At 41.1% G+C, this 72,089-nt stretch overlaps 1 protein-coding gene across 1 annotated transcript; it reads left to right on the forward strand.

The window, feature by feature from the left end:
- Positions 1 to 3,550: 3,550 nt before the first annotated feature.
- On the forward strand, positions 3,551 to 43,770 carry LOC311615672 (protein argonaute-2-like). Its single transcript, XM_084871055.1, has 3 exons — positions 3,551 to 3,609; positions 38,080 to 38,159; positions 40,709 to 43,770. Exon 3 carries the CDS (start codon positions 40,861 to 40,863, stop codon positions 43,441 to 43,443), a length of 2,583 nt encoding a protein of 860 aa, XP_084727181.1. The 5' UTR covers positions 3,551 to 3,609; positions 38,080 to 38,159; positions 40,709 to 40,860; the 3' UTR covers positions 43,444 to 43,770.
- The last annotated feature ends 28,319 nt before the right edge of the window (positions 43,771 to 72,089 follow it).

Here is a 72,089-nt window from a genome sequence, read left to right on the forward strand (position 1 = left end):
AAACCACCCTTAAATAGGTTCATTTCATTTCCTGTTCTCTAAACTGGAACAGACATTTTGTTGCTGAGTACCAACAGAAATAGTGGTGTGTTTAGTCAATATTGGTAAAATGTAGGCGTGGAAGTCTGTCTAATAAAAACTAAACTTTGTACTTATGTACCTTTAATGTCATCTAAATCTCATGAGACTAGGGAATGTTCCCAACAGTTATGTTTCTCTTGCAGGGGAAGGAAAACCACCCATTTAAAGAAAGATGATCTGAAGACACACAGATGTTTCTGATGTTGGATACTTCACTGTTAAAGTTCTCTCAATAAAGTTTTGCAGCATTATCCAAGGAATCTTGCAAATCTTTTGTGAAGCGTATTCCCAAAAATTTGTTGCTATTTAAAATTATATCATTTTCTGACATATTACATGCCAATTGATCTTTCATACAAAGAAATACAGAGTGGCCAGATTATTATGACATCTTAACGCATAATAATCTGGCCACTCAGTGTGTGTGCTTGTGTCCGTGTGTGCGTGTGTGTGTGTGTGTGTGTGTGTGTGTGTGTGTATTAGGGCCTGCTGCATGAATTTGTGCATGGGTTGGATCTGGCCAGCCTGGCCAGGGGGAGGGAAAATGGGCAGTTGGCCTGCCGCCTCATAGAACTCCTGGTTGAGGGGACAATTTGCACATTGGCCTTTTATTATATAGATATACACTGAGTGGCCAGATTATTATGTGTTCAGAGATCATAATAATCTGGACACTCAGTGTATTTTTACATTGGTATTCTTTTTAGCAACCTTGCTATGTATGCTTATTATTTCTATAAGTATATTGCTAGATAGCTTCTAAGTTTTATAATGTGTAATCTAATTATTTTTTAATGCTGATAGGTTTTTTATTGACTATTTTAAAAATTGTGCTACGTAGAACCTATCCAGTGCATAGAGCATTGGCCTGTGCACCAAAGGGTCCCGGGTTTGATTCCAGTCAAGGGCTCATATCTTGGATGCAGGCTCCGCCCCAGCTGGGCCCTGGTCAGGGCTCATGCAGGAGGCAACCAATCGATGTTTCACTCACATCGATATTTCTCTGTCTTTCCCTCTCTCTTACAATCTCTCTAAAAATGAACTAAAAAATAACCTCAGGTGAGGACTTTTTAAAAATGTATACTACCTTATCTGGTTTAGTTCTGTGGGCAGAGTGTCCATACATGGATTTATGGTTCTTGGAATGGATTACCCATCCAGGGTACTTACCAGATTGTAGGTTCTATCCCCTTCCCCAGTTGGGTCGCATGAGAGAGAAAATCAATCAATTGTGTGTGTGTATCTCACTTTTTCTCTCCCTACCCTGCACCCTGTTTCCCACCCTTCCATACTGTCTAAAAAAACAATGTAAGGAATAGCGTCAGGTGAGGATTTTTTTAAATATACCTATGTTTCCTTTTCTTTTTTTACAACTGACCCATCCTGTACAATGATAATAAAATTGGGATTAGTTTGTCAAAGCTGTCTTATTCTTTTTTTAAAAAAATATATTTTATTGGTTTTTTTACAGAGAGGAAGGGAGAGAAATAGAGAGCTAGAAATGTCGATGAGAGAGAAACATCGACCAGCTGCCTCTTGCACACCCCCTACAGGGGATGTGCCCGCAACCAAGGTACATGCCCTTGACCGGAATCGAACCTGGGACCTTTCAGTCCGCAGACCAACACTCTACCACTGAGCAAAACTGGCTTCAGCAGCTGTCTTATTTTTGATATGAAATGGAAAAATATTTAACATTTTACCATATTCACCGTGAAGTAAAGGAAGTTCCATTCCAATCCTAATCTTATAAGAATTTTACTCTTGAGTATATGCTGACTTCCATCAGACACTTGTATATTTATTGAACTGGTCATAGGATTTTTTCCTCCCATTAATCTGTTAAAATGGTGAGTTATATAGATAACATTCTAAGTTTAAAAAATCTGGTATTTTCTTGGAGGGAGAGGGGCTGGTCATGATTTATTATTCTTCTGAATAAACTACATCTTAATACTTTGTTTAGGATGTTTACGAAGGACTTCATGAACAACATTAGGCCATTTTATTTTACATACTCTCTTTCTTGGACTTTGGTACAAAGGTACACTAGCTTCTTAAAATGAACTGATATGTAAAATATCTTCTTCTGTTGTCTGGAATACAAGGCTCTCCAAGGCTGCGAGCAGTGGAGCAATAAGCTTTCCCATGATCAGTTCTATGAGTGGCATCTCATTTTTCAGTATCAGAGCTTACTTACAACAGAGGAGCAGAAGGGGATGCTTCAAAGTGCCCATCACTCCAGCTATAGTGAGATGCTCATCTTCCCTGGTAGACACCTCTAATGATGCTGTCACTTGAAAGCTACCCATTCCTGGTTGTATGCTGATATCAAACTTGCCAAGCATCTCAAACTCACAGCTGGTGGTCTGCATGCCTTGTTTATTTTTGTCCACCCAGTAAAGTAAATTCATGGCTCTATTAACTTTCCTGGATAATTTCAGTCTCTTACATAGTAATGAATGACCTCACCACATGCTCAGCTTTGTACTTATAAAAACAGCTCCAATTATTGAGATCTTTCATAATATGAATAAGTCATATACTACTCATTACCCCCTCTCTGAGCTGGGTTCCATACATATATCACCTAATTTAACCCTCACAATTAAGGTGGAACATAATATACATAAAAGTTGTCATTGAATCCCATTCAAAGCAGACTTGGGGATTCAAGTACTAAGTTAGATATCCTTGTTTCTCAATGTAAAAATATCTAAAAGTGTATATTGGAAAACGGATGTTGTACGTGATGATTGAGGTGATAGGCTATAATTGATCTTTGTTTAGCAAGTTGTTTGTCTGATAATTGGAAATAGAGTACAGGATGCAGTACAGCTGCACAGCAAGTGACAGAGAACTGAGCCTAAATTCTAGCACCATTATCTAAGGGTATTGGTAAACCATATATGACCAAGTGACCACAGGTATGTTCAGAGAAATGGTTACCATCTGCAGATGTATGCACGGTAACACAAGAAAAGAATTTAAGAAAACAGGAGTGAATGTATGTAATTTGTGGAAGTGAGCGAATTACTTGTGTGCATGACACAAATCCCAGATTCAGGAGGCAGTGATTCATCAAAGTGTACATGAAAACGTGGTATTAAAATGTTTCTGTCACAGCCATGTTTTTGAAACATTATCCATTAAAGTTAAACAGTGTGACTGTCCACAAAATTTTTGAAAGCATAAAAATGATTGGGGGTAGGAAAAACAAAACTTCGAGCCCTTTTCTTGACCAGGGCTGATCTAGGGAAAACCTCAACTGTATGAGGAAACCAAATCATCTGGTATGCTCATAGCTGCACATGCGCATTTCAGAGCACGCCCACTGCTGCGCATGCCCAGAGCTGCACAGTTCAGACTTCATTTTCATACAAGGCCACTTCCGCGCATGTGACTCCCCCTTCCCTCAAGTCGTTGCTGCGCATGCGCTTCGCTGTCCGAGTTCGCTGAGGAGAACTGTGCAACAGGCGGTCCTGTTCCTTCCATTTTGATTCCTTCTCGCTGGTTCACATTCACCTGGTAGGTCCACAGAGCAGCCCTCCAGGAGTTGAATTAATATGGCAGAGTGTGAGGAGAAGGCCCGCGGGTTTGGGTGGAGGCAGAGCTGCGGGGTCTGTGGCCTCCTAGGAGGAAGGGCCTCGAGGGCAGCGCCTCTGTCCTCTCAGGCATCATGGCCGCCATGGCCCTGGAAGTCCTGGCGTGACCCGGACTAGGAGGGGCTGGGCCCACCAGGGCAGGGGGCAGGTAAAGGGTTTGGGGGACAGTATTTGGGGTGTCTGGGCCATGGAGGGCCCTGGAACGGCCCACAGAACACAATCCACGGTCCTCCTTGGGGCGCAGGGAAGGGGGGAGGGGTGGGCGGCGAAGGAAGGGCCTAGACACGGCCATGCTGAGGGACCGCCCCGCTGAGGCCTGGAGCTGCGCCCCCTCCCGAGGTGTGCAGCGCCCCCAGCAGAGTCCCCAGGGAGACAGGGGCACAGCCTCTGGATGGCACCTGGTCCCTGTGCCTCCTGACAATGCCAAGCAGCACAGGCGGCATGGCGGCCCGGAGCCCTCCTGTACGCTCCAGCTGGACTGACTGGAGGGAAATGGGCTGATCCCCAAAGCGGGCAAAGCAGTGCTCACTCAGGTGTGGTTTAAGCAGTATTGTCCTAAATGTCTTCGTCAAGGCTAAGCCATTGTGACAGCAAACGTGGTCGTTTCTCACCTGCTTGAAGTGATGGCAGGCAGCATGGCATGACCTAGGTGGATTGGCAAGCCTCTGTATTTGGTATCACCAGAAAGCCTGTGCACTTTGACCTACTGACCTGGGTCTTATTTACCTACAAGGAGTAGCAATAAGACTTGTGTTTTCAAACTTAAACTAAACTGTAAGGTTTAAAAACAATAGTTTTTGGCCCTTTCTTTTTTTCCCATTCAGAAGGTATCCCAAAAACTGTATCCACACTTTGACGTCGAATTTCTGTTAAATGTAAGTGAAATCTAGTTAAACAAACACTACTTTTGTAATTATTCAAAGTGTGGCTATGCATTTGTGGGGACAGCCTTTATGTATCTGTTTTTATGCAAGACCATGCTTTTGAGTGCTATGGCTTTGCAGTATGATATCAGACAGGATGACAACTCCACATTTATCCTTAAAATTGCTGTGGGTATTCAGAATCTGCTCTGATTCCATATAATTATTTGAAATATTTGTTCTAGAAATGCACCATTGGTATTCTGATACGAATTAGGTTGAATATATAGATTTCTTTGTGTAGTATGGACATTTTATTATGTTGTTTATTTTAATAAGTCTTTATTGTTCAGATTATTTCAATTGTTTCTCCTTTTTTACCCCATAGCTCACCTCTACCCACTTGCCACCCCACCCTCTTCCCTTACCTCCCCCCTACTGTCCTCTTCCATAGGTCTATGATTTTATGCAGTCCCTTCCCCTACATCCCTCACCCCATTTCCCCCTGAGAATTATCAATCCACTCCCATTCTATGCCCCTGGTTCTGTTATATTCACCAGTTTATTCTGTTCTCAGATTTTTTATTCACTTTAATTTTATATTCACTTGTTTGTAGGTATATATTTGATGTATTATTTTATTCATAATTTCCATCTTTCCCTTTTTCTTCTTCTTCCTCTTCTTAAAGAATACCCTTTAGCATTTCATATAATACCGGTTTAGTGGTGATGAACTCCTTTAGCTTTTTCTTATCTATGAAGCTCTTTATCTGACCTTCAATTCTGAATGATAGCTTTGCTGGGTAGAGTAATTTTGGTTATAGGTTCCTAATATTCATCACTTTGAATATTCCTTGCCATTCCCAACTGGCCTGCATATTTTCTGTTGAGAAATCAGCTGACAGTCGTATGGGTACTCCTTGTAGGTAACTAACAATTTTTCTCTTGCTGCTTTCAAAATTCTATGTCTTTTGCCTTTGGCATCTTAATTATAATGTGTCTTGGTGTGGTCCTCTTTGAATTCCTTTTGTTTGGGGTTCTGTGTGCTTCCTGGACTTGTAAGTCTAATTCTTTCTCGAGAGAGGGAAAGTTTTCTGCCATTTTATCTTCTAATATGTTTTCAACACTTTGCTCTCTCTTCTTCTGGCACCCCAAAAATTCGCATGTTGATACGCTTAAAGTTGTCCCAGAGGCTCCTTACACTATCTTCATATATTGGAATTCTTTTTTTGTTGTTGTTGTTTTTCTAGGTGGGTGTTTTTTGTTTCCTCAAATTCCAGAACTTTGGTTTGATTCTTGGGATACGTTGATATGTAGTTGTTTCTGTATATTCTTTATTTCAGACAGTGTATGCTTAATTTCTGACTGGTCCTTTTCCTTTTTTTTTTTTTTTTTTTTTTTTTTTTTTTTTTTTTTTTTTTTTGGCATTCTCATAAAGTTCCTTGAAGGTCTCTTAAAGTTTCTCAGTGGTTTTTAGAAGATTCTTGAGTAACCTTATAAATGTGGTTTTGAACTCTGTGTTATCCAGGAGTTTGCTTTCCTCCATTTCATTCATCCGTGACATGTTTCTGTGTTTCCGCAGTTTCTGCATTTTGACTAGTTCCCTTTGTTGTTTAAGTGATTTGCGGGGTAGGTGACCTAAAGGGGCCAGTAGCTCAACTTCCCCAATCATCCGATGTGGTCGTTCTTGGTACACCCCTTTGTGGGCTGAGTGCAAAGACTTGGTATAGTGAAGCCTTGATTGCTGTTGGTACACTGGGAGGAATTGACCTCCAGGCCAATTGGCTGTGAGAACCCGCTGTGTCTATGATGGAAGAAACTGCTGCGCTGGAGACATGCTTATGGTGAGGCCTTGTTTCAGTGGGGCTTTGGTGCTCAATGATTACACCTCCCAAAATGTGTCACTTATGGATGTGGTGTCTCACACTGACCACTAGGTACACCTGCTTCTGGCTATCCAATGGAGTACAGGTCAGTTACTGTCTTAGGCCACCCTGCAGTAGTTACAGCAAGAACCACAGTCCTCTCCTCCCTGGTTGGGGCTTTGAGACTTTGGAGCTATCTGGACCCCGTTGCAAGTTTGCTAGGTTAAGCTGTGAAAGGGAAGGCCATTCATATGCAAAAGCCGATGCTTGGAGCTTGGTTGGGCTTGTAGGTTATGCAGGGTGGGTTCTCAGGACATCTCTAGGCTAGGGCTTGGAAAACAGTGATGGCTGCCAGCCCACTGTCCCCACACTTCCTACCGTGTCCCCATGGCCCATGCCCAAGCGCAGCAAGTAAGCCACCCTCACTGTTTGACCCAATGGCAGACAGTCCAGCTCCTCCCCTAGGAATTTGGGTCCCTTGAGTCTCCCCAGGAACTGAATTTCAGAGAAATTGGGAGCTTGTCTCCCTTCGGGTTGAAGAAAGCAATGCCTGCCACCAGCCAGGATGTCGCAAGACTCCTTTACCTCAGCTTTTCAGCGCTTGTGCCCTGAGTATCTTTTTCTTTCCTTCTAGTTGTAGAACTTCCATTCTGTTAGCTTTCGCATGATTCTGAGTGATAGACATTTTGTCTTTTAGTAGTAGTTTTGAAATTGTTGTGCACGGCAGCAGTTTAGATATTAACCTACACCACCTGGAGGAGTTACAGCAAGAACCACAGTCCTCTCCTATGTCTCCCCCATATTAACCTATTATTGTGTAGGATATACACTGAGTGGCCAGATTATAATGTGTTTAGAGATCATAGTAATCTGGCCACTCAGTGTATTTGTACATTGGTATTCTTTCCAGCAGCTTTCTGTGTATGCTTATTGTTTCTAAAAGGTTATATCTAGATAGGTTCTAAATCTTATAAGGCACAATCCAATTATTTTTTAATGCTGACAGATTTTTTTTCCTTTGATATTTCAAAACTTATGCTACCTAGACACTATCAAGTGCATAGAGCATCTGCCCAAAGAACAAAGGGTCCCGGGTTTGATTTTGAACAAGAGCTCATACTTCCGATTGCAGTCTCCACCCCAGCTGGGCTTGATCAGGGCTCAGCAGGAGGCAACCAATAGATGTGTTTCTCTCACATCGGTATTTCTCTCTGTTTTTCCCTCCCTCTTACAGTCTCTCTAAAAATGAACTAAGAAATAACCTCAGGTGAGGATTTTGTAAAAATGTATACTACCTTGCCTGATTTAGCTCAATGGGCAGGGTGTCAGTAGACGGATTTATGGGTTTTGAAATCGATTACCATCGCAGGTACTTCCCAGATTGTAAGTTCTATCCCCTGCTCCAGTTGTGTCGCCTGAGGCAGGCAGGCAATCAGTCTCAATCTCTCTCTCAATATCTATCTCTCAATCTCTCTCTCTCTCTCTCTCTCTCTCTCTCTCTCTCTCTCTCTCTCTCTCCCTCCCTCCCTCCCTCCCTCCCTCCCTCCCTCCCTCCCCCCCTCCCTCCCTCCTCCCCCTTCCCCCTCTCTCCCAGCCCCGACCTGTTTCCCACCCTTCCATGCTGTTTAAAAAACAATGTAAGGAACATCCTCTGGTGATGATTTTTTTCAAATATTACGTTGTTTCCTTTTCTCTTTTTACAGCTGACCTACCAAGTACAATGCTGAAAGAATTGGGATTAGTTTGTCAAAGCTGTCTTATTCTTGATAGGAAATACAAAATTTTTTAAACCATGTTCACTGTGAACTAAGGAAGTTCCATTCCAATCCTAATCTGGTAATTTTAATCTTGAGTATTTGTGGACTTCCATCAGACACTTGTATATGTGTTGAACTGGTCATAGGAATTTTCCTTCCATTAATCTGTTAATATGGTAAGTTATGTAGATAACTTTCAAAGTTTAAAAAACATTGTATTTCTTGGAGGGAGGAGAGCTGGTCATGATATATTATTATTCTGAATAAAGTACATCTCAATACTTTGGTTAGGATGTTTACAAAAGACTTCATGAACAACATTAGGCCATTTTGTTTCGTGTACTCTCTTGGACTTTGGTACAAAGGACACTAGCTTCTTAAAAAAAAAAAAAAAAACAAAAAAAAAAAACAAAAAAACTTCTGTTCTCTGGAATGCAAGTCTCCTCAAGGCTGGGAACAGTAGAGCAATTGGCTTTGCCATGATCAGCTCTACCTGAGCGGCATCTCATTTTTTAGTATCAGTGCCTACTTACAACAGAGGAGCAGAAGGGGATGCTTCAAAGTGCCCATCACTCCAGCTATAGTGAGATGCTCATCTTCCCTGGTAGACACCTCTAATGATGCTGTCACTTGAAAGCTACCCATTCCTGGTTGTATGCTGATATCAAACTTGCCAAGCATGCCAAACTCACAACTGGTGGTCTGTATGCCTTGTTTATTTTTGTCCACCCAGTAAAGTAAATTCATGGCTCTATTAACTTTCCTGGATAATTTCAATCTCTTACATAGTAATGAATGACCTCACCACATGCTTCACTATGTACTTATAACAATTTCTCCATTTATTGAGATCTTTCATAATAGGAATTAGAAGTTACATTTATAGAGCATATACTACTCATTACCACCTCTCTGAGCTGCGTTCCATACATGTGTCACCTAATTTAATCCTCACAGTTAAGTTGGAACAGAGTGTACACAACATTTGTCATTGAATCGCATACAAAGCAGCTTAGGGATTCAAGTTCTAAGTTAGAAATCCTCCCTGTTTCTCAATGTAAAAACTTCTAAAAGTGTATACAGAAAAACAGATGTTGTAGTGATAGGCTGTATGTGATGTTTGATGAGTAAGTTGTTGGTCTGATGATTAGGAAGTGGAGTACAGGATGCAGTACTGTTACCCAGCAAGTGATGGAGGATTGAGCCTAAATGCTAGCACCTTTATCTAAGGGTATTGTGAAACCATACACTGACCGAGTGACCACAGGTATGTTCAGAGAAACAGTTACCATCGGGAGATGCATGCATGGTAACACAACCAGAGAAGTTAAGAAAATGGGAGGGTATGGGGAGGTTAATGTATTTAATTTATGGAATTGAGCGAATTGCTTTATGTCACAAATCCCAAAATCAGAAGGCAGTGATTCGTCAAAGTATACGTGTAAACATATTATTAAAATACGTTTCTGTCACAGCTCTATTTGTGAAACATATTCTCCATGGAGGTTAAACGTACCCTCTCTATCCACAATGTTACTGAAAGAATAAGTATGATTTGCAGTAGGGAAAAGATTCGAGCCGTTTTCTTGACCAGGGCTGACCTAGAGATTACAGTGCTCTGTGGCCTTGGCAGGGAAACCTCAACTCCTGTATGAGGGGCCGAATCAGGCCGAATGTGCAGCTCTGGGCATGCGCGTTTAAGACCACGCCCACTGCTGCGCATGCCCAGAGCTGCACAGTTCAGACTGTTCATTTCCATATAAGGCCACTTCCGCACATGCGCCTTTCCCCCAAGTAGGTTGCTGCGCATGCGCTTTGCTGTCCCAGTTCGCTGAGAAGTGCACAACAGGCAGCCCTGTTCCTTCCATTTTGATTCCTTCTCGCTGGTTCACATTCACCTGGTAGGTCCACAGAGCTGCCCTCCGGGAGTTTAATTACTATGGCAGAGTGTGAGGAGAAGGCCTGCGGGTTTGGGTGGGGGCGCAGCTGCGGGTTCTGTGGCCTCCTAGGAGGAAGGGCCTCGAGGGCAGCGCCTCTGTCCTCTCAGGCATCATGGCCGCCATGGCCCTGGAAGTCCTGGCGTGACCCGGACTAGGAGGGGCTGGGCCCACCAGGGCAGGGGGCAGGTAAAGGGTTTGGGGGACAGTATTTGGGGTGTCTGGGCCATGGAGGGCCCTGGAACGGCCCACAGAACACAATCCACGGTCCTCCTTGGGGCGCTGGGAAGGGGCGGGGTACGGCGGCGAAGGAAGGGCCTAGACACGGCCATGCTGAGGGACCGCCCCACTGAGGCCTGGAGCTGCGTTCCCTCCCGAGGTGTGCAGCGCCCCCAGCAGAGTCCCCAGGGAGACACGGGCACAGCCTCTGGATGGCACCTGGTCCCTGTGCCTCCTGACAGTGCCAAGCAGCACAGGCGGCATGGCGGCCCGGAGCCCTCCTGTGCGCTCCTCCTGGACTGACTGGAGGGAAATGGGCTGATCCCCGGAGCGGGCAAAGCGGTGATCACTCAGTGTGGTTTAAGCTGTATTGTCCTGAATGTCTTCGTCAAGGGGAAGCCATTGTGACAGCAAACGTGGTCTTTTCTCATCTGCTTGAGGTGATGGCAGGCAGCATGGCCATGACCTAGGTGGCTTGGCAAGCCCCTGTATTTGGTATCACCGGAAAGCCTGTGCACTTTCACTTGCTGACCCTGGGTGGTCTTTTTAACGTGTTTTCAAACTTAAACTAAACTGTAAGTTTTAAAAATAATAGTTTTTGGCTCTTTAGTTTTTTCCATTCATCTATAAGGTATCCCAAAAACTATATATACACTTTGACAGCGAATTTCTGTTAAATGTAAATGAAATCTACTTTAGTAAACACTGCCTTTGTTATTATTTAAAGTGTGGCTATACATTTGTGGGGACAGCCTTTATGTATCTGTTTTTATGCAAGATCATGCTGTGTTGAGTACTATGGCTTTGCAGTATGATATCAGACAGGATGATTCCTCCAACTTTCTTCTTAAAATTGCTGAGACTATTCGGAGTCTGTTGTGGTTCCAAACAATTCTTTGAAATATTTGTTTTAGAAATGTACCATTGGTGTTCTGTTAGGAATTAGGTTGAATCTGTAGATTGCTTTGTGTAGGATGCACATTTTAATCATGTTAATTCTTTGAGGGACACGGTTTCATTTACTTGTGGAACCTAATGAACAAAGTGAACAAACAAACAAAATAGAAACAGACACATAAGCACAGCTGTTAGAGGGGAGGGTGTTGGGCTGGGTGAAAAATGTGAAGGGCTTAAACAAACAAAAAACAACCTCAAGGACACAGACAGCTGTATGGTTATTACAAGAGGGAAAAGGGGGTGGGAAAGTTAGAAGAGGGTAAAGGAGTGGAAAATGGTGACAGGAGACTGGAATTTTAGTGATGAGAATAATGCAACATGCAAATGATGTATTAGAGAATTGTATACATGAAACATGTATTATTTTTATTTTATTTACAAATGTCACCCCAATTCCTATCTAATCCTATCTAATAAAGAGGGAATATGCTAATTGACCATCACTCCATCACAGACATGGCAGCATCCACAGCTTAGGCCAAGTTCCCATAAGAAGCCTTAATGAGCAATCAGCAGGGACCTGAGGCTAAGCTCTGCCCCGGCCCAGTGGGGCTTGACAGGGGACTTCATGCCCTGTCCCCCACAGGGCAGGGCTTGACAGGGGATCTCAGGCCCACCCCCACTTGTCAGGGCTTGACAGGGGGCCTCAAGGTGTGCTTCCTGTCCTGGTGCTGTGCTACAGTACCTCAGGCTGCACCTGCGCCCCAGCACCAGGGTGCAGGACCTCATGTCTGGCCCCCCACCACATGGGGCTTGACAGTAGACATCAGGCCATGCCACCAACCCAGCGGGCCTTGCTGGGGACCTGAGGCTTCCCTCCCCTCCGGGAGACCTGAAGCTGCTCTACACCATCTGGTGGGGCTTGCCCAGGGACCTCAGGCCATGCCTCTCACCCAGCAATTGTTGACAGGGAATCTCAATCTGTGTCTCCCACTGGGCAGGGCTTGTCGGGGACTGCAAGGCACATCCTCCACCCTTGTCTGTGCTGGTGAACCTCTGGCCCCGCTCCTCCCCCCCTCCCCCGTCCTGGCACCGGGCCAGGGTACCTTAGGGTATGTCCACTGCCCAACGGGGCTTGACAAGGATGGGACTGTCCAGGTCTGGATCTAGTCCAATGGGGGTGGGGGCAGGCAGGGTCTGGGTCTCAATCAATTTTGAGGGCCATGTAGGTTAGTAGGGACTTGACTCTGGATCCCTCTGTGTGCCCTAGACTGTGACAGGAGGGAGACTTTCATATACATTTTACTGATTTTATTTTATCTCTGATATTTCTATTATACAAAAGGGCAAATAGCAATATTAAAATATTTCCTCTAATTAATTCCCTTTTAGTGTGCACAAATTTCATGCATCAGGCCACTGATGATTTCAATAAAAAAAAAATTTAATAATGATTTGGGAACACCAAATAGTAAAAAGGGAATTTAAAAAAAAAATGAAAAAACATTTTAGCCATGGAGATGGTCTAGTTATCCTCTTAAGTATATTTCCCTAATCAAATTGTTCTACTTTCAGTGGGAAATATGAGTCGGATTGTAACATCAAAAGATGACTGGAGTTCCATACTAGTAGAAGATGAAGAGTCTGAACAGCAAGTTGGACCCGTGGTTGTGAGTGCTTTGATATTTGAACTGTCTATTATAGAAATGTATTTTCCTGTAAGTTTTGTTGAATGCCTCTAGGTACAGTGTTAAAAGTTTGTGAGCTGATAAGGGAGTAACATTGGCCCAGGAGGGTTCCTGAGGAAGGAAACCTTGATCCAGGAGGTTTTCTCTCTGGCATTGCCAGTGGAAATACCCCCTATGGCTCCTTTCTCATGCTCATTAATACAGACTGCCCACATCCACCCCAGGAGAGTTTAAAAGAGCTTCAGCTTTAGAAGTCCTTGTGGGCAGCTCCTCTAGAAGGAACCAGGTAGAGGGAAGAGAAACAATATTAAGAATAAATATATCATGTCTAAAATGCCTTTATTCTTATTCGTGATTATACCTGTGTGTATATTATGTATATTTTTATGATTGACATGTACTAACAACAAAACCTTTTATTTACGCGCACACACCCCTAGGACCAGCCGCCCAGTGATGATAAAGCTAAACAAGAGGAGCCACCCACTGAGAATCCGGATATTAGACCTGAGGAAGAGCAAGCAGATGCAGGAGCACCTGAGCCTGAGGTTCAAGGTGAAGAAGAAGGTAAGAAAACGGGGGGTCTGTCTGTCTGTCATGTATTATGCATACCATAGCTGTTGGAAAGTAAGTATGAAAAAACTACGCAGCCCTCTAGTGTGTTCAGTGGCTGAGCATTAACCTATGAACCAGGAGGTTATGGTTAAATTTCAGGTCAGGGTATACGCCTAGTTGGCAGACTCCATCCTCAGTGTGGAGCATTCAGAAAGTAGCGGATCAGTTATTCTCCCTCATTATTGTTTCTCTGTCTCTCCTCTCCACTTTGAAGTCAGATAAAATACATCTATAGATATAAAACCCTAAATGACCTTTACAATGGAATGACTGGAACAACTGGTCACTATGATGAGAACTGACCACTAAGGAGTTGACCCTCAACACAGGAGTTTCCCCCAGCCCGCAGGCCACAGTCGCCAATGAGGCCTGCCAGCCAACTTCCTGGTCCCTACCCCAGGCTGGCAGGTCCAGGTCAACCAATCAGAGACACGCCCTGGGCTTGGACAGGGAACTGGTGGTGGGTGTTGGCAGACACAGATGGCAAGGGAAGGAAAGAGAGAACCACACATTTGCAGCATGGAGGCAGACGGGGAAGGAGGAGGGGGAGTGGCAGAGAACCTGATTGGCCCTGATCGCTGGCCAGGCCTAAAGACACCTCCCAAAGAATTATTTTTTAAAAAAAATTTGTGCACCAAGTATCTAGTTTAATTTTAAAAGGCAATCTAAGAATTTCCTGGACATTGGCTGAACTTTTTTAAGATTGTATCATTTACATCTGTGCATGCTCTATCACTGTGCGTTTTCTCTATTTTCAGGATTTATGTTATGTTCTTGAAAGCACAATCCTCCTTAAGCCAGAAGTAACTGTATAGTTTTGACTACAAAAAAAGTTTTAACCAGTGATATCAGTGGGGTATTAAAGTCCCCTACTATAATTGTATTGTTGTCAATATCTCCCTTGATACCTTCCATAAATTTTTTTTTCTGTTTTTTGTTTTGTTTTGTATTTGGGTGCCCCTTTATTGGGTTTGTAAGTGTTTACTATATTATATCTTCTTGCTGTATTGATCCCTTTAGTATTATGAAGTGGCCTTCCTTATGTCTTGTCATGGCCTTCACTGTAATATCTATTTTGTCCAATATAAGTATTGCTACCCCAGCTTTTTTTTTTTCATTTCCATCCCTTCACTATCAGTCTACGTGTGTACCTCGTTTTGAGGTGGGTCCCCTGCAGGAAGCATATATATGGGTCATGTTTTCTTATGCACTAAGCCACTCAGTGCCTTTTGATTGGAGCATTCAGTCCATTTATATTCAAGGTTATTAATAGGTACTTGTTTGTAGCCATTTTTATTTTTTGTGTCTGTGTCTCTTCTTCCCTTTTTATTTTTATTTTTACAACAGTCTTCTTTTTTTCATTTCTTGCATTGCTTGCTTGATAATGATAAATTCCCTTGGGATTTATTTTTTATTTTTATATTTATTTATTTATTCATTTATTTATTTATTTATTTATTTATTTATTTATTTATTTTTGTCGGTGAAGCTCCTGATTTCCCCTTCAATTTTGAACAATAGCCTTGTTGGATAGAGTATTCTTGGACCCAGTCCCCTGCCCTGAATCACTTTGTATAGTTCTTCCTTTCCTTTCTATCCTGATGTTGTTCTGTTGAGAAATCATGGGATAATATAATGGGAGATCCTTTGTAAATAACTCTCTGTCTCTCTCTTGCAGCCTTTAAGAGTCTCTCTTTGGGATTAACATTTGCCACCATAATTACAATGTGCCTTGCTGTGGGTATTTTGGGGTTCATCTTGATTGTGACTCTCTGTGCTTGTGTGACTTTCTTCTTCACCCAAATGAGGCACATTTTCTGACATTATTTCTTCAAGTAGGTTTTCTAACCCTTGCTCTTCTTGTTGTTCTGGCACCCAAGTTATACATATATTGCTTCGTTTCATGTTGTCCCATAGCTCCCTTAGGCTGTCCTGCCTTTTAATTTTTTTCTCCACTTGCAGTTCAGATTGGATGTGTTTTGATGCCCTGTCTTCTAATTCAAGAATTCCGTCCTCCGCTTTTTATAGTCTGCTTTTTATAGTGTTTTTATTGTAGCTGTATCACTCTTTATTTCCTCTCAAGTCTTAGATACGGTAAGTTTCTGGTTTTCTCATCCATGTGGTTTATGACCCTTACTCTGAATTCTTCTTGTGACAAATTGCATGCCTCTATTTCATTTAAGTCCTTTTCTGGCGATTTCTCCTCTTTCCTTTGGAGGTTATTTTTATTTTATTTTATTTTATTTTGTCTCCCCGTTTTTGTTCTCACCTAAGGATCTAGGCATTAAGTCACTCTGGGCCTGTGACTACAGCAGCAGGCATGGTGATGGGCACACAGTCACCAAGCCCAGGTCAATGCATGAGTCTTGGTGCCAATTCGCATGGTCATGATACCTAGGGTTACTGAATGAAGCACTCAGTGTTGCTGCACAGGGCTTGGTTGCTCATGCTCAGTTGTGGCACCTGGGGTTGCTCCTTGGGCTTGGTGGTTGCTAGCAAGGTCATGGTGCCTGAGGTTGTTGTGTAGAGCTTCGTTCCCAGAGTTTTTCCATAAGGCTTGGTTGTTTGTGTGCAGACAGGGCAACTGGAGTTGCTGTGTAAGGCTTGGCTGTTTGCCTGCAGTCGAGGCGCCCCAGGGCTAAAGTTTCTGGCCAATGGGAGGGAAGCGCCCTCTGGAACTCACAGGAGCCTGTGGCCTGGGAGGCTGGAGTCCCCGTGTTCATGGGTCTGCAGCTGAGGCAGCAGGTCCATGGCCGGAGTGGCTATAGGGTTCCCTATGGTGTCTGGGGGCACCCTGGGTGGAGGTGAGGCTGGGCTCCCAGACACAGCAGCTCTCCGCTTCATGATGGCATGCCTCTGTGGCACAGCCTCCCTGGGATAGATTGCAGCTATAGCAGGGGTTGCCCAGCTAGGGGAGCCCAGTCCACCAGCCCCCAAAAGTCCTGTGGAATCTAGCTGTCCTTCACTCCTCTTTTGCCCCCTTACTCACTCACTCACACTCTCTTCCTCACTGCTGATCTGCCAGCTGCCATCTTTCTTCTCTCTCAACCCTTCACGTTTTTAACCCACTCCCCCAACCTCCCTCCCATCTGACAACCACTAGTCTGTTCTCTGTATCTGTGAAGTTGTTTCTGTCTTTTTTGTCTCTACATAGTATACTTTATTTTTAGTCAATATTTCTTCTTATTTCTTTATTGACTAAAGTATTACATATGTGTCCTTATTCCTCCATTTACCCCCAACTCACCCCCCTATAGTGTACTTTAGATTTCACATGTTAGTGAAATTCTATGATACTTGTCTTTACCTCAATTATTTGTTTCTCTTAGTATTAGCCCATACATCTAAGTCCATCCATGCTGTCACAAATGGCAATATTTCATTCTTTTGTATGGTCTCATAATATTTCTCTCTCTCTCTCTCTCTCTCTCTCTCTCTCTCTCTCTCTCTCTCTCTCTCTCTCTCTCTCTCTCTGTGTGTGTGTGTGTGTGTGTGTGTGTGTGTGTATCACCATTTTTTATCCACTTGACTATTGATGGGCACTTGGTTTGCTTCCATATCTTGAATAACACTGTAATGAACACAGACAAGCATATATTCTTTCTGGTTACTGTTTTGGAATTCTTTGCATATCTGATAAGAATTTCTAATCACTGGATTATAATGCAGTTCATTTTAAATTTTTTTGAGGAACCTCCATCCCTTTTTCCTGAGTGACTGCATTGTCCTGCACTGGGCCAACAGTGCATGTGGGTTCCCCTTTCTCCACATCCTCGTCACGACATACTATTTGTGGGTTTATTGATGATGTCCATTCTGACACATATAAGATTATATCTCATTAAAGTTTTGTTGCACATTTCTCTGATAACTAGTGACATTGAACATCTTATCATATTTTTATTGGCCACCTGTAAGCCCTAAGAGTCTATTCAGGTCCTCTATATGTTTTTTTAGATATTTTGTTTGTTTTGGTTTTGGTTTGGTTTTGTTGTTGAGCTGTATGACTTCTTTTTTTATAATATATTTTATTGATTTTTTTACAGAGAAGAAGGGAGAGGGGTAGAGAGGTAGAAACATCGAAGAGAGAGAAACATTGATCAGCTGCCTTCTGCACACCTCCTACTGGGGATGTGCCCACAACAAAGGTAAATGCCCTTGACCGGAATCGAACCTGGGACCTTTTAGTCAGGAGGCTGACGCTCCGTCCACTGAGCCAAACCAGTTAGGACTGTATGACTTCTTTTTAATTTTTGGATGTTGACACCCAAAAATTAAAAAGAAGTCATACAGCCCTAAGTGTATAATTAGAGAATATTTTCACCCGTTCAGTAGGTTGCTTTTCCATTTTTTTTATCATATTCTTTGCTATTCAAACCCCTTTTAATGTGTGATTTATCTTGAGAACATAGATCATAAAGAATATTGCTGAGAGAAACAAGAGATTTTACTGCCTGTGTTTTCTTCGAGGAGGTTCATGGTTTTCAGTCCTACATTTAAGCCTTTAACCCATTCTGTGTTTACTCTTGTGTATTGGTGTAAGAAGATGGTCTCGTTTATTTTTGTAGATGTATCTGCCCGATTTCGCCAACTCAATTTACTGCATAGACTGCCATTATATCATTGCATGTTTTTCCCTCCTATGTCATATATTAATAGACCATAGAGGCATGGGTTTGCTTCTGAGCTCTCTGTTCTATCCCATTGATCTATATTTTCTATGCTTTCCTTTACATCTTTAAAGGAAATGCTTTTGGTTTTTCCCAGTTGAGTATATTAGCTTTGGATTTGTCATATATATAGCCTTTATTATGATAAATTATGTTTTCTTTATTTCCGGTTTGCTAAGAGTTTCTATCATAAGGGGGTACTGGATTTTATGAAATTATTTTTGCTGTATCTTTTGATTTGTTCACATAATCTTTTGCCTTCATTTGGTTTTTGTTGAGTATCACATTAACTGATTTGTGGACATTGTACTGAACTTGCATCCCAGAAATAAATCCCGCTTGATCAGGGAATATGATCTTTTTAATTTATTGAGCAGTTTGGTTTGCCTATATTTGGTTGAGGATCTTTGCATCTATTTTCATCAGAGATATTTGACATAATTTTATTTCTTGTAGTGTCTTTATTTGGTTTTGGAATTAGGATGATGCTGGCCTCATGAAATGAGCTTGAGAGTTTTCTCCCCTCTTCAATGTTTTTGGGAATAGTTTGAGAAGAATAGGTGTCAGGTCTTTCAATGTTTGGGAAAATTCATCTGTAAAATCAGCAGGTCAAAAACTTGTTTTTTTAATTATTATTACAGAGTTGATTTCATTAGTTGTAATAGGCCTATACAGATTTTCTGTTTCTTCTTAATTCAATTTGGAAGGTTATATGTTTCTAAGAATTCATCCATTTCTTCCAGATTGTCCAACTTGTTGGCATATGCTTAATCCTAAAATTTTCTTATAATCCTCTCTATTTCTGTGGTGTTTGTTGTTACTTCTCATTCATTTCTAATTTCATTTATTTGAGTACTCTTTTTTTTTAATGAGTCTGATTAAAGGATTATCAATCTTTATCTTTTTAAAGAACCAGCTGCTGGTTTTATTTATATATTTTATTATTGAAAATTTTAATGTTAACATTATTACTGCTATACAACTTCCCCCGCTTTGGTTGACTTCCTCCAGCTGCCACTTCTCCCTCACTTGGCCTTCACAAACGTATTGACCATATCCATGGGCTATGCATATATGATCTTGAGCTAATGCCTTCATCTTTTATATTTACTTTTTAAAGTCTATTGTGTTTACTTTCACTCTGGTTGTTCCGATTTCTTTCTTTCCACTGAGTTTGCACTTACTTTGTTCTTTTTCTAGTTCTTTTAGGTCTGAGATTAGGTGGTTTACTTGAAATTAGATGATTATATTTTAATTGTAATAAAATACTACCCATGGTGTACACCTCAGATTTCATTGATAGCTTATGCTCTCTACTTGTATTAACACACTATGGTCATGTATAGGAAAGGCACATGGCTTTTGGTTGAACTTCAGATCGTCATTTACAACAAGTTCCATACTACAGAAAAACAAGGATGTAAAGTCCATATTTCTATCATATATTATTACACTAGATTACAGGTTTTTTTCATGTAACTGAAGAAATGAATATTACCACTTCCTAATTGATATGTCATGTTTACTGCTGAAATTGATAACTTTCTTTTTAAGGGGATGACCTGGAAGATGATACCCAAGAACTGGTGAACCCAATGACTGGGGCCGAATGTGGAGATAACCCTGATGTCATCGGGCAAGCTTATGTACATCCAGTAACCATTGAAAAGCCAGAAGCAGGTATATTACTAATTAAGAATGCAATTTATGTGTTTTCTGATTTTTACAATATTATACCTTTAAAAAAACAGAAATAACAAACATATTATTACATGAGTAGACTCACATATAATGATACTTCGAACATTAGTTCAGACTGCAAATAAGGGACTGCCTGATTTAAATAATCAGATAGAGAAACACACTGGTTCACAGCCAAATTGAATTATAAAATATGAAAACATTTTCTTCTGAGTGCAAGTACTTGAAACAACAGCTAATACATATTTGATTCTCTTATGATTTCTGCAGATAATGCATTTGAAATAAATATCAAGAGTATGAAATATTCTGAGACACTGAAGTAGATTGCACTACCAGCTTTAATATAATTTGTAAATTTATAGGAGAGTTCTTAATTTCGGAACTGATATATGCTCTTACACAGTAAATTCAAATAAAATATATTAATTTTGTATGATGATCGTTGGATTCTCTACTCGTATTGGAAAGAATACAAAGATACTTTAATTTTATGACGTAGTTGTCATAAATTATGTTCTTGAGTCACATTTAAACACCTGACCAGAAATCACATATCTACTAAAATTATGAGGAATCATTCCACTGATGTTTCTTTTTCTATCTATAGACATGGATACCTGTTCTTAGACCTGTCAAATTTTCAATAATTCTGGCTCTAATAAGCAATTGAATTTAAGTTTTTTCCCCAATGAAGCATCAAGTGATTGAATTGTGAAATACCAAGAAATAGACCAGTTTTTATTTTCTCTGATCAGTAAAGAGAGTGTAGGCGATCACTGATGCTCAAGACAGGTGTGAGTAAGACACCTATGCTAAGCATGCTCACTGTCACCACTGTCAGATTTAATAGGCTCATGTCCCTTATAGAAATATGGGTAGTATGAGATAAGGTCTTGTAATCATATCAAATACGGCACATTGACCACTCAAATTGATAAAAATTTTAAGGGCTTCTCCTGGAAGGTGATCTCCAGGAAATGACTCAGCCAAAGACTGAGGGTGAGGACAGAGATGGGCTTGAAGTAAAGGGGGAGATGTTACTAAATCTAGAGCACATTTACATGCCAAAGCAGATATGTTATTCATCAAGAATGCAATTCATGCATTTTCCAGGGTGATCTCTGATAATTACAAGACCTTCTAAATTTAAAGGAAGCACTTGATTTTCAGGGAAGGAAATTGCCCTGAGTTAGTCTTCTGAACTATTTACTCTACATAGCTGAACCATTTAATTAGACTTATTTCCAATAAAAGAATGTTTTAAGATTACACCCAGGACCCAATTAAATGTGGCTGAAATGGGCCCAGGGAAATATCATGGAATTTAAAGATAAGCTTTACTAAACAGATAATAAATTACATGACCATCCAAAAATAAACATTAGGAGAAAGGAACAAAGAAATTAAGCTAAGGAGAAAAGATATAGTAAGTAATATGAGTATAAATCTTAAGGAAAATGAAAACTAATACAATTAAAAATATATAAAGATGGCTCTTACAAGAGATATGTAAGATTCCATTAGTTACATAATCTGGAGTAAAATGAAAGAAGCCTAAGTGTACTCAATAAGGAACATGAACAGCAAACCAACAGATACTGAGTATTTTATAAAATTGAAAGTAAAGATATTCTTGAACTCTAAATTAATATTTTCAAAATATGGATGGAATGCTTCATATACCAGGAAAGCATATTTTATCTAATATAATCCAGTAGCACCTGAATATCTAAAAATAGAAAATATCATGGGGAAATTTTCAGAAATTAGTTCAGAGTTGTCCCTCCTAAGCTCTTACTTTTAGCTAATGACATGGTAATATATTCATGAAAGTTGATGAGAACATATCTTAAGCATTCTCGGCACAAAAAATAGAAGTTAACTAGGTAAGTTGAAGGATGGGTTAATGACCTATATTTACCTTAATAATCATGCCACAATGCATACATACAGCCAATCACCATGTTTACTGTTTCAATATATACAATAGTTTAAGGTTCCTCTATAAAGTGTTTAGAAATCATTGTATTTTAAAAACCAATTTTTTTTACTTGTCTATGTATCTTTCTCATTCTCTCATTCTTTCTTCCCCTCTGCTACCTCCTCCCTCTATTAATTCATTCATTCATTCATTCTTTACGTGTGTGTGTGTGTTTAATTAATATTTCTTGTTCAGATTATTACAATTGTTCATCTTATTCCCTCATAGTTCCCCTCAACCCTGTTCCCACCCCAACCTCTGCCCTTCCTCCCCACTCTCCATTGTCCTCATCCATGGGAATACAATTTTTGTCTAGTCTCTTGCCACACCCCACACACACCTTTCCCCCTGAGAATTGTCTGTTCACTCGCTTTCTATACCACTGATTCTATTATATTCTGTGTGTTTTCTTTATGGTTGTTTTTCTGTCTTCCTGTAAGGCATTCTATAAATAAGCTTCACATTTTGGTATAAAAAATGGTGTTACTGACTTAAACTTCGTGTGATTGTAAAAGTGATCATACAAATTGAAACTCATGCACTGTGATAAAATAATAATTTACAATTACACTAGGACTACAGATGGAATTGGGAATACGTGGTTACCCTATTCAAATAATTGCATAAAAAGGGTAAAGGAGCCCAAGAAATATTTTTGCTTTTCATGTACCATAATGAAGAAGCAAAGGTAGTACCGGCCTTTCTGTTTACTTCACATAAGCAAGAACAAATAAAACAATACTATTTTAGCTATGTTATATTCAGAATAGTATTTCAAATCAAAGCATTCCTTGTAAACGTTTGTTTCTTATGGGTTTTCTGTTGGATGGTGTTCACATTTTTTTTTATACTTTACACATTTCTTGCTGACTATTTAAAACCACCTTTTCATAGGTTCATTTCATTTCCTGTGCTCAGAACTGGAACAGTCTTTTTGTTGCTGAGTACCAACAGAAAGAGTGGTGTGTTTAGTCAATATTGGTAAAATGTATGCATGGAAGTCTGTCTTATAAAACCTAAACTTTGTCCTTTGTGTACCTTTAATGTCATCTAAATGTAATGAGACTAAGGAATGTTCAAACCAGTTCTGCTTCCTTGCAGGAGAAGGGAAACCACGCGTTTAAAGGAAGATGATATCAAGACACAAATTATTCCTATGATACTACAGTGTTAAAGTTCTCTCAATAAAGTTTTTCAGCATTATCCAAGGAATCTTGCAAATCTTTTGTGAAGTATATTCCCAAAATCTTGATGCTATTGAAAATTATATCATTTTCTAATGTTTTACATGACAAATGAGCTTTCTTATGCAGATATCTTTGTACATTGGTATTCTCTCCATCAACCTTGTCATATATGACTAGATATCTGGTACACGAAATTCATGAACTCAGATATGGGACCCTCAGCCTGGCCTGCTCCCTCTCACTGTCCAGTAGCCGTTGGAAGATGTCCAACTGAGCTGGCAGTGGACATCCTTAGCGCTGCCACAAAAGTGGCAGAAGGTCCCACCACCACAGCTACACTCGCCCACTTGAGCCCGGCTTCTGGCTGAGTGGCAGTCCCCCTGTGGGAGTGCACTGACTATCAGGTGGCAGCTCCTACATTGAGTATCTTCCCCTTGTGGCCAGTGCGCATCATAGTGACTGGTCGTTCTGTCATTTGGTTTATTTGCATATTAGCCTTTTAATTTCATATAGGATTATTGTTTAACATATAGGATTATTGTTTCCCAATGGTTATTTCTAGATAGATTCTAAGTTTCACTATGCACAATCCAATAATTTCTGAATGGTAACAAATTTTTTCGGTGATTTTAAAAATTCTGCTATGTTGGCTGGCTTTACTCATTGGTCAGTGTTCACCCCTCAGACTTTGGGTCTTGGAATCAATTCCTCTTCAAGAGTACTTATCAGGTTACAAGTTCTATCCCCTGCCCCAGTCTGGTCATATGTGAGAAGCAGTCAATCATTGTGTCTATCTCACATGACTGTGTTTCTCCCTCTCTCCCTCTTTCTTTCTCCCTCCCTCCATCTCTTCCTCCCTCCTTCTTTATTCCCCTTCTACTCTCTCTAAAAACCAATGGGAAAGAATATCCTCAGATGAGAATTTCTTTAAAAATAAGCCTTTATTTCCTTCTCTCATTTTACAGCAACAGATTGAGCGACGCAATAAAATGTTAATAGAATTGGAATTAGTTTGCCAAACTTGTCTTATTCCTGATAGGAAATGGGAAATTTTTTAAAATATATTTTATTGATTTTTTACAGAGAGGAAGAGAGAGGGTTAGAGACATCGATGAGAGAGAAACACCGATCATCTGCCTCTTGCACACCCCCTACTGGGGATGTACCCGCAACCAAGGTACATGCCCTTGACCGGAATCGAACCCGGGACCTTTCAGTCTTCAGGCCGACGCTCTATCCATTGAGCCAAACCGGTTTTGGCGGAAATGGGAAATTTTTAACATTTCACCATGTTCACTGTGGAGTAAAGGAGCTTCCATTCCCATCTCAGTCTGTAAAGAATTTTTGAATATATGTTGACCTCTATCAGAAACTTGTGTATTTGTTGAACTGATCATAGGATTGGTCCTTCCATTAATCTGTTAATATGGTGAGTTACATAGATAAGTTCCTATGGTTAATCAAATCTTGTATTGCTTCAAGGGAAGAGCGCTTGGTCATGGTAATTTTATTTTAATCTGGTGAGTCATCTCTGTCTTGATACTTTGTTTAGGTTGTTTATGAATGACCACATGAGCCACATTAGCCCATATTTTATTTGATGTACACTAACTGCGTGAAAGGAATTGATAGGTAAAAACTCTTCTTCTGTTCCATGAAACACAGTTCTCCACAAGGCGAGGAGAAATGCAGCAATAGGCTTTGTCATGATCGGCTCTATCTGGGCAGCATCTCAGATTTTTAGTATCAGAGCCTACTTTCAGGGGAGAGGCAGAAGGGGATGGTTCGGGTGCCCATCACATCCACCTTTGTAGAATGCACATCTTCCCTGCGAGATACCTCTCTAATGACGCAATCATTTGGAAAGATACCTGCTCTAGGTTCTATGCTGATACCGAACTTATACACCCAGTAAAGTAAAATCATGGCTCTATGGCCTAGATCAGTGTTTCCCAAAGTGTGGTACGTGTACCCCCGGGGATACGGGAAGAGTTTGGTGGGGGTACGCGTTGTACCGGAGTTTGGTGGGGATAGGCACTGCACCATGCTTAGCTGCGCCTAATTCTATGTTCTCATGAGTATGAGGGGTACTCAGCGTTATGAAAATTATAGAAGGGGTACACATATGTCAAAAGTTTGGGAGACACTGGCCTAGATAATTTCAGTCTCCACTCCACGGTCATGACCTGACCACATCCTCGCTTACATACTTATACCAATAGCTGCATTATTTCAGATTTTTCATAATGGGAATCAGTCATATTTAGAGAATGTACACTACCATTTACCACCTATCTGAGCTGGGTTCCATACATGTATCACCTAATTTAACCCTCACAATTAAGGTAGAACAGAGTGTACACAAAACTTGTCACTTGAATCCCATTGAAAGCATATTTGGGGATTCAAGTTCTGAGTTAGAAATCCTTGTTTCTCATTATAAAAACTTAAGTGTTGTATACAGGAAAACAGATGTACATGACTACTGTAGTGATAGGCTGTAAGTGATCTTTGCCTAGAAAATTGTTGGTCTGATGATTGGGAAGTAGAGTACAGGATGCAGCAAGTGACAGAGAACTGAGCCTAAAGGCTAGCACCGTTATCTAAGGGTATTGGTAAACCATACACTGACCGAGTGACCACAGGTATGTTCAGAGAAACATTTACCGTCTGGAGATGTGTGTACGGTAACACACACACAAAAAAAAGTTAAAAAAACTGGTGGGTAAATTAAATTTATGGAAGTGAGCAAATTCCTTGTAAGCATGAAACAAATCCCAGAAGCAGAAAGCAGTGACTCATGAAAGTACATGTGTAAACATGGTATTAAAATACGTTTCCGTCACGGCCATGTTTCTGAAACATTCTCATGAAGGTTAAACTTAGCGTGTCTGTCCACAAAGTTTCTGAAAGCATAAGAATATTTGGGAGTAGGGAAAAAATATACCCTGAGCTGCTTTCTTGACCAGGGATGACCTACAGATTACAATGCTCTGATGCCTGAGCAGGGAAACCACAACTATCTCAGGAGCCAAATTAGTCCATAGGCTCATACCTGCGCATGCCCAGAGCAGTTCAGACTGTTCATTTCCATATAAGGCCACTTCCGCGTCTGTGCCTTTAAGTTGGTTGCTGCGCATGCGCTTTGCTGTCTGAGTTCACTGAGGAGAACTACGCAACAGGCGGTCGTGTTCCTTCCATTTTGATTCCTCGCTGGTTCACATTCACCTGGTAGGTCCACAGAGCTGCCCTCCGGGACTTTAATTAACTATGGGAGAGTGTGAGGAGAAGGCCCGCGGGTTTGGGTGGAGGCGGAGCTGCAGGGTCTGTGGCCTCCTAGGAGGAAGGGCCTCGAGGGCAGCGCCTCTGTCCTCTCAGGCATCATGGCCGCCATGGCCCTGGAAGTCCTGGCGTGACCCGGACTAGGAGGGGCTGGGCCCACCAGGGCAGGGGGCAGGTAAAGGGTTTGGGGGGCAGTATTTGGGGTGTCTGGGCCATGGAGGGCCCTGGAACGGCCCACAGAACACAATCCACGGTCCTCCTTGGGGCGCTGGGAAGGGGGGGGCGGGGGGCGTTGAAGGAAGGGCCTAGACACGGCCATGCTGAGGGACCGCCCCGCTGAGGCCTGGAGCTGCGCCCCCTCCGAGGTGTGCAGCGCCCCCAGCAGAGTCCCCAGGGAGACAGGGGCACAGCCCCTGGATGGCACCTGGTCCCTGTGCCTCCTGACAGTGCCAAGCAGCACAGGCGGCATGGCGGCCCGGAGCCCTCCTGTGCGCTCCAGCTGGACTGACTGGAGGGAAATGGGCTGATCCCCGGAGCGGGCCAAAGCGGTGCTCACTCAGTGTGGTTTAAGCAGTATTGTCCTGAATGTCTTCGTCAAGGGGAGCCGTTGTGACATCAAACGTGGTCTTTTCTCACCTGCTTGAGGTGATGGCAGGCGGCATGGCCATGACCTAAGTGGCTTGGCAAGCCCCTGACCCTGGGTCTTCTTTTTAACGTGTTTTCAAACAAACTAAATTGTAAGTTTTAAAAAATAATAGGTTTTGGCTCTTTCATTTTTTCCATTCATCTATAAGGTATCCCAAAAACTGTATACACACTTTGATAGTGAATTTCTGTTAAATGTAAATGAAATGTAGTTTAATAAACACTGCCTTTTTAATTATTCAAAGTGTGGCTATACATTTGTGGGGCCACCCTGTATGTATCTGTTTTTCTGCAAGACCATGCTGTTTTGAGGGCTATGGCTTTGCAGTATGATATCAGACAGGATGACAACTCCATATTTCTCCTTAAAATTGCTGTAGCTATTCAGTCTGCTGTGGTTCCATATAATTCTTTGAAATATTAGTTCTAGAAATGCACCATTTGTGTTCTGATAGGAATTACCGGTAGATTGAATCTATAGATTGCTTTGTGTAGTATGGACATTTTAATTACATAAATTCTTCCTGTCTATGAACATGGTTTCATTTACATGTGGAATCAAATGAACAAAGGGAACAAACAAAGTAGAAACAGACTCATAGACACAGAAAAGCTTTTGGGGTTGGTGTTAGGCTAAGTGAAAAGGTGAAGGGATTAAACAACCAAAAAACCTCAAGGTCACACATAGCTGTATAGTTATTACAAGAGGGAAAAGGGGGTGTGAGTGTTAAAAGAGGGTAAATGTGATAAATTGTGACAGAAGAAGACTGGACTTTGGGTGATGAACACAATATAACATGCAAATGATGCATTATAGAACTGTATCCATGAACCCTTTATGATTTTATTAACAAATGTCATCCCAATCCTATCTATCTAATCCTATCTAATAAAGCTGGAATATGCTAATTAACCATCACTCTATCACAAAGATGGCTGAGGCCAAGTTGCTTTAATGAGCAATCAGCAGGGGCCTGAGGCTAAGCACCCCTGAACCGGCAGGTATTGACTGGGGACCTCAAGGTGTGCTTTCTGTCCTGGTGCTGAGCTAGAGTACTCAGCCTGTTCCCCCTTCCAAGGACCAGGCTAGGGGACCTCAGGTGTGGCCCTCCACAAGGTGGGGCTTGATGGGGGACCTGAGGCTGCAACCCCTCCTGGTGTAATTGAGGTATTTGAGGCTATGCCACCCCACCTGGCAGGGCTTTACCAGGGACCTCAGGCCATGCCATCCACCCAGCGAGTCTTGATAGGGAATCTCAGGCCATGTTTCCCAACTGGCAGGGATTGATGGAGGATCTCAAAGCATGCCACGCCCTCTTCCCCCAGGACGAAGGCCCCGATCACCAATGGGGCCTACTGGCCAACATCCTATTCCCTACCCCCTGCTATCAGGTCCCGGTCACCCAATCAAAGATATGTCCTGTGCTGGGACAGGGAAGTAGGGGTGGATGGTGGCACACACAGTTGGCAAGGAAAGTGGGGAGGGAACCACAGGGTGGCAGCATGCAGGCAGTGGGGAAGGAGGAGGCGGGGAGGCAGAGAACCTGTTTGGCCCTGATCGCTGGCCAGGCCTAAGGACGCCACCCAAAGAATTATGGTTTTAAAGAATTTTGTGCACTATGCATCTAGTTCAATTTTAAAATGCAATAAAACTTTTTTCCTGGAAATTGGCTGAAAATTTTAAGATTATATCATTTATAACTGTGCAGGATCTTTCACTTTGAGTTTTCTCTTTATCTTTAGGATTTATGTTGTGTTGTTGAAAGCACAATCCTTCCTAAACCAGAAGTAACTGTATAGTTTTGACTACAAAAATGTGTAATGATTTTCCATTTTAATTGCTTCTTCATGGAACATTGTGTGTCTTCTCAGTCATTGTATCCCAAGAATAAGCAATGTTCATCAGCAGGTACAGAGAGCCAAATCAGCCCAGAGAAGAACACTGGAAACCAAGCTTATTTGTGTAGGGGTGGTAGCCCCATTTTATAAGTGAGAAAACTGATGCTGGGCACTTGACTCACTGAGACGTAAGTTATACTTTACTGCAAGATGTATGTTCTTTCTACCACCTATGTTGGGTGTCTGAAATAGTGGATGGGATTGAAAGGCTAAATACTCAAGTGTGTCCGAACTGTCAGGTAGCTCAGTACCAGAAATTGATGCAGTTCAGTAAATCAGGTTAAAACCTCAGAAAGGAGCACACTGGAAGATGGCCTCTCTTTCCTTTGAGTGATATTTTCATATGGTATATTTAATAAAGGCTGAATTATTTTGAATACTGGTAAGCAAGTCATTATATGTGTATGGTTTTTAAGTGACCTTAAAAAGTGGTTCCTGCCCTAGCTAATTTGGCTCAGAGGATAGACCATGAGCCTACTGACTGAAGGATCCCGGGTTTGATTCTTGTCAGGGGCACATGCCCAGGTTGTGGGCTTGATACCCAGTAGGGGGCATGCAGGAGGCAGCTGATCAATTATTCTCTCTCTTGATTGAAGATTCTATCTCTCTCTCCGTGTTCCTCCCTCTCTGAAATTAATACAAATATATTCTTAAAAAAAACTTTAGAAAGTGTTTCTCTTAAGATTAGGCAAATGAGAATTACCTTTGAATTATTATGAAATGGAAATTATTTCTTTTGACTGTCATTATCATCAAACACTGGTAGTAACTTATTTACATAATTCAGACTATGGATTATTTTAGCTATTCAACTCTAAGAGGTTTCCATGATACGCTTGACAATAAAGTCCATCAATTTATTTCCATCCTACTTCCTTTATTCTCACTGTAAGACAGAAATTTTGCTGTTTATCACTAACTAGAGGCCTGGTGCACCAAATTTGTGCAGGGGTAGCGTCCCTAGGCCTAGAGAGCAATCATGGCCAATTGGGACCTTCCAGTTTCTGGCCAGGGCCTTCCATCTCTGGCTGCCAGCTGCTGGCCAGAGCCTGCCTTCATTCTGCACCAACCTCTGGTGATCAGTGCACGTCATAGGGAGTGATTGAACTTCTGGTCTCCTGGCCAAACTCCTAAGGGGACACTTTGCACATTAGCCATACACACACGCACGCACGCACGCACACAACTTAATATTACTGTTGCTACTTTCTACTAACTGACACTCCTTTATGGTAAGTTATGTATAAGAATGCTGGCAAGGATTTGGAGAAAAGGGAACCCTAGTACATTGCTGGTGGGAATGCAGACTTGTGCAACAATTATGGAAAACATTATGGAGTGTCCTCAAAAAATTAAATATGGAAATGCCATTTGTCCCAGGGATCCCACTTCTAGGAATGTATCCTAAGAAACCCAAACCACCAATCTGTAAGAACATATACACCCCTATTCTCATAGCTCCACAATTTACAATAGCTAAGATCGGGAAGTAGCCCAGGTGCCCATCAGTAGATGAGTAGATAAAATAGCTGTGGTACATTTATATCATAGAATGCTATGCAACAGTAAAAACGAAGACTCTTTTACCCTTTGAGACCTTTAGTTTTTCATGATAAGTGAAATTAGTCAGTCAGAGAGAGACAAATATCACATGATCGCACTAATATGTGAAATCTAAGAAAGAAAATAAGCTGATGAACAGAGTGGATCCAGAAACATGGAAGTATGAAACAGAGTGTGGAGTCTCAGAAGGAAGGTGGGAAAGGGTGAGTTGGGTGGGAAGCAATCAACCAAAGACCTCATATGCATATATGCATAACTCATGGAAACAGACAAAAGGGTGCCGCAGACATGGGGTAAGGGGTCCAGCATGGGAGTGGGCTGGAGGGGATCAGTGGGGGTGGGGGGTAAAGGGTGGACATAATGTAATACTTTCAACAATAAAAAATTATTTTTAAATGAAACTTGCATATAAGGCCTTTGCACCAAAACATAGCTAGTCATTTTAACATAAGTTTCAGGTTTTTCCAATAGGAGATGGTATTACTTAATATTTGTCCTAGGCCCACATATGTACACACTCCTTCAGAAAATTCTATATTTCAGTATACGATTCAATATTTTTTCATATTGACTTCAGGTTTACATCATAGAAGTGGGACAATCATATAGTACTTTACAAAGTGTTCCCACCAATATTTACAGAACCAAAATGTCACCATACATATTTATCACAATGTTATTGGCTGTATTTCCTATGTTGTACTTTACATCCCTGCGACTATTTTGTAACTACAAATTTGTCCTTCTTAAACCATTCACCTTTTTGAAAAATCCTTTATTGTTTAAAGTATTACATAAGTCTCCTTTGTTCCCCATTGACTTCTCCTTGGCTGCCCCCACCCCAAGCACATGTCCCACCCCCCCCTACTGTATGCTCATATGCATGCGCACAAGACCTTTTGTTGATCTCTTACCCCATCACCCCCGCCTTCCCTCATAGGTTGGACAGTCTGTTCAATGCTACTTTGACTTTCGTTCTATTTTTGTTCATCAGTTTGTAGTTCATTATATTACACAAATAAGTGAGATGATGTGATATTTTCCTTTCTATGACTGGCTTATTTTGCTTAGCATAATGCTCTCCAGTTCCATCCATGCTATTTCAAATGGTAAGAATTCCTTCTTTTTTACTGCAGCACATTATTCCATTGTGTAGATGTACCCCTGTTTTTTAATCCACGCATCTGCCGATGGGTATTAGGCTGTTTCCAAATCTTAGCTATTGTAAATTGTGCTGCTATGAACATAGGGGTGCATATATCCTTTCTGATTGGTGTTTCTGTTTTCTTGGTATATATTCCTAGAAGTGGGATTACTGGGTCAAATGGAAGTTCCATTTTTTATTTTTTGAGAAAATGCCATATTGTTTTTTACAGTAGCTGCAACAGTTTGCATTGCCATCAGCAGTTCAAGAGGGTTCCTTTCCCTCTGAATCCTCACCATCACTTGTAGTTTGTAGACTTTGAACATGTTTTCATAAGTCTCTTGGCCTTCTGTATGTCCACTTTTGAAAAGTATCAAAAGTGTCCTTTGCATATTTTTTTTAATATATTTTATTGATTTTGTACAGAGAGGAAGGGAGAGAGATGGAGAGCTAGAAACATCGATGAGAGAGAGTCATCGATCAGCTGCCTCTTGCACACCCCCTACTGGGGATATGCCCGCAACCAAGGTACATGCCCTTGACCGGAATCGAACCCGGGACCCTTCAGTCCCCAAGCCGACGCTCTATCCATTGAGCCAAACTGGTCTCGGCTCCTTTGCATATTTTTATTGGATTTTTTATCTTCCTTCTGTTAAGTTGTATGAGTTCCTATACATTTTGGAGATTTAACCCTTATCAGAGATAACATTGGTGAATATGTTCTCCCATGCAATGGGATTTCTTGTTGTGTACTTCATAGTTTACTTGCTGCACAGAAGCTTTTTGTGTTGATTTAGTCCCATTTGGTTTTTTTCTCCTTAGTCTCCATTGCCCTAGGAGCTGTATTGGTAAAGATATTGCTATGACAAATATGTGTTATTTTGCTGCCTATAGTTTCTTCTAAGATTGTTATAGTTTCCTGACTTATATTTAATCCTTGATCCATTTTGAGTTTAGTTTTGTTTATGGTGTAAGTTGGTGGTCTAGTTTCATTTTTTGCATGTATCTGTCGAATATTACCAACATCATTTATTGAAGAGACTGTCTTGACTCCATTGTATGCTCTTTTCTACTTTGTCAAATATTAATTGAGCATAATGGCTTGGGTTTATTTGTGAGTGCTCTGTTCTATTCCATTGGGCTATATGTCAGTTATTGTGCAAGTACCAGGCAGTTTTGAGAACTATGGCTTTGTAATATAGTTTGATAACTGATATTATGACCCCTCCAACTTAGTTCTTTCTCAAGATTGCTGCAGCTACTTGGGGTCCTTTCTTTTTTATTATTTCAGATGAATTTTTGGAGAGTTTGATCTAGGTCTGTGAATTATGCCGTGATATTTTAATGGGGATTGCATTGAATCTATAGATTGCTTTTGGTGGTATAGATATTTTAATGATGTTGATTCAAACAATCCATGAACACATTATATTCTTCCATTTTTATATGTCTTCCTCTATCTCTTTTTTTCAATATCCTGTAATTTTCTGAGTATAAGCCTTTATCTCCTTTGTTAAATTTATTCCTAGTTATCTTAATTTTTTTTGTTGCAATGGTAGGTGGGATTGTTGTTTTCATTTCTCTATCTGTAAATGCATTATCCTATATAATAAAGTCCTAATATGCAAACTGACCAAACAGCAGAAGGAGTGGTGGAATGACAGGTTTCTATGACATGCACTGACCACCAGGGGGAAGCTCAACACAAGAAATGCCCCAGCACATAGGCCCTAGACCAGCCAAGGTGGTTGCTAGTGGGCTCCTCCCAACCCCCCATCACCCTGCCAGTCTGCGCCCCATTGCTCTGCCGCCTCCTATCGCCTCCCTCTGCAGGGCAATTGGGGAGCAGTGCTGGCTGGTGAGTGGGCCAGCACTGAATCCCAAATGTCCTGCCCCTTGCCCCTAAGGCAGGTGTCAGTGGGGGCCCCCCAATTGCCCCGCCAATCATACCAGAGATCAGATCTGATCACCAGCCAGGCCTAGGGACCCTACCCATGCACTAATTTTGTGCACTGGTCCTCTAGTTGGTGTATAAGAAAAGCATAGATTTCTGAGTGTTAATTTTGTATCCTGCTACATTGACAAATTCATTTATTAATTCTAGTAGTTTTGTGATGGAGTCTTTAGGGTTTTCTATGTACAATATCATGACATCTGTGAATAACAACAGTTTTATTTCTTCTTTTCTAATTTGGATGCCTTTTATTTGTTGTTCTTGTCTGATCACTATGGCTAGCACTTCCAGTACTATGTCAAACAGGAGTGGTGAAAGTGGGCATCCCTGTCTTTTTCCTGTTCTTAGGAGAAATGGTTTTAGTTTTTCCCATTGAGTATGATGTTGACTGTAGCTTTTCATATAAGCCTTTTATTATGTTGAGCTGTGATTCCTCTATTCCAGTGGTTCTCCACCTTTTTTATGCCACGACCCTTTAATACAGTTCCTCATGTTGTGGTGACCCCCTGGGTCCCACAGGTTGAGAACTGCTGCTGTAGTGCCTAACACCATTGGAAAACACAGATATTTACATTAAGATTCATAACAGTAGCAAAATTACAGTTATGAAGTAGCAACGAAAATAATTTTATGGATGGGGGTCACCACAATATGCAGGACTGTATTAAAGGGTCCCAGCATTAAAAATGTTGAGAACCACTGCTCTCTTCCCACTTTGATGAGAGTTTTTATCAGGAAAGGGTGTTGGATTTTGTCAAATGCTTTTTCTGCATCAATTGATATGACTGTGACTTTTGTCTCTCAATTTATTTATGTGACATTTCACATTTATTGATAACAGCCATGCATCCCTGGAATAAATGCCACTTGGTCATGGTGTATGATCTTCCTAATGTAATGCTGGATCTGATTTGATAGAATTTACTTGAGGATTTTAGTATCTATGACCATCATGTATATTGGCCTGATATTCTCTTTGTAGTTTCTTTATCTAGTTTTGGGATTGAGGTAATACTGACTTCATAAGAAGAGCTTGGAAGGGAGCCTTCCTCTTGAATTTATTGGAATAGTCTGAAGGATGGATTTTTAGTTCTTTGAATGTTGTAAAACTACCCTGTGAAGCCATCTGGTCCAGGACTTTTGTTTGGTGGATTTTTTTTTACTACTGTTTGCATTTCATCAGTAGTTATAGGCATATGGATGTGTTTTTATTCTTCCTGATTAAGTTTTGGAAGCTTGTACATTTCTAGGAATATGTCCATTTCATAAAGGTTGTCCAGTTTGTTGGAGTAGAGTTGTTCATAATATTTTTTACAATCCTTTGTATATCTGTGGGGTCAGTTGTTCCTTTAACTCTTTCTTTTTTTTATCTGAAAATTGATTATATTATTTTATTATTTTTTAATTTAATAAATCTTAATTGTTCAGATTATTACAATTGTTCTTCTTTTTCCCCCATAGCTTCCCTCCACCCAGTTCCCACCCCACCCTCTGCCCTTATTTCATCCCACTGTCCTCATCCATAGGTGTACTATTTTTGTCCAGTCTCTTCCTACACTCCACACCCCTTTGCCCCTGAGTATTGTCAGTTCACTCCCTTTCTATGACCCTGATTCTACTATATTCACCAGTTTATGCTGTTCATCAGATTTTTTTATTCACTTGATTTTCAGATTCACTTGTTGATAGATATGTATTTGTTGTTCATAATTTTTATCTTTACCTTTTTCTTCTTTTTCCTCTTCTTAAAGAATACTTTTCAGCATTTCATATTATACTGGTTTGGTGGTAATGAACTCCTTTAGCTTTTTTTTTTTTTTTTTAATCTGTGAAGTTCTTTATTGGACCTTCAATTCTGAATGATAGCTTTCCTGGGTAGAGTAATCTTGGTTGTAGGTTCTTGATATACATCGCTTTGAATATTTCTTGCCACTCCTGTCTGGCCTGCATATTTTCTGTTGAGAAATCAGCTGACAGTCATATGGGTGTTCTGCTGTAGAAAAAAAAAAAACTGTTTTTCTCTTGCTGCTTTTAAGATTCTCTCTCTGTCCTTTGCTCTTGGCATTTTAATTATATGTCTTGGTGCAGTCCTCTTTGGATTCCTTTTGTATGGGATTCTCTGCGCTTCCTAGTCTTGTAAGTATTTTTTTCATGAGGTGGGGGACGTTTTCGGTAATTATTTCTTCAAATAGGTTTTCAATATGTTGCTCGCTCTCTTCTTCTGGCTCTACTATAATTTTGATGTTAATACACTTGAAGTTGTCCCAGTGGCTCCTTACACTATCTTTATATTTTTGGATTCTTTTCTCTTTTTGCTTTTTGCTTTTCCAGTTGAGTGGTTTTTGCTTCTTTGTATTTCAAATCTTTGACTTGATTCTTGTGATCCTCAATTCCAGTGTTCGCCCAACTTCTCTCATGATGAGAATCACCTGGTGGAGTTGTTAAAAATACAGATTCCTGAATCCCAACTAAGAAGTGCTAAACTAGAATTTTGGGGAACATATAGGTAAAATTGTATACTTAACTAGTGCTCTAAGAATACAATTTTACCTATATGCTCCCAAAAATTCTAGTTTAGCACTTCTTAGTTGGGATTCAGGAATCTGTATTTTAACAACTCCACCAGGTGATTCTCATCATGAGAGAAGTTTGGGAAACACTGCTCTAGTCTGCTGTTAGATCTCTGTATAATATTTTTTATTTCAGTGTATGCTTAATTTCTAATTGGTCCTTCTTCATATCCTTGAGGGTCTCCATTAATTTATGAGTGGTTTCTAGGAAATTCTTGAAAAACCTTATTACCATGTGTATGTTTTTTAATATATTTTATTGAATTTTTTATTTATTTTTATTTATTATTTTTTTTTTTTACAGAGAGGAAGAGAGAGGGATAGAGAGTTAGAAACATCGATGAGAGAGAATCATCAATCAGCTGTCTTTTGCACACCCCCTCCTGGGGATATGCCCGCAACCAAGGTACATGCCCTTGACCGGAATCGAACCTGGGACTTTTCAGTCCACAGGCCGGTGCTCTATCCACTGAGCCAAACTGGATTCGGACCTTATTACCGTGGTTTTGAGCTCTATATCCAGTTGTTAGCATTCCTCCATTTCTTTTCTTTGTGATTGTTTCTTTGTCTCTGAATTTTGGCTGCTTCCCTGAGTTGATAGAGTGGTTTTGTCTGCTAGGTGTCCTATAGGGCCCAGTGACTCAAACTCCCCAGATACCTTAGTTGGACACTCTTGGTGCACTCCTCTGTGGGCTGTGTGCACAGTCTTGTTATAGTTAATTATTGTTGGTATCGCTGGAAGGAATTGACTTCCAGACCAATTGGCTGTTAGGATCAGCTGTGTCTTTGCTGGGAGAACTTCTGTGCTGGAGACACCCTTATGAGATAAGACTTGCAAAAGCCTCTGAGCTCATCTTGGATGGGGAAGTTTCAGGGCGGAGCAGTCAGCATTGGTTTCTGCCCTAATAGGCCCCTGTGTCTCAGTGTCCTGTGGTAATCACTGCAAGCACCTCTGAGAGAAAGCCACCTTCAAGTTCCGCCCACTGCCAGACAAGCCAGTTTCTTTCTGAATGAGTCTGGGTCCCCAGAGTCTTGCCCAGAACTGAAGTTCAGTACAGTCGTGAGCTTTTGTCTCCCTCCTGCTGGAGAAAGCCAGCCACATACTCAGTTGCCATTCCTCTCCACACACATGTCAGTATCTCTGCCTCCTGCAGCCCCTCTGAGTCTCAGTGTGCTTTTCTCTTTCGTTCTAATTGTAGAATTTCCACTCAGCCTGCCTGCCTGTGGTTCTGGATGATGTCCATTTAGTCTTTTAGTTGTAGTATTGAAATTGTGTAAGGCAGCAGTTTAGGTGTTTCCCTGTGCTGCCATCTTGGTTTCTCCAATCTATTTATATTTTTTGTTATTAAAATTTTTAATGTTGACATTATTACTGGTATAGAACTTCCCCCGCTTTGGCCAACCTCCTCCAACTCCCACTTCTTCCTCATTTAGCCTTAACAAACCTATTGACCATGTCCATGGGGTATGCATATATGATCTTCAGCTAATCCCTTCCTCTTTAGTATTTTTTAAATTCCATTATGTTTATTTTCACACTGGTCATTCTGATTTCCTTCCCTCCATGAGTTTACACTTACTTTGTTCTTTTTCTAGTTCCTTTAGGTCTGAGATTAGGTGGTTTACTTGAAATTAGATACTTGTATTATAATTTTAATAAAAATACTATCCATGGTGTACACCTCAGATCTCATTGATAGCTGATGCTCTCTACTCGTATTAACATACTATAGTCATATATAGGAAATGTACATGGCTTTTGGTTGAACTTCAGATTGTCATTTACAAAAAGTTTCATACTACAGAAAAACAAGGATGTGAAATCCATCTTTCTATCACATATTATTACACCAGATTACAAGGTTTTTTTTCATATAACTGAAGAAATGAATATTACCTTTTAGTAAATTATATGTCATGTTTACTGCTGAAATTGATAACTTTCTTTTTAAGGGACAGACTTGGAAACTGATAAACGGAAGTCATCAAGTAAGCGCGTGCAAATCCAGAGCCCATTGAAATTCCAGAAGCAGGTATATTACTAATTAAGAATGCAATTTATGTGTTTTCTGATTTTCACAATATTATACCTTCAATAACCAGAAATAACAAACATATTATTACATGAGTAGACTCACATATAATGATACTTTGAACATTAGTTCACACCCCCAAATAGAGGACTGCCTGACATATAGATAATCAGATAGAGAAACATACTGGTTCAAAGCCAAATTGAATTATAATATATGAAAACATTTTCTTACTTCTGAATGCAAGTAATTGAAACAACAGCTAATAAATCTTGGAATCTCTTAGGATTTCTTCAGATAATGCATTTCAAATAAATATTAGCTATAGATAATATACTGAGACACTGAAGTATATTATATTACCAGCTTTAATATAATTTGTAAAATTATGGGAGAGTTCTAAATTTAAAAATCGATATATGCTCTTACATAGTGAATTCAAATAAAATATATCAATCGTCAATGATGATCCTTATATTCTCTAGTTGCATTGGAAATAATACAAAGATACTTTAATTTTATAACATAGTTGTCATAAATTATCTTCTTGAGTCACAATTAAACACCTGACCTAAAATCCCATAACTACTAAAATAATGAGGAATCACTCCATACCTGTTCTTAGATTCTGTCAAATTATGAATTCTTCTGGCTCTAATAAACAATTGCATTTTAGTCCTTTCCCCAATGAAGCATCAAGTGATGGAATTATGAAATACCAAGAAATAGCCCAGTTTTTATTTTCTCTGATTAGGTAGAGAGGGTGCAAGCGATCACTGATACTTAAGACAGGTGTGAGTAAGACACCTATGTAAGGATGCTCACTGTCACCGCTGTCAGATTTAATAGGCTCATGTTCCTTATAGAAATATAGGTAGTATGAGATAAGGTCTTGTAATCATATCAAATATGGCACATTGACCACTCAAATTGATAAAAATTTTAAGGGCTTCTCCTGGAAGGTGATCTCCAGGAAATGACTCAGCCAAAGACTGAGGGTGAGGACAGAGATGGGCTTGAAGTAAAGGGGGAGATGTTACTAAATCTAGATCACATTTACATGCCAGAAGCAGATATGTTATTCATCAAGAATGCAATTCATGCATTTTCCAGGGTGATCTCTGATAATTACAAAAACTTCTAAATTTAAAGGAAGCACTTGATTTTCAGGGAAGGAAATTACCCTTAGTTAGTCTTCTGAACTATTTACTCTACATAGCTGAACCATTTAATTAGACTTATTTGCAATAAGAGAAGGTATTAAGATTACATCCAGGAGCTTATTAAATGTGGCTGAAATGGGCTCTGGGAAATATCATGGAATTTAAAGATAAGCTTTACTAAACAGATAATAAATTACATGACCATCCAAAAATAAACATTAGGAGAAAGGAACAAAGAATTAAACTAAGGAGAAAAGATATGGTAAGTAATATGAATATAAACTTAAGTAAAATGAAAATACAATTAGTAAATAAAAAAGATGGCACTTAGGAATGATTCTTAAGAAGAAATTCCATTAGTTACATAATCTGGAGGAAAATGAAAGAAGCCTAAGTGTACCCAATAAGGAACATGAACAGCAAACCAACAGATATTGAGTATTTTATAAAATTGAAAGTAAAGATATACTTGAACTCTAAATTAATATTTTCAAAATATGGATGGAATGCTTCATAGACCAAGAAAACATATTTTATCTAATATACTCCTGTAACACCTGAATATCTAAAAATAGAAAATATCATGGGAAATTTTCAGAAATTAATTCAGATTGTGCCTGCTAAGCTATTACTTTTAATTAATGACATGGTACTATATACCTGAAAGTTGATGAGAACATATATATCTTAAGCATTCTCAGCACAAAAAATAAAAGTTAACTAGGGAAGTTGAGGGATGGGTTAATGACATACATTTACCTTAATAATCATACCACAATGCATAAGTATATAGCCAATCACCATGTTTACTCTTTCAATATATACAATAGGTTTTTTTTTTAAGATTCCTCTATAAAGTATTTAGAAAGAATGAATTTTAGAGACCAAAGTCTTTTTACTTTTGTAAGTATCTTTCTTATTTTCTCATCCTTCCTTTTCCTCTGCTTCCTCCTCTCTCTACTCATTCATTCATTATTTGTGTGTGTGTGTTTATGATTGTTTTTCTGTTTTACGGTAAGGCATTATAAAAAGCTTCACATTTTGGTATAAAAAAAATGTTACGTAAAATCCATGTGATTGTAAAAGTGATTATACAAATTGAAACTCATACAGTGTGAAAAAAGCATTATTTATAATTACACTAGGACTACAGTTGGAATTGAGGATACGTGGTTATCCTGTTTAAACACTTGCATAAAAGGGTTAAATGAGCCCAAGAAATATTTTTGCTTTTCATGCACCAGAAGGAAGAAGCAAAGGCAGTACAGGCCTTTCTGTTCACTTCACATAGGCAAGAACAAATGTAACAATACTGTTTAAGCTATCTTATATTCAGAATAGCATTTCAAATCAAAGCATTTCTTGTAAATTTATTTTGTTTCTTAGGGGTTTTCCGTTGGATGGTGTTCAGATTTTTTTAAAAGTTCACACATTTGGGGGCATATCGTGCAGCCAGGCTCCCTCGCAGCTCGAGGCAGCTGGGCCAGTGGGGCTTGTGCAGACGACCCTCGGCCCTGGAGCCCCTTGGAGGCACCACCATGTACTCGGGAGCCGACCTCGTTCTTGTGCCTCTGGCACCGCCGCTGCCCCCCCTCCAAGGATATGTCTTCAAGCCGCCGCCCAGACCCGACTTCGGGACCTTGGGGAGAACCATCAAGTTAAAGGCCAACTTCTTTGAAATGAATGTTCCAAAAATTGACATCTATCACTACCAGTTGGATATCAAGCCAGAGAAATGCCCACGGAGAGTGAACAGGGACATCGTGGAGCACATGGTCCAGCACTTTAAAACTCAGATCTTCGGGGACCGGAAGCCTGCGTTTGATGGGAGGAAGAACCTCTACACGGCCATGCCACTGCCTATTGGGCGGGAGAAGGTGGAGCTGGAGGTCTCGCTGCCGGGCGAAGGGAAAGATCGCATCTTCAAGGTGTCCATCAAGTGGGTGTCCTGCGTGAGCCTGCAGGCATTACACGATGCGCTTGCGGGGCGGCTGCCCAGCATCCCCTTCGAGTCTATCCAGGCCCTGGACGTGGTCATGAGGCACCTGTCGTCCATGAGATACACGCCTGTGGGCCGCTCCTTCTTCACCCCCTCCGAGGGCTGCTCCAACCCGCTGGGCAGCGGCCGGGAAGTGTGGTTTGGCTTCCATCAGTCTGTCCGCCCTTCTCTTTGGAAGATGATGCTCAATATTGATGTCTCCGCGACAGCGTTTTACAAGGCGCAGCCCGTCATCAAGTTTATTTGTGATGTTTTGGATTTTAAAAGTATTGAAGAACAACAAAAACCTCTGACAGATTCCCAAAGAGTCAAGTTTACCAAAGAAATCAAAGGTCTGAAGGTGGAGATCACACACTGTGGGCAGATAAAAAGAAAATACCGCGTCTGCAACGTTACCCAGCGACCAGCCAGCAGCCAAACGTTCCCACTGCAGCAGGAGAACGGGCAGACAGTGGAGTGCACGGTGGCCCAGTACTTCAAGGACCGGTACAAGCTGGTGCTGCGCTACCCCCACCTCCCCTGTTTACACGTAGGCCAGGAGCAGAAACACACTTACCTTCCCCTCGAGGTCTGCAACATCGTGGCGGGACAGAGATGTGTAAGGAAACTGACCGACAATCAGACCTCAGCCATGATAAGAATGACGGCCAGGTCAGCGCCTGATCGGCAGGAAGAGATTAGCAAGCTGATGAGAAGTGTGAACTTTAAGACCGACCCCTACGTCCGGGATTTTGGGATCACGGTCAAGGATGAGATGATCGACTTGACCGGGCGGGTTCTGCAGCCGCCCTCCCTCGTATTCGGGGGCCGGAATAAAGCAATTGCCACGCCTGTGCAGGGTGTCTGGGACATGAGGAACAAACAGTTCCACACGGGCATTGAGATCAAGGTGTGGGCCATCGCCTGCTTCGCGCCCCCGCGCCAGTGCACTGAGGCCCACCTCAGATCCTTCACAGAGCATCTCAGAAAGATCTCGAGGGACGCGGGGATGCCGATCCAGAGCTATCCGTGCTTCTGCAAGTACTCCCAGGGCGTCGACAGTGTGGAGCCCATATTCCGGCACCTAAAGAACACGTACACGGGCCTGCAGCTGGTGGTGGTCATCCTGCCAGGCAAAACCCCCATCTACGCCGAGGTGAAACGCGTGGGGGACACGGTGCTGGGGATGGCCACCCAGTGCGTGCAGATGAAGAATGTGCAGCGGACCACACCCCAGACGCTGTCCAACCTCTGCCTCAAGATCAACGCCAAGCTGGGGGGCGTGAACAACATCCTGCTGCCACAGGGCAGGCCGCCCGTATTCCAGCAGCCAGTCATCTTCATGGGGGCCGACGTCACGCACCCCGCTGCAGGGGACAGTAAGAAGCCATCCATCACTGCTGTCGTGGGCAGCATGGACGCTCATCCCAACCGCTACTGCGCCACCGTGCGAGTGCAGCAACACCGCCAGGAGATCATCCAGGACCTGGCGGCCATGGTGCGTGAGCTGCTCATCCAGTTCTACAAATCCACGCGCTTCAAGCCCACGCGCATCATCTTCTACCGCGACGGCGTGTCCGAGGGCCAGTTCCAGCAGGTCCTGCACCACGAGCTGCTGGCCATCCGCCAGGCCTGCATCTCGCTGGAGAAGGACTACCAGCCAGGCATCACATTCATCGTGGTGCAGAAGCGGCACCACGCGCGGTTCTTCTGCACAGACAAGAAGGAGCGAGTGGGGAAGAGCGGAAACATTCCAGCAGGCACCACCGTGGACACGAAGATCATCCACCCGACCGAGTTCGACTTCTACCTGTGCAGTCACACTGGCATCCAGGGAATCAGCAGGCCTTCCCACTACCACGTGCTTTGGGATGACAATTGTTTCTCTTCCGATGAGCTGCAGATCCTCACCTACCAGCTGTGTCACACCTACGTGCGCTGCACGCGCGCTGTGTCCATCCCAGCGCCAGCATACTACGCTCACCTGGTGGCCTACCGGGCCAGGTACCACCTGGTGGATAAAGAACATGACAGTGCTGAAGGAAGCCATACCTCCGGGCATAATGATGGGCAGGACCACCAGGCGATGGCCAAGGCAGTCCAGGTCCACCAGGACACGCAGCGCACCATGTACTTTGCTTAACATGTTGTGTTTACGATTGTGTGCGGAGTCAGATTCACACGAGACCAGTGACACTCAGACCAACCGACGCCAGCCCCAGGGCAGCCAGCACTGGACCACAGACATCGTGGACTCAGCTGAGGCTGCTCCTCCACTCTCTCAGAATGCCTTCCATCCCGGATTTCACACTGGTTCTGAGCTGCAGATCTGTATGAGACCTCACTGTCGCAGGACACATGGTTTGCCAAAATCTATCCACTGCTCATTAAATAGTCACGTGTTTCCTAAAAAAAGGTTTACACATTTTTTGATTACTATTTAAAACCACCTTTTCATAGGTTCATTTCATTTCCTGTGCTAGGAACTGGAACAGTCTTTTTGTTTCTAAGTTCCAGTAGAAAGAGTGTTTAGTCAACATTGGTAAAATGTATGCATGGAAGTATGTCTTATAAAAGCTAAACTTTGTCCTTTGTGTACCTTTAATGTCATCTAAATGTCATGAGACTAAGGAATGTTCCCACCAGTTCTGTTTCCTTGCAGGGTAAGGAAACCACCCGTTGAAAGGAAGATGATCTCAAGACACACAGATTATTCTTATGGTGGATACTACACTGTTAAAGTTCTCTCAATAAAGTTTTGCAGGATTATCTTGCAAATCTTTAGTGAAACATATTCCAAAAACTTGATGCTGTTGAAAATTACTTCGTTTTCTGATGTTTTATACTACAACTGAGCTTTCTTATGGAGATACAGTTGTATATTAGTATTCTCTCCAGAAACCTTGTTATATATGACTAGAGAAATTCATGAACTCAGGGGTGGGTCCCTCAGCATGGCCTGTGCACTCTCACAGTCCGTTAGCCCTTGGGGGATATCCAACTGAGCTGGCGTTTGGACATCCTTTCTGCTGCCATGGAGGTCGGAGAGGCTCCTACCACCACTTCTGCACTCCCCAGCTGTGAGCCCAGCTTGTGCCTAAGTGGCACTCCCCCTGGGGGAGTGCACTGACTACCAGAGGAAGATCCTATGTTGAGTGTCTTCCCCCTGGTGGTCAGTACACATCATAGTGACTGGTCATTCTGCAGTTGGGTTGATTTCCATATTAGCCTTTTATTATATAGGATTGTTGTTTCCAAATGGCTTTTCTAGATAGATTCTAAGTTGCACTGTTTACAATCCATTTCTGAATGCTAAGAAATGTTTTACTGTGGTTTTAAAAATTATGCCTGTTGGTCAGTTTGCTCATTGGTTAGAGTGTCAGCCCTCAGACTTATGGGACTTGGGAATTAATTCCCTGTCAAGAGTACTTACTAAATTGCAGGTTCTATCCCCTTCCCCAGTCTGGTCATGTGTGGGAGGCAGTCAATCAATGCGTCTATCACATAAGGCTATTTTTTTCCTCTCTCTCCCTCCTCTCTTGCCTCCCCTCCTTCCCCCCCCCCATCTCTCTCTTTCTTTCCATCCCTCCCTCCTTCTCTCCCTTCTCCCTTATCCTCCTTCCACTGTCTCTAAAAAAATAATGGATAGAATATCCTCAGGTGAGAATTTTTTAAAATATGCATTTATTTCCTTCTCTCATTTTATAGCAACAGATTGAGCCACGCAATAAAATGTTAATAGAATTGGGATTAGTTTGCCAAACTTCTCTTATTCCTGATAGGAAATAGGAGATTTTTAACATTTCACCATGTTCACTGTGGAGTAAAGGAGGTTTCATTCCCATCTCAGTCTGTTAAGAATTTTTGAATATATGTTGACCTCTATCAGAAACTTGTGTATTTGTTGAAGTGATCATAGGATTACTACTTCCATTAATCTGTTAATATGGTGAGTTGCATATTTAACTTCCTATGGTTAATAAAATCTTGTATTACTTCAAAGGAAGAGTGCTTGGTCATGTTATTTTATTCTTGTGAATAATCTCTGTCTTGATACTTTGTTTAGGTTGTTTATGAATGACCACATGAGCGACATTAGCCCATATTTTATTTGATGTACACTAACTGCATGAAAGGAATTGATAGGTAAAAACTCTTCTTCTGTTCCATGAAACACAGTTCTCCACAAGGCGAGGAGAACTGCAGCAATAGGCTTTGTCATGATCGGCTCTATCTGGGCAGCATCTCAGACTTTTAGTATCAGAGCCTACTTTCAGGGGAGAGGCAGAAGGGATGGTTCGGGTGCCCATCACATCCACCTTTGTAGAATGCATATCTTCCCTGCGAGATATCTCTCTAATGATGCAATCGTTCAAAAGGATACCTGCTCTAGGCTCTATGCTGATACCAAACTTACACACCCAGTAAAGTAAAAGTTGTGGCTCACTATGTATTTATAACAATAGCACCATTTATTGAGATTTCTCATAATGGGAACAATCAGTCACATTTATAAAATATATCATATCCATTCCTACTTTGCTAAGCTGGGTTCCATACATGTATCACCTAATTTAATCCTCACAATTAAGGTGGAACAGGTTGTACACAAAACCTGTCATTGAATCCCATTCACAGCAGACTTGGGGATTCAAGTTCTGAGTTAGAAATCCTTGTTTCCCAAAGTAAAACCTTATAAAAGTGTTGTACAAAGGAAAATGGGTGTTGTACATGATGAGTAGTGACAGGCAGTAAGTGTTCTTTGCTTAGCAAGTTGTTGGTCTGATGATTGGGAAGTGGAGTACAGGATGCAGAACTGCTGCACAGCAAGTGACAGAGAACTGAGCCTAAATTGTAGCACTGTTATCTAAGGGTATTGGTAAACCATACACTGACCGAGTGACCACCGGTATGTTCAGAGAAACGGTTACCCTCTGGAGATGTATGCATGGTAACACAAGCAAAGAATTTAAGAAAACAGGGGTGAATGAATTTAATTTATGGAAGTGAGCAAATTTCTTGAATGCATGACACAAATTCCAGACTCAGAAGGCAGTGATTTGTCAAAGTATACGTGTAAACAGGGTATTAAAATATATTTCATCATGGTCATATTTTTGAGATACATTTTCCATGAAGATTAAACTTAATGTGTCTACCCACAAAGTATCTGAAAGCATAAGAATAATTAAGGGTAGGGAAAAACCACAGTTCAAGCCCGCTTTCTTGTCCATGTCTGACCTAGTGATTTCAGTGTTCTGTGGCCCTGGAAGGAAAACCTCAACTCCTGTCCCAGGAATCCAAGTCGCATATGCCCCTTAGCCAGCTGCGCATGCCCCTCACCAGCTGCACATGCCCCTCGCAAGCTGCACATGCCCCTCACCAGCTACTCTTGCCCCTCGCCAGCTTCGCTTGGCCCTAGCCTAAGGTGACCAGATTTTAACATTGGTAAAGCGGGACACCATTGACGGATTCTTGATTAAAAATTTGGTCTATATGGAGCAACAAAAATATTCATAGAATACAAAAATAGTATTGAAATATATTTTTAAAATTTTCAACGTAAGTAAGTACAATTTACAAATATAATAAATTTAAAAAATTATGTATAGTCATAAGTGTCACTTTCAAGGCCGGCACTAGACTTTTTGCCGCCACTATAAAATATAAATAACATGAGTACTGTCTGCTAAATTCAAGAAAATTTATGTATTTATGAAATAAATGAATTACCTAAATTATCTGAATAGCTTATTTGTAATGACATCACTTGTTTAGCTTACTAGCATGCAGTACAATGTGTATCGTCTGAGAGACAGTAACAAAATGTTTTCATCGTTGCCAATCCCCAAAAATGCCATTGTTCATTAAGTCCAAACAATGGTGGTCGAATTCTAACAACTGATCAACAATGAGAACTTTGATAAGCAGTTCTCAATAATCAGTTCTCAACAATTATTTGTTGTTATTAAAGTTTAGGATTATAACCGAAACCGGTTTGGTTCAGTGGTAGAGCGTCGGCCTGCGGACTGAAGGGTCCCAGGTTCGATTCCAGTCAAGGGCATGTACATTGGTTGCGGGCACATCCCCGGTAGGGGGTGAGCAGGGGGCAGCTGGTCGATGTTTCTCTCTCATCGACGTTTCTAGCTCTCTATCCCTCTCTCCTCCTCTCTGTAAAATATCAATAAAATATATATTTTTTAAAAAGTTTAGGATTATAAAATTAACAAAAATAATATAAAACTCATATCCTGGCTAACTAGCCACATGTCCACCGAAAACCATCTATCACCTTCCTGTTCTGTCATTCCTTAGCTTTTCGTGCATTCTTTCAAAAAATCCGGACTTTTTTAAAACACCCCGGGATGCAGGACAAATTATTAAAAATCTGGTCACCTTACCCCAGCCAGCTGCGTGTGCCCCAAGCCAGCTGCGCATGCCCCTCCCCAGCTGAGCATGCCCCTCACCAGCTGAGCATGCCCCTCGCCAGCTGTGCACGCCCCTAGCCAGCTGCGCATGCCCCTAGCTAGCTGCACATTCCCTAACTTTCAGTCCGACTCCCCCTTACACAAGCAATTCAACCCATATCAGTTGCTACACATGCGCCTTGCTGTCCGAGTTTGGGGAAGAGAACTGGGCGATAAGCTTCTGTATTCCTTCCATCTCAATTTTTTTTTTCTGGCACTTGAGTCCCGAACTTTAAATATGTGAGAGTGGGAAAAGGTCCGCGGGTTATGGAGCGGGCAGGGCTGCGGGTTCTGTGGCCTCCTAGGAATCCAAGTCGCCTCGAGGTCAGCGCCCTTGTCAGAAGGCAGTGATTCGTCAAAGTATATGTGTGAACGTGGTGTTAAAATACGTTTCCATCACAGCCATGTTTTTGAGACACTTCTCCATTAAGATTACACCGTGTCTGTTCACGAAGTTTCTGAAAGAATGAGAATTATTGGGAGAAGGGAAAAACCACACTTAGAGCCGTTTTCTTGACCAGGGCTGACCTACAGATTGCAATGCTCTGTGGCCTTGGCAGGGAAACCTCAACTCTTGAAATGAGGAGCCCAAATCAGTCCATATGCTCATACCTGCACAGGACCATATCTCCACAAGCACATACGCATTTCAGAGCACACTCACTGCTGCACATGCCCAGAGCTGCAGAGTTCAGACTGTTCATTTCCATATAAGGCCACTTCCGCACATGCGCCTTTCACCCAAGACAGTTGCTGCGCCTGCGCTTTGCTGTCCGAGTTCCTTAAGGAGAACTTCACAGCGCGTCCCTGTTCCTCCCATTTTGATTCCTTCTCGCTGGTTCACATTCACCTGGTAGGTCCACAGAGCAGCCCTCTGGGAGATGAATTAATATGGCAGAGTGTGAGGAGAAGGCCCGCGGGCTTGGGTGGGGTCAGAGCCGCGGGGGTCTGTGGCCTCCTAGGAGGAAGGGCCTCGAGGGCAGCGCCTCTGTCCTCTCAGGCATCATGGCCGCCATGGCCCTGGAAGTCCTGGCGTGACCCGGACTAGGAGGGGCTGGGCCCATCAGGGCAGGGGGCAGGTAAAGGGTTTGGGGGACAGTATTTGGGGTGTCTGGGCCATGGAGGGACCTGGAACGGCCCACAGAACACAATCCACGGTCCTCCTTGGGGCGCTGGGAAGGGGGGGAAGGGCGGGCGGCGAAGGAAGGGCCTAGACACGGCCATGCTGAGGGACCGCCCCGCTGAGGCCTGGAGCTGCGCCCCCTCCCGAGGTGTGCAGCGCCCCCAGCAGAGTCCCCAGGGAGACAGGGGCACAGCCCCTGGATGGCACCTGGTCCCTGTGCCTCCTGACAGTGCCAAGCAGCACAGGCGGCATGGCGGCCCGGAGCCCTCCTGTGCGCTCCAGCTGGAGTCTGGACTGACTGGAGGGAAATGGGCTGATCCCCGGAGCGGGCAAAGCGGTGATCACTCAGTGTGGTTTAAGCAGTATTTTCCTGAACGTCTTCGTCAAGGGGAAGCCATTGTGACAGCAAACATGGTCTTTTCTCATCTGCTTGAGGTGATGGCAGGCAGCATGGCCATGACCTACATGGCTTCGCAAGCCCTTGTATTTGGTATCACCGGGAAGCCTGTGCACTTTCACTTGCTGAACCTGGGTCGTCTTTTTAACATGTTTTCAAACTTGAACTAATCTGTAAATTTTAAAAATAATAGTTTTTAGCCCTTTCATTTTTCCATTCATCTTTTAGGTATCCCAAATCTGTATACACACTTTGACAGCGAATTTCTGTTAAATGTAAATTAAATGTAGTTCAATAAACACTGCCTTTGTTATTATTCAAAGTGTGGCTATGCATTTGTGGGGACAGCCTGTATGTATCTCTTTTTGTGCAAGACCATGCTGATTTGAGCGCTATGGGTTTGTAGTATGATATCAGACAGGATGATTCCTCCAACTTTCTTCTTAAAATTGCTGTGGCTATTCAGAATCTGCTGTGGTTCCCTATAATTATTTGAAATAATAGTTCTAGAAATGCACCATTGGTGTTCTGATAGGAATTAGATTGAATCTATAGATTGTTTTGTGTAGTATGGACATGTTAATGATGTAAATTCTTCCTGTCGAGGTACATGTATTCCTTTACATGTGGAATCTAGTGAACAAAGGGAACAAACAAACACAATAGAAACAGACTCATAGACACAGAAAACAGAATTATAGCTGTTACAGAGGTGTGTGTTAGGCTGGTTGGAAAAGGTGAAGGGCTTAAACAAATAAAACAACCTCAAGAGCACAGACGGCTGTATGGTTATTACAAGAGGGAAAAGGGGTGATAAATGGTGACAGGAGACTGGACTTTGGGTGATGAACATAATACAATATGCAAATGATGTATTATAGAACTGTATATGTAAAGCCTGTGTGATTTTACTAACAATTATCACCCCAATCCTATCTAATCCTATCTAAGAAAGAGGGAATATGCTAATTGACCATCACTCCATCACAAACTTGGCTGCACCCGCAGCTGAGGCCAAGGTCCCATAAGGAGCCTTAATGAGCAATCAGCAGGGACCTGAGGATAAGCCCACCCCTTTGGGCCTTGACATGGGACCTCAGGCAGTGTCCTCCACTAGCAGGGCTTGACATTGGACCTCAACGTGCATTTCCTATCCTGGTACTGGAATAGGGTACCTCAGGCTGCTCCCACAGCATTTTGAGGCGTGCACAGATGGGTGGGACTTAATTCTGGGTCCCACTATGTGCCCCAGACTGACAGGAAGGAGATTTTCATATGTATTTTACAAATTTTCTTTTACCTCTGACACTTCTATTATACAGAAAGGGCAAATAGCAATATTAAAATATATTCTCTAATTAATTCCCCTTTAGTGTGCATGAATTTCATGCATCAAGCCACTAGTGATTTCAATAAAAAATTTTAATAATGATTTGGGAACACCAAATAGTAAGTAAAAAGGGAATTTTAAAAAAGTAAATAAAACTTTTAGATATGGAGGTGGTCTAGTTATCCTCTTTAAGTACATTTTCCTAATCAAATTGTTCTACTTTCAGTGGGAAATATGAGTGGGATTGTAACATCAAAAGATGACTGGGGTTCCATCTTAGTAGAAGATGAAGAGTCTGAACAGCAAGTTGGATTCGTGGCTGTGAGTGCTTTGATATTTGAACTGTCTATTACAAGTAACATATTTTTCTATAAGCTTTGTTGAATGCCTCTAGGTACAGTGTTAAAAGTTTGTGAGCTGATAAGGGAGTAACATTGGACCAGGCGGGTTCCTTAGGAAGGAAACCTTGATCCAGGAGGTTTGCTCTCTGGCATTGCCAGTGGAAATACCCCCTATGGCTCCTTTCTCATGCTTATTAACACAGACTGCCCATATCCATCACAGGACAGTTTAAAAGAGCTTCAGCTTTAGAAGTCCTTGTGGGCAGCTCCTCTCCAAGGAACCAGGCAGAGGGGAGAGAAACAATATTAAGAATAAATACATCATGTCTAAGATGCCTTTATTCTTATTCGTGATTATACATGAGTGTAGATTATGTATATGGTTATGATTGTCAGGTATTAACAGCAAAACCTTCAATTTATGCACACACACACACACACACACACACACACACACACACCCCTAGGACCAGCCGCCCAGTGATGATAAAGCTAAACAAGAGGAGCCACCCACTGAGAATCAGGATGTTAGACCTGAGGAAGAGCAAGGAGATGTAGTAGCACCTAAGGTTCAAGGTGAAGGAGAAGGTAAGAAAACAGGGGGTCTCTCTGTCTGTCATGTATTATGCATACCATAGCTGTTAGAAAGTAAGTATAAAAAATCTACACAGCCCACTGGTGTGCTCAGTGGCTGAGCATTAACCTATGAACCAGGAAGTCATTGTTGAATTCACAAAGCCCAGGGTCAATGCTTCAGTCTTGATGGTGATTCGCATGGTCCTGGTACCTGAGGTTACTGCATGAGGCACTCAGTGTTGCTGCACAGCACTTGGCTGCTCATGCTGGGTTGTGGGACCTGGGTTGCTCCTTGGGCATGGTGGTGGCCAGCATGGTCCTGGAGCCTAAGGTTGCTGTGTAGAGCTTTGCTCCCAGAGTTGCTCCAAATGGCTTGGCTGTTTATAGTTACAGCACCCAGGGTGGCTGCATAAGGCTTGGCTGTTTGCTTGCAGTCATGGCGCCCCGGGGATAAAGTTTCTGGCCAATGGGAGAGGAGCACCCTCTGGAACTCACAGGAACCTGTGGCCTGGGAGGCTGGAGTCCCCAAGTTCATGGGTCTGCAGCCAAGGCAGCAGGTACCTGGCTAGAGTGGCATTAGGGTCCCCTTATGGTGTTTGAGGTGGAGGTGAGGCTGGGTTACCAGACATGGCAGCTCTCCCCTTCGTGATGGCATGCCTCTGTGGCACAGCCTTCCTGGCATAGATTGAGTTTGCACTTACTTTGTTCTTTTTTTAGTTCCTTTAGGTCTGAGATTAGGTGGTTTACTTGAAATTAGATAATTATATTTTAATTGTAATAAAAATACTACCCATGGTGTACACCTCAGATTTCTTTGATAGCTTATGCTCTCTACTTATATTAACACGCTACTGTCATGTATAGGAAAGGCACATGTCTTTTGGTTGATCTTCAGATTTACAACAAGTTTCATACAACAGACAAACCAGGATGTGAAGTTCAACTATCATATATCATTACACTAGATTACAGGCGTGGTTTTTTTTTGTTTTGTTTTTTTATGTAACTCAAGAAATGAATGGTACCGTTTTTAAGTTATTTGTCATGTTTACTACTAAAGTTGATAACTTTCTTTTTAAGGGGATGACCTGGAAGATGATACCCAGGAACTGGTGAACCCAGTGACTGGGGCCAAATGTGGAGATAACCCTGATGTCATCGGGCAAGCTTATGTACATCCAGAGACCATTGAAATGCCAGAAGCGGGTATATTACTAATTAAGAATGTAATTTATGTGTTTTCTGATTTTTACAATATTATACCTTCAATAACCAGAAATAACAAACATATTATTACATGAGTAGACTCACCTATAATGATACTTTGAACATTAGTACAGATCCCCAAATAAATAATTGCCTGACTTATAGATAATCAGATAGAGAAACACACTGTTTCCAAGCCAAATTGAATTATAAAATGTGAAAACATTTTCTTTCTTCTCAGTACAAGCACTTGAAGCAACAGCTAATACATCTTGGATTCTCTTATGATTTTTGCAGATAATGCATTTCAAATAAATATCAGCTGTATGAAATATACTGAGACACTGAAAGAGATTGTCCTTCTGGCAATAATATAATTTGTAATATTATAAGAGAGTTCTTAATTTCAAAACCGATATATGCTCTTACATAGTGAATTCAAATAAAATATATTAATTTTCAATGATGATCCTTGGATATCCTAGTTGTATTGGAAAGAATACAAAGATACTTTAATTTTATGATTTAGTTGTCATAAATTATCTTCTTGAGTCACATTTGAACACCTGACCTGAAATCGCATAAATACTAAAATAATGAGTAATCATTCCACTGATGTTTCTTTTTCTGTAGGTAAGCATGGATACCTGTTCTTAGATTCTGAATTCTTGGATTCTTCTGGCTCTAATAAACAATTGCATTTTAGTCCTTGCCCTAATGAAGCATCAAGTGATTGAATTATGGAATACCAAGAAATAGCCCAGCTTTTATTTTCTCTGATCAGGTAGTGGGGGTGCAGGCGATCACTGATGCTCAAGGCAGGTGTGAGTAAGACACCTATGCTAAGCATGCTCACTGTCACCGCTGTCAAATATAATGGGCTCATGTCTCTTACAGAAATATGGGTACTATGAGATAAGGTTTTGTAATAATATCAAATATAGCACATTGACCACTCTAATTGATAAATAAATAAATAAATAAATAAATAAATAAATAAATAAATAAATGAAAAAATTTAAGGTCTTCTCCGGGAAGCTGAGCTTCAGGAAATGATTCAGCCAAAGACTGAGGGTGAGGACAGAGATGGGCTTGAAGTAAAGGGGGGGATGCTACTAAATCTAGAGCACATTTACATGCCAGAAGCAAATGTTATTAAGAATGCAATTCATGCATTTTCCAGGGTGACCACTAATAATTACAAGAACTTCTAAATTTAAAGGAAGCACTTGATTTTCAGGGAAGGAAATTACCCTTAGTTAGTCTTCTGAACTATTTACTCTACATAGCTAAACCATTTAATTAGACTATTTGCAATAACAGAGAGTTTTTAGATTACTCACAGGAGCCTATTAAATGTGTTGAAATGGGCCCTGGGAAATATGGAGTTTAAAGATAAGCTTTACTAAACAGATAATAAATTACATGACCATCCAAAAATAAACATTAGGAGAAAGGAACAAAGAAATTAAGCTAAGGAGAAAATTATATGGTAAGTAATATGAAAATAAACCTTAAGGAAGATGAAAACTAATACAATTAAAAAATAAAAAAGATGGCTCATACGAGAGATATGTAAGAAAAGATTCCATTAGTTACATTATCTGGAGGAAAATGAAAGAAGCTTAAGTGTACCCAATAAGGAACATAAACAGCAAACCAACAGATATTGAGTATTTTATAAAATTGAAAGTAAAGATATTTTTGAACTCTAAAATAATATTTCCAAAATATGGATGGAATGCTTCATAGACCAAGAAAACGTATTTTATCTAATATAATCCAGTAACACATGAATATCTAAAAATATAAAATACCATGGGAAATTTTCAGAAATTAATTCAGATTGGGCCTGCTAAGCTATTACTTTTAATTAATGACATGGTACTATATACCTGAAAGTTGATGAGAACATATATAGTAAGCATTCTCAGCACAAAAAAATAAAAGTTAAGTAGGGAAGTTGAGGGATGTGTTAGTGACATACATTTACCTTAATAATCATACCACAATGCATACATATATAGCCAATCACAATGTTTACTCTTTCAATATATACAATAGTTTTTTAAAGATTCCTCTATAAAGTATTTACAAAGCAATGAATTTTAGAGACCAAAATCTTTTTACTTGTCTAAGTATCTTTCTCATTCTCTCATTCTTCCTTCACCTCTGCTTCCTCCTCCCTCTACTCATTAATTCTGTGTGTGTGTGTGTGTGTGTGTGTGTGTGTGTGTTTATGATTGTTTTTCTGTTTTACAGTAAGGCATTATATAAATAAGCTTCACATTTTGGTATAAAAAAATGTTACATAAAAATCCATGTGGAAAAGGACTCCAGCCTCCCAGAGGGTTGGGGTGCGAGTTAGTGGGGTGTCGATGACGTAATTCTTTCTGCGCTTTGTTCCACGATGTGAGCTTTCGGCGAGGGTGAATCAGTAACCAAGGACCACGTGACCACTGCTCAGAGCGACCTGAACAGGAAGATTATCCTGGCGAATTGAAGGAATACAACCTCCCTAGAGAGAGGAACAGAGAGGGACAGAGAGCTAGAAACATCGATGAGAGGGGCGGAGCTTGAAGATGGCGACCGAACAGATGGACTTGTTCTGACCCCGGTCCCAAAACAGATAGAAGCAACATCTGAGTCGCTCAGGGAATGTTGATTAGCAGCTAAGGGGCAGCGGATCACTCTAGGAAGGTAAGGAAGTGTCCGCTGGACAATTTTTCCTGACCAAGCGGCCAGCACTCCCGACTTCTCCCGGAGCTCCGGGCTCGGCGCAAAGGCGGCGCCACCCTACCAGGAAGGGAGCAGCTTCTCTGAGGCCTGGAAAACCCACAGCCGAGGAGTCCATCGAGCACCTGTGGCGCCCCGATCGGAGCAAGCGCGTGGATTCAAGGAAGCTCTTCAACCACCCACAGAAAGGTCAGAGTTTGCGTGGCTAGGCTGAGAGTTCAGGCTGTGATAGCCCCATTGCTCCCGCGAGGCCCCACCCCCAGAGCGGCCCTGAGCGCCGCGGCCCCACCTATTGATATATTGTAGCACCAAAGCGCCACGAGGCCCCGCCCCCAGTGCGGCCCTGAGCGCCTTGGCCCCGGAGCGCCGCGAGGCCCTGCCCCCAGTGCGGCCCTGAGCGCTGCGCCCCGGAGCGCTGCGAGGCCCCGCCCCCAGTGCGGCCGCGGCCCCGCCTATATTGTAGCCCAGGAGAGCTGCGAGGGCCCGCCCCCAGAGAGAAGGCCAGAGCAACCAAAGTCTGGGAGGTCAAACCAGTAACACTGACACCTAAGGGCTGAACTACAAACTGCCTTTTTTTTTTTTTTCTTTCTTTCTTTTTTTTTTTTTTCTTTTTTCTTTTTCTTTTTCTTTTAATTAATCAAATATAAATGGACACAAATAACTAAGATATAGCCTACCTAAAATTAAGGACTACCTTACAAAACTGAGGTGCAGTGGAAAGCTGGGAACTGCAAGACTCTCTGATCCAAGAACCAGGCATACCAAATACAATAACAGAGGAAGTGATTGAACTCTACTGGACAATTTTATGCTAATTATACTATTCTTTATTTTATTTTCATTTTTTACATTTTTTATTTAATTTTCATTTTTTACATCTTTTACTTCAGAAACGATTTTTTTTCTTTTTTCCTTACTTGATTTTACCTTTTCAATTATTACATTTTTCAATCTCTATCTTCACTATTACTACTGCTATTTTGCAATTTTTTTTTCTTTTTCTTTTCCTCCCCAGTACCATTTTACTTCGTCTTTATTTTACATTGGGAGTAACCTTCATTCTATTTTAATCTCTACTATAGCATCATTCAACCCTATCTCAATTCGACCTTTACCCCATCACTCTCTTACTAAACTTTAACCTTTTAGTCTCCAGTTTATCATATCCCTTTCCGGCTTTAGTTTTTCCTCTATTCTTTCTGTATACCCCCTGCTAAAGCTCTCACTATACTCATAGACCTAAGTTCCAACCCCTGATACAAGTGTATAAATATCACTCTCTGCACTATATTAACTAGTTAAAAAAAAAAAAAAAACACAAAAAAAAACGGTTCTACTTTCTATCCTTTTCTCATTGTTTGAGTGAAGGTTGATTATTGTGAATATTTGTGCTTTTCAGTGAAATTGTTATGCTTATTCCAGTGTTGTTATTGTTGCTTTGTATTTTTTTTTAAATCCTCTGTTTTTGTTTGTTTCTTTGACTTCTGTATATCATAACCTTACTTAATAATAGTGGATATTGTATTGTAGTTTGTATTAATCTCCAAGTATTGTTACCGGCATTGGCTGGGCTCAGTGGTTGATCTATGGCAATTTTCTCCACATATATATAGTTTGTTTCCCATTTTTTTAGTTTGCTTCTTCTCTCTCTCTCTCTCTCTCTCTCTCTCTTTCTCTCTCTCTCTCTTACTCTCTCTTCTTTTTCTCCCTGTTTTCTATCTTCATTTTGTCATTACTTTATTTCTTCTTTGACTTTTTTTTTTTAAATTTTTCTTTATTTTATTTTTACCTTCCTTCCTTCTCTCCTATACCCTAATTTGCCTATCGCTAGGGGTTACCTTTATTAGAGGTTATTAATATTGTAAATACATTCCTGTTAAGTGCCTCTCGTGTTGTACCTGGTAGTGTTGTATTTTGCACCTATAAATTAACGCAAGAGAAAGAACACCACATAACCAGACATCCTGAAAAGAGATACCATGGGAAGACAAAGAAACACCCCACAAATGAAAGAAAAGCAGGCATCACCAGAAAAGGAAGTAAACGAGCCAGAGGCAAGCAGCCTACCAGAGCAAGAGTTCAGAATAATGATTATTGGTTGGCTAAAAAGAATGGAAGAGAAATTTGACAATAACCAAGAAGAAATGAGGAAGAACCATCAGGAATTGAGGAAGAACCAAGAAGAAATGAAAAATGACATCGCTACCATGAAGAACTCAATAGAAAGCATCAAGAGTAGACTAGATGAAGCGGAAGACCGCATCAGTGAGCTAGAAGACAAGATGGAAAAAAATACCCAATTAGAGCAGCTTCTAGAAAAAAAGATTAAAAAGCAGGAGGAGAGCCTACGGGAGCTTTGGGACATTACAAAACAAAATAATATTCGAATAATAGGGGTTCCAGAAGGAAAGGAAACTGAGGTAGACGTGGAAAAAGTATTTCAAGAAATAATGACAGAAAACTTTCCTGAGATAGAGAAGAAAAAACCCACACAAATCCAAGATGCTCGCAGAGTCCCAAGCAAAATGAATCCCAGAAGACAGACGCCAAGGCACATTATAATTAAAGTGGCAAACAACAACGACAAAGTAAGAATCTTAAAAGCAGCCAGAGAGAGACAGAAAATTACTTACAAAGGAACCCCCATCAGACTAGCAACTGATTTCTCAACAGAAACATATCAGGCCAGAAGGGAATGGGATGAAATATACAAAGTCATGCAAAGGAAGGGTTTGAATCCAAGAATACTGTACCCAGCAAGACTATCAATCAAAATTGAAGGGGAAATCAGGAGCTTCACAGACAAAAAAAGACTGAAGGAATTTATCTCCACCAAACCAGCAATGCAAGAAATGCTAAAGGGTCTACTGTAAAAATAAAGAAATAGGAATTGAAGAAGGAACATGGGTATAGAATAAAAATGCCATCAAATGAGTACCTATCAATAATAACCTTAAATGTAAATGGATTAAATGCTCCAATCAAAAGACATAGGGTGTCAGATTGGATAAGAAAACAAGACCCTTACATCTGTTGCCTACAAGAAACCCACCTCAGAAAAAAAGATGCACACAGACTGAGGGTGAAGGGATGGAAAAAAGTTTTCCAGGCAAATGGAAAGAAAAGAAAAGCTGGGGTAGCAATACTTATATCTGACAAATTAGATCTCAGAGTGAAGGACATAACAAGAGATAATGAAGGCCACTTCATAATACTAAAGGGTACAATCCAACAAGAAGAAATAACCCTGGTAAATATATATGCACCCAATACAGGAGCACCCAAATACATAAAAAAAACTGCTGGAGGACATTAAGGGAGAGATTAATAGCAATACAATCATAGTAGGAGATTTTAATACCCCACTGTCACCCTTCGACAAATCATCTAAACAAAAAATCAGCAAAGAAATATCAATCCTAAACGACTCACTAGACCAGATGGAATTAATTGACATCTTTAGAACATTCCACCCCAAAGCCACAGAATATACATTCTTCTCAAGTGCAATTGGGACATTCTCAAAGATAGACCACATTTTGGGACATAGGCAAAGTCTCTTCAAATTCAAGAAGATAGAAATCATATCAAGCATCTTCTCAGACCATATTGGCATAAAACTGGAAATTAATTACAATAAAAATAATCCAAAGAAATCAAATACATGGAGACTAAACAACATGCTATTAAACTAGGACTGGGTTACCAGAGAAATCAAGGAAGAAATTAAAAACATCCTGGCAACAAATGACAATGAAAACACAACAATCCAAAATCTATGGGACACAGCAAAAGCAGTTTTGAGAGGGAAGTTCATATCCTTACAAGCCTATTGCAAAAAACTAGAAAAAATGGTAACAGATGAACTAACTCTACAACTCAAAGAGTTAGAAAAAGAGCAACAAGAAAAGCCCAGTGTAAGCAGAAGGAAGGAAATAACAAAAATCAGAGCACAGATAAATGACATAGAGACCAAAGAAACAATACATAAGATCAACAAAACCAAGAGCTGGTTCTTCGAAAGGATAAACAAGATTGATGGACCTCTAGCCAGGCTAACCAAGAAACAAAGAGAGAGGACCCAAATAAACAAAATCAGAAATGAAAGAGGTGAAATAACAACAGACCCCACCGAAATACAACGGATTGTTACAAAATACTACGAACAACTCTATTCCAACAAACTAAACAACCTGGAGGAAATGGACATATTCCTAGAAAAATACAAACTGCCAAAACTCAATCAGGAAGAATCTAAAAATCTCAATAGACCAGTGACGTGGGAAGAAATTGAAACCGTCATCAAAAAGCTTCCAGCAAACAAAAGCCCAGGGCCAGATGGCTTCACAGGAGAGTTTTACCAAACATTCAAGGAAGAACTAAAACCTATCCTCCTCAGACTATTCCAAAAAATCCAAGAGGAAGGAACACTTCCGAACTCCTTCTATGAAGCCAACATCACCCTAATACCAAAACCAGATAAAGACAACTCAATGAAAGAGAATTACAGGCCAATATCCCTCATGAACATAGATGCCAAAATCCTCAACAAAATTCTAGCAAATCGACTCCAGAAGAACATCACAAAGATCATACACCATGACCAAGTAGGATTTATTCCAGGAATGCAAGGATGGTACAATATCCGCAAATCAATAAACGTGATACATCACATAAACAAATTGAAAGATAAAAATCATATAGTCATATCAATTGACGCAGAAAAAGCATTTGACAAAATCCAACACCCTTTCCTGTTAAAAACTCTTAAAAAGGTGGGAGTACAAGGATCATACCTCAACATAATAAAAGCTATATATGATAAACCCACAGCGAACATCATACTCAATGGGCAAAAACTAAAACCATTCCCTCTAAGAACAGGAACAAGACAGGGATGCCCACTCTCGCCACTCCTGTTTGACATAGTTCTGGAAGTACTAGCCATTGCAATTAGACAAGAGGAGGAAATAAAAGGCATCCAAATTGGAAAAGAAGAAGTAAAGTTATCCTTATTTGCAGATGACATGATATTGTACATAAAAAACCCAAAAGACTCCATTAAAAAACTAATTGACTTAATAAATGAATTTGGCAACGTAGCAGGATATAAAATTAATGCCAAGAAATCCATGGCATTTCTATACACCAACAGTGAAACTACAGAAACAGAGGCTAAAAAAGCAATTCCATTCACCATCGCACCAAAAAAATTAAGATACCTAGGAATAAATTTAACTAAAGAAATAAAGGACCTATTTGCGGAAAACTACACGACACTGAAAAAAGAGATAGAGGAAGATGTAAGGAGATGGAAGAACATACCATGTTCATGGATTGGTAGAATCAACATCATCAAAATGTCCATACTTCCTAAAGCAATCTATAGGTTCAATGCACTCCCCATTAAAATACCAACGACATATTTCACTGACCTAGAAAGAACTCTCCAAAAGTTCATTTGGAACAATAAAAGACCCCGAATAGCCACAGCAATTCTGAGAAAGAAGAGTAAAGTAGGAGGGATCTCAATACCAGACTTCAAACTATACTACAAAGCCACTGTTCTCAAAACAGCCTGGTACTGGCACAAGAACAGACAAATAGATCAATGGAATAGAATTGAGAACCCAGATATCAACCCAAATCACTATGCTCAATTAATATTTGACAAAGGAGGCACGAATATACAATGGAGTCAAGACAGTCTCTTCAATAAATGGTGTTGGGAAAATTGGACAGACACATGCAAAAGAATGAAACTAGATCACCAACTTACACCATTCACAAGGATAAACTCAAAATGAATACAGGACTTAAACATCAGACGGGAAACCATAAAAATACTAGAAGCATCCACAGGTAGCAAAATCTCAGACGTATGCCAAAATAACTTCTTCACTGATACTGCCCCTAGGGCAATGGAAGCTAAAGAGAAAATAAACAAATGGGACTACTTCAAAATAAAAAGCTTTTTTACAGCAAAAGAAACCATCAATAAAACAACAAGAAAGCCCACGGTGTGGGAGATCATATTTGCAAATATTACCACTGATAAAGGTTTAATCTCCAACATTTACAGACAGCTTATACAAGTAAATAAAAGGAAGATGAATGATCCAATTAAAAAATGGGCAATGGACCTAAACAGAATATTTTCAAAAGAAGACAGAAGGAAGGCCAAAAGGCACATGAAAACATGCTCAAAGTCACTAATTATCCGAGAGGTGCAAATCAAAACAACAATGCGGTACCATCTCACACCTGTCAGAATGGCCAACATCAACAAATCAACAAACGACAAGTGTTGGCGAGGTTGCGGAGAAAAAGGAACCCTCGTGCACTGCTGGTGGGAATGCAGACTGGTGCAACCACTGTGGAGAACAGTGTGGAGTTTCCTCAAAAAACTGAAAATGGAACTCCCATTTGACCCAGTAATCCCACTTCTAGGAATATATCCCAAGAAACTAGAAACACCAATCAGAAAGGATATATGCACCCCTATGTTCATAGCAGCACAATCTACAATAGCCAGAATTTGGAAACAGCCTAGGTGCCCGTCAGCAGATGATTGGATCCAAAAACTATGGTACATCTACACAATGGAATACTATGTTGCCATAAAGAAGAAGGAATTCTCATCATTTGCAGCAACCTGGATGGAATTGGAGAGCATCATGCTGAGTGAAATAAGCCAATCAACGAAAGAGAAACACCACATGACCTCACACATCGGTGGATGATAAAGATCTTTATAAACTGATGAACCAAGAGACAGATATAGAGAAAGTAAAGCAACAGGCAGACTGTCAAATTACAGTGGGGAGGGTAGGGATATCGGGGAGATAATAGATCAACCGAAGGACTTGTATAAATGCATATAAGTACAACCGATGGACATAAAACTATGGGGAGGGAGGGGATGTGTGGGAGGGAGGGAGGGGGGCAATAAAAAAAAATCAAGAAAATATGTAAAAAATAAATAAATAAATAAATAAAAAAAATCCATGTGATTGTAAAAGTGATTATACAAATTGAAACTCATACGGTGTGGGGAAAACATTATTTATAAATACACTAGGATTACAGATGGAATTTGGGGATAATGGAGGTTACCCTATTTAAATACTTGCATAAAAAGGCTAAATGAGCCCAAGAAACATTTTTGCTTTTCTGTACCATAAGGAAGAAGCAAGGGCAGTATCGGCCTTTCTGTTCACTTCACAAAGGCAGGAATAAATATGAAAATTCTGTTTTAGCTATATTTTATTCAGAATAGTATTTCAAAACAAAGCATTTTTTGTAAACTTTTGTTTCTTGGGGTTTGCTGTGGGATGGTGTTCAGATTTTTCAAAAAGTTTACACATTTCTTGCTGACTAATTAAAACCACTTTTTCATAGGTTGATTTCATTTCCTGTGCTCTGAACTGGAACAGTCATTTTGGTTCTGAGTTCCAGTAGAAAGAGTGATGTGTTTAGTCAATATTGGTAAAAGTCTGTCTTATAAAACTTTGTCCTTTGTGTACCTTTAATGTCATCTAAATGTCATGAGACTAAGGAATGTTCCCACCAGTTCTGTTTCCTTGCAGGGTAAGGAAACCACCCGTTTAAAGGAAGATGATCTCAAGACACACAGATTATTCCTATGTTGGATACTACAGTGTTAAAGTTTTCTCAATAAAGTTTTTGCAGCATTTTCCAAGGAATCTTGCAAATCTTTTGTGAAGCATATTCCCAAAAACTTGATGCTATTGAAAATTGTATCATTTTCTGATGTCTAATATCACATTGGAGCTTTCTTATGCAGATATATTTGTACATTGGTATTCTCTCCAGCAACCTTGTTATATATGACTAGAGGCCCAGTGCACAAAATTCATGAACTCAGGGGTGGGTCCCTCAGCATGGTATGTGCCCTCCCACAGTCCCTTTGAGCTAGCAGTTGGACATCCTTTCCGCTGCCATGAAGGTGGGAGAGACTCCCGCCACCATCTCTGCACTCGCCAGCTGTGAGCCTGGGGGAGTGCACTGACCACCAGGGGAAGTTCCTACATTGAGTGTCTTCTCCCTGGTGGTCAGTGCACATCATAGTTAGTGGTCATTCTACAGTTTGGTTGATTTCCATACTAGCCTTTTATTATAGAGGATTATTGTTTCCAAATGGTTACTTCTATCTAAATAGATTCCAAGTTTCACTATTCACAATGCAATCATTTCTAAATGCTAACAAATTTTTTTCTGTGGTTTTAAATATTATGCTATGTTGGCCGGTTTGCTCATTGATTAGAGTTTCGGCACTCAGACTATGGGACTTGGATCAATTCCCCATCATGAGTACTTCCTACATTGCAGGTTTTATCCCCTGCCCCAGTCTGGTCATATGTGGGAGGCAGTGAATCAATGTGTCTATCTCACATGTCCCTCCCTCCCTCCCTCCCTCCCTCCCTCCCTCCTCCTTTATCCCCCTTCTACTCTCTCTAAAAAAATAACGGAAAGAATATACTCAGGTGAGAATTTTTTTTAATATGCCTTTGTTTCCTTCTCTCATTTTACAGCAACAGATTGAGCCATGCAATACAATTTTAAATAGAATTGGGATTAGTTTGCCAAACTTGTCTTATTCCTGATAGGAAATGGGAAATTTTTAACATTTCACCATGTTCACTGTGGAGTAAAGGATGTTCCATTCCCATCCAGTTTGCTAAGAATTTTAATCTTGAATATATGTTGACCTCTATCAGAAACTTGTGTATTTGTTGAAGTGATCATAGGATGGGTCCTTCCATTTATCTATTAACATGATGAGTTACATAGATAAGTTCCAGGGTCAATGAAATCTTGTATTTCTTCCAGGGAAAGGCACTTGATCATAATAGTTTATCCTTATGAGTAATCTCTTGTTACTTTATTTAGGTTGTTTATGAATGACCACATAAGCGACATTAGCCCATATTTTATTTGATGTACACTAACTGCATGAAAGGAATTGATAGGTAAAAACTCTTCTTCTGTTCCATGAAACATAGTTCTCCTCAAGGCGAGGAGAAATGCAGCAATAGGCTTTGTCATGATCAGCTCTATCTGGGCAGCATCTCAGATTTTTAGTATCAGAGCCTACTTACAGGGGAGAGGCAGAAGGGGATGGTTCGGGTGCCCATCACATCCACCTTTGTAGAATGCACATCTTCCCTGCAAGATACCTCTCTTATGCATTCATTCGGAAAGATACCTGCTGTAGGTTCTATGCTGATAGCGAACTTATACGCCCAGTAAAGTAAAAGTCATGCCTCAATGAGCAAGATAATTTCAGTCTCTCCTCCATGATCATGAATGACCTGACCACATCCTCAGTTATGTACTTATACCAATAACTTTCAGATTTCTCATAACGGGAATAATCAGACACATTTATAGAATACATCCTAAACATTCCTACTTCGCTAAGCTGGGTTCCATACATGTATCACCTAATTTAATCCTCACAATTAAGGTGGAACAGAGTGTACAGAAAACCTGTCATTGAATCCCATACAAAGCATATTTGGGGATTCAGTAATGAGTTAGAAATCCTTTCCCATTGTAAAAGCTTCTAAAAGTGTACACAGGAAAACAGATGTTGTACATGATGACGACTGATAGACTGTAAGGGATGTTTGCCTAGCAAGTGGTTGGTAAGGTGATTGGGAAGTGGAGTACAGGATGCAGTACTGCTGCACAGCAACTGAGTGAGGACTGAGCCTAAATCCTAGCACCGTTATCTAAGAGTATTGGTAAACCATACACTGACCGAATGACTACAGGTATGTTCAGAGAAATGATTACCGTCTGGAGATATATGCACGGTAAAACAAGCAGAGAAGTTAAGAAAACGGGTGAATGTAATTTATGGAAGTGAGCAAATTCCTTGAATGCATGACACAAAACCCAGAATCAGAAGGCAGGGATTTGTCAAAGTATACGAGTAAACATGGTATTAAAATAAGGATCTGTCACAGCCCTGTTTATGAAACATTCTCCATGAACGTTAAATGTACCCTGTCTATCCACAATGTTACTGAAAGAATAAGTATGATTCGCGATAGGGCAATTATTTGAGCCGTTTTCTTAACCAGGGCGGACAGAGAGATTACAGTGCTCTGTAGCCTTGGCAGGGAAACCTCAACTCCTGTATGAGGAGCCCAAGTGAGCCTCCATACTCATATCTGCCCATGCGCATTTCAGAGCATGCCCACTGTTGCGCATGCCCAGAGCTGCACAGTTCAGACTGTTCATTAACATACACTTCCACTTCTGCGCCTGTGCCTTTAAGGCAAGTTGGTTGATGCGCATGCGCCTTGCTTTCCAAGTTCCCTGAGGAGAACTGCTCAACAGGCGGCCCTGTTCCTTCCATGTTGATTCCTTCTCACTGGTTGACTTTCACCTGGTAGGTCCACAGAGCTGCCCTCCGGGAGTTTAATTAATATGGCAGAGTGTGAGGAGAAGGCCCGTGGGTTTTGGTGGAGGCAGAGCTGCGGGGTCTGTAGCCTCCTAGGAGGCAGGGCCTCGAGGGCAGCGCCTCTGTCCTCTCAGGCATCATGGCCGCCATGGCCCTGGAAGTCCTGGCGTGACCGGGACTAGGAGGGGCTGGGCCCACCAGGGCAGGGGGCAGGTAAAGGGTTTGGGGGACAGTATTTCGGGTGTCTGGGCCATGGAGGGACCTGGAACGGCCCACAGAACACAATCCACGGTCCTCCTTGGGGCGCTGGGAAGGGGGAGGGGCGGGCGGTGAAGGAAGGGCCTAGACACGGCCATGCTGAGGGACCGCCCCGCTGAGGCCTGGAGCTGCGCCCCCTCCCGAGGTGTGCAGCGTCCCCAGCAGAGTCCCCAGGGAGACAGGGGCACAGCCTCTGGATGGCACCTGGTCCCTGTGCCTCCTGACAGTGCCAAGCAGCACAGGCGGCATGGCGGCCCGGAGCCCTCCTGTGCGCTCCAGCTGGACTGACTGGAGGGAAATGGGCTGATCCCCGGAGCGGGCAAAGCGGTGCTCACTCAGTGTGCTTTAAGCAGTATTTTCCTGAATGTCTTCGTCATGGGAAGCCATTGTGACAGCAAACGTGGTCTTTTCTCACCTGCTTGAGGTAACGGCAGGCAGCATGGCCATGACCTACGTGGCTTGGCAAGCCCTTGTATAATATTTGGTATCACCTGAAAACCTGTGCACTTACTTTTAGAGTGCATTCAAAGTTAAAATAAAAAAAAAGGAAATAATTATTTTATCATGGAGGTGGTCTAGTTATCCTCTTAAGTACATTTGCCTAATCAAATTGTTCTTCTTCCAGTGTGAAATATGAGTAGGTTTGTAACATTAAAAGTTGACTGGAGTTCCATACTAGTAGATGATGAAGAATCTGAACTGGAAGTTGGACCCATGGCTGTGAGTGCCTTGATATTTGAACTATTGCCAGAAACGTTTTTTCCTTTAAGTTTCCTTGAACGCCTCTAAGTACTATATTAAAAGTTTCTCGGCTGATAAAGGAGTAACATTGGTCCAGGAGGGTTCCTAAGGAAGGAAACCTTGACCCAGGAGGTTTGCTCTCTGTCATTGCCAGTGGAATACCCCCTGTGGCTCCTTTCTCATGCTCATTAACACAGACTGCCCACATCCATCCCTGGAGAGTTTAATAGAGCTTCAGCTTTAGAAGTCCTTGTGGGCAGCTCCTCTCCAAGGAACCAGGCAGAGGGGAGAGAAATAATATTAAGAATAAATATATCATGGCCAAAATGCCTTTATTCTTATTCGTGATTAAACATGAGTGTATATTATGTATATGGTTATGATTGTCATGTATTAAAAACAAAACCTTCAATTTATGCACACACACTTTCTAGGACCAGCAGCCCAGTGATGATAAAGCTAAACAAGAGGAGCCACCCACTGAGAGTCAGGATGTTACACCTGAGGAAGAGAAAGCAGATGCAGGAGCACCTGAGGATCAAGGTGAAGGGGAAGGGAAGAAAAGTGCCTGTGGAGGGAAGGGGTCTCTCTGTCCATCCTGCATTGTTTATTTGTGCTGTTGGAAAGTAAGTACAAAATGCTTCTCATCCCCCTGGTGTGTTCAGTGGCTGAGCATTAACCTGTGAACCAGGAGGTCATGGGTGAATTCCTGATCAGGTTATACGCCGAGTTTGCAGGCTCTATCCAGGAAGTAGCGGATCAGTTATTCTCCCTCATTGTTTCTGTCTCTCCTCTCCACTTTGAAGTCAGTTAAAATACATCTATAGATATAAAACCCCAAGTGACCTTTACAATGGAATGACAGGAACATCTGATCACTATGAGAACTGACCACCATGGGACAGACTCTCAACACAGGAGCTTCCCCCAGCCCCCAGGTCCCAATTGTCAATGGGCCCTACCAGCCAACTTCCTGGTCCCTACCTTAGGCTGGCAGGTCCCGGTAACTCAAAGCCATACCCTGGGCTGGGACAGGGAACGGGGGGTGGGTTGGGGAAGACACAGATGGCAAAGGAAGGAAACAGAGAACCACACGTTGGCAACATGGAGGCAGAGGGGGAAGGATAAGGGGCAGTGGCAGAGAACCGGATTGGCCCTGATCACAGGCCAAGGCTAAGGACGCCTCCCAAAGAATTTTTTGTTGTTGTTGTTCTAGTTTACTTTTAAAGGGCAATCCAAATTCTCCTGGAAATAGGCTGAAAATTTTAAGATTGTATCATTTATAGCTGTGCAGGCTCTTTCACTATGAGTTTTCTCTTTATCTTTAGGATTTATGTTATGTTGTTGAAAGCACAATCCTTCCAAAACCAGAAGTAATGGAATAGATTTGAGTACAAAACTGTGTATTGATTTTCTATTTTAATTGCTTCTTCATAGAACATTGTGTGTCTTCTCAGTCATTGTATCCCAAGGATAAGCAATGTTCATCAGCAGGTACAGAGAGCCAAGTCAGCCCAGAGTAGAACACCTGAAACCAAGCTTATTTGTTTAGGGGCGGTAGCCCCATTTTATAAGTGAGAAAACTAGGGCTGGGCACTTGACTCGCTGAGACATAAGTTATACTTTACTGCAAGGTGTGTGTTCATTCTACCAGCTATGTTGGTGTGTGATATAGTGGATGGGATTGTATAAAATGCTAAATCCTCAAGTGTGTCTGAACTGTCAGGTAGCTCAGTACTGACCCAGGATGAGATGCAGTTCAGTGACGCAGGTTAAGACCTCAGAAAGGAGGATGATGGCCTCTCTTTCCTTTGAGTGACATGTTCATATGGTATACCTGGTAAAAGCTGAATCATTCCGAATAGTGGCATACATGTCATTATATGCATATGGTTTTTAAGTGACCTTTAAAAGTGGTTCCTGATCTTTTAATACTAGCAAAATGAGACTTACCTTCAAATTATTATGAAACGGAAATTATTTTCTTTACATATATGTCATTTTTATCAGGCACCGGGACTGAATTATTTACATAATTCGTGCTTTGGATTATTTTAGCTATTCAGCCTTAAGAGGTTTGCACAAGAAGCCTGACAACAAAGTCCATCAATTTATTACCATCTTACTTCCTTTATTCTCACTGTAATACCAAAATGCTGCTGTTTCTCACTAATAATTTTATATTACTTTCTACTGAATGACACTTACTTATGGAAAGTTACATAAACCGTGTACATCTAACTAGTCATTTTATTTGTTATTTTTATAGAATACAGATTTAATATATTTCCAGATTGCAGATACAAAATAATTAGCCATCTACATGCAATAAAAATTAATATTTCAAGAAAAATTATTTGAAATATGATAATGTAGTATGCAACAAACATTAGTATTTTAAGAAAAACTGATCTAATAAAGGTTGTTATGCAAATTAACTGTCACCCCATCACAAAGATGATGGTGCACACTGCCACAAGATGGCGGTGCCCAGTCCCCTCAGCCCCACCTGAACCCCTCTATACTGAGAAGGCAGCAGTTGATAGTAGGCAGCCTGAGTGGCCTGCGGGAATGATTGCCTCATGGCAACAAGACAGGCATTCTGTCCTTGCCATGTGGAGGCTCTATGGGCAGCGAGCAAAGAGCATCCATGGACTCTGAGAATGGGGACAGCCCGCAGCTTTAGCTGCCACGCACAGGCCAGGAGAGGAGATGGAGGACCTCCTCCCACAGACACAGCGCAGCTCCCTCCTGGCTCCTGCAGAAGCCACACGGCTCCCATGGAAGCAGTTCCGCTCCCAGCAGCACACTGCATTTCCCGCTGGTTCCAGTAGAAAATGCGGGAGGCCTAGTTCACACTATATTACGCATTGGGGACAGCTTTTAAGTATAATATAATGTTACATGGAGCAAACAATATTTAAAGAAAAATGATTTAAATATAATATTACATGCAATAACAATATTTCAAGGAAAAAAATATTTGAAATATAATAATATTACCAGAACTGACTTATATAAGATAATATCACAACAGTTGCAGGAAATATTTATAAATCTCCAAATAATATTACTTCCATTATATTCTGAAATATTTTTGCTGTGGCACTATTTTTATTCATTACTTATTGTTGCTCATTACAGTCTACAAAAGAGTGAGATCATGTGATATTTATCTCTCTCTGATTGGCTTATTTCGCTAACCATAATGTTCTCCAGGGCATCTATACTATAGAGAATGGTAAGAATTCCTTCTTTTTTTTACAGCTGCATAGTATTACATTATGTCAGGGGTCCTCAAACTTTTTAAAGTGGGGGCCAGATCACGGTCCCTCAGAGAGCTGGAGGGCCGGACTATATGAACTACTAATTCCTACTGTAACACCTCGGCTGCGCTCACTGCCCAAAAAACCTGGCGGGCCGGATCAGACTCCTCTGCAGGCCGCATGTGGCCCGCGGGCCGTAGTTTGAAGACCCCTGCATTATGTAGATGTACCACAGTTTTCTAATTCACTCATCTGCTGATGGGCACTTAGGCTATTTCCAATTCTTAGCTATTATAAATTGTGCTGCTATGAACATATGGGTTCATATGTCCTTTCTGATTTCTTGGAATACTGTATAGTCCTAGAAGTGGGATTACTTGGTCAAATAGGAGTTCCATTTTTAACTTTTTTAGGAAAATCTATACTGTTCTCCACCAGTCTGCATTCCCAACAGCAGTGCAAGAGGGATCCTTTTTCTCCGCATCCTCACCAGCACTTGTCATTCATTGATTTGTTGATCATAACCATTCTGACAGGTTTGAGTAGTACCACATTGTCTTTTTTATTTCATTAGTAACTTTGACCATGTATTCATATTTTTTTTTGGCATTCCGTATGTCCTCTTTAAAAAAGTGTCTTATTTAGGTCCTTTGCCCATTTCTTATTGGATTGTGAATCTTCCTTTTTTTATGAATTTCCTATTATTTTTTTCAATTAATCCCTTATTGGAGATAGCATTGTCAAATAAGTTCACCAATGCAGTGGTTTTTCTTGATTTTTACTTGATGGTTTCCTTTGCTCTGCAGAAGCTTTTTGTTTTGATTTAGTCCCATTTGTTTATTTTCTCCTTAGTTTCCATTGTACTAGGAGCTATATCAGTAAAGATATTGCTATGACATAGGTCTGATATTTTGTTGCCTTTAGATTCTTCCAAGATTTTTATTGTTTTCCCGTCTTACACTTTATCCTTTATCCATTTTGAGTTTTATTTTTGTGCATGGTGTAAGTTGGTAGTCTACTTTCATTTTTTTGCTTGTATCAGTCCAATTTTCCAAACATCATTTATTGAAGAGACTGTCTTCCCTGCATTGTATGGTCTTTCTCAAAAATTAAGTATAATGCCTTCGGTCGATTTCTGGGTTCTCTGTTCAGTTCCACTGGTATATATGTTTGTTCTTATGAAGATATGAGGCAGTTTTGAGAACAGTGGCTTTGTAATACAGCTTGATATCTGGTATTGTGATCCCTCCAACTTTGTTCCTCTTTCTCAGAATTGCTGCAGCTGTTCAGAGTACCTTTTCATTCCAGATGAATTTTTGGAGAGTTGTTCTGGGTCTGTGAAATATTCTGTTGATATCTTAATGGGGATTGCATTGAATATATAGATTGCTTTGGGTAGTGGGGACATTTTAATTATGCTGATTCTACTAATCCATGAACATGGTATATTCCTCCATTTGTGTATGTCTCCTGACATCTCTTTTTTTTTTAACATCCTATATTTTTACGAGCACAGGTCTTTTATCTCCTTGGTTGAGTTTATTTCTAGGTGCCTTCATTTGTTTTGTTAAAATAGTAAATGGGATTTTTTTTTTTTTTTAGTTTCTCTTCTTTTCATTGTTGGTATATTTAAAAAGCCTTAGATTTCTGAGTATTAATTTTGTATCCTGATTCATTACCAAATTCATTTATAAAGTCTAGTAGTTTTTTTAATATATTTTATTGATTTTTTACAGAGAGGAAGAGAAAGGGATAGAGAGTTAGAAACATCGATGAGAGAGAAACACCGATCAGCTGCCTTCTGCACAGCCCCTACTGGGGATGTACCTGCAGCCAAGGTACATGCCCTTGACTGGAATCGAACCTGAGACCTTTCAGTCTGCAGGTCACAGCTCTATCCAATAAGCCAAACC

This window comes from Pipistrellus hanaki (genome assembly GCF_964339955.1).
Source record: "Pipistrellus hanaki genome assembly, chromosome: X".
Classification (NCBI taxonomy): Eukaryota; Metazoa; Chordata; class Mammalia; order Chiroptera; family Vespertilionidae; genus Pipistrellus; species Pipistrellus hanaki.

Bases quoted from the DNA above. Each gene is read 5' to 3' on its own strand.
- LOC311615672 (XM_084871055.1), top strand. From the start codon at position 40,861: ATGTACTCGGGAGCCGACCTCGTTCTTGTGCCTCTGGCACCGCCGCTG.